Source organism: Quercus robur, chromosome 2, assembly GCF_932294415.1.
Source record: "Quercus robur chromosome 2, dhQueRobu3.1, whole genome shotgun sequence".
NCBI lineage: Eukaryota > Viridiplantae > Streptophyta > Magnoliopsida > Fagales > Fagaceae > Quercus > Quercus robur.
Genome location: NC_065535.1, coordinates 74,663,751 through 74,725,369, shown reverse-complemented (window position 1 = coordinate 74,725,369; position 61,619 = coordinate 74,663,751). Strand labels below are relative to the sequence as shown.

At 36.4% G+C, this 61,619-nt stretch overlaps 7 protein-coding genes across 9 annotated transcripts; 5 read left to right on the top strand and 2 right to left on the bottom strand.

Moving 5' to 3' along the window:
• The first annotated feature begins 18,607 nt into the window (after window positions 1–18,607).
• LOC126707188 (uncharacterized) lies at window positions 18,608–20,591 on the top strand. Its single transcript, XM_050406787.1, has 2 exons — window positions 18,608–18,693; window positions 19,217–20,591. The coding sequence occupies exon 2, from the start codon at window positions 19,223–19,225 to the stop codon at window positions 20,456–20,458; it is 1,236 nt and encodes a 411-aa protein (XP_050262744.1). The 5' UTR covers window positions 18,608–18,693; window positions 19,217–19,222; the 3' UTR covers window positions 20,459–20,591.
• Window positions 20,592–22,902: 2,311 nt separating this feature from the next.
• Window positions 22,903–25,441, top strand: LOC126715010 (uncharacterized). Of its 2 annotated transcripts, none has more exons than XM_050415436.1 (2): window positions 22,903–23,009; window positions 23,732–25,441. In XM_050415436.1, exons 1-2 carry the CDS (start codon window positions 22,958–22,960, stop codon window positions 24,832–24,834), a joined length of 1,155 nt encoding a protein of 384 aa, XP_050271393.1. In that variant the 5' UTR covers window positions 22,903–22,957; the 3' UTR covers window positions 24,835–25,441. The 2 variants fall into 2 exon arrangements, with proteins under 2 accessions (XP_050271393.1, XP_050271394.1); XM_050415437.1 differs by lacking the exon at window positions 22,903–23,009 and adding an exon at window positions 23,071–23,137 and having other exon boundaries at window positions 23,732–25,440.
• Window positions 25,442–28,540: 3,099 nt separating this feature from the next.
• Window positions 28,541–29,713, top strand: LOC126703263 (uncharacterized). Its single transcript, XM_050402230.1, has one exon. The coding sequence runs from the start codon at window positions 28,541–28,543 to the stop codon at window positions 29,711–29,713; it is 1,173 nt and encodes a 390-aa protein (XP_050258187.1).
• A 4,803-nt stretch (window positions 29,714–34,516) lies between these two features.
• Window positions 34,517–41,389, top strand: LOC126715009 (alpha-mannosidase 2). 2 transcript variants are annotated; one of them, XM_050415434.1, is made up of 4 exons: window positions 34,517–35,376; window positions 36,500–36,649; window positions 36,854–36,886; window positions 38,275–41,389. In XM_050415434.1, exons 1-4 carry the CDS (start codon window positions 34,804–34,806, stop codon window positions 41,005–41,007), a joined length of 3,489 nt encoding a protein of 1,162 aa, XP_050271391.1. In that variant the 5' UTR covers window positions 34,517–34,803; the 3' UTR covers window positions 41,008–41,389. The 2 variants fall into 2 exon arrangements, with proteins under 2 accessions (XP_050271391.1, XP_050271392.1); XM_050415435.1 differs by lacking the exon at window positions 34,517–35,376 and having other exon boundaries at window positions 36,507–36,649; window positions 36,817–36,886.
• Window positions 41,390–42,587: 1,198 nt separating this feature from the next.
• Window positions 42,588–48,313, bottom strand: LOC126715008 (uncharacterized). The gene is made up of 15 exons (XM_050415433.1): window positions 47,981–48,313; window positions 47,776–47,873; window positions 47,471–47,571; window positions 47,190–47,268; window positions 46,918–46,978; window positions 46,702–46,748; window positions 46,514–46,606; window positions 46,293–46,383; window positions 45,579–45,627; window positions 44,929–45,045; window positions 44,691–44,838; window positions 43,876–43,968; window positions 43,681–43,749; window positions 43,022–43,064; window positions 42,588–42,905 (listed from the first exon to the last, which is right to left on the bottom strand). Exons 1-15 carry the CDS (start codon window positions 48,036–48,038, stop codon window positions 42,805–42,807), a joined length of 1,248 nt encoding a protein of 415 aa, XP_050271390.1. The 5' UTR covers window positions 48,039–48,313; the 3' UTR covers window positions 42,588–42,804.
• A 5,875-nt stretch (window positions 48,314–54,188) lies between these two features.
• On the bottom strand, window positions 54,189–55,280 carry LOC126703256 (uncharacterized). Its single transcript, XM_050402220.1, has one exon. The coding sequence runs from the start codon at window positions 55,278–55,280 to the stop codon at window positions 54,189–54,191; it is 1,092 nt and encodes a 363-aa protein (XP_050258177.1).
• Window positions 55,281–60,126: 4,846 nt separating this feature from the next.
• On the top strand, window positions 60,127–60,678 carry LOC126703250 (uncharacterized). Its single transcript, XM_050402208.1, has one exon. The coding sequence runs from the start codon at window positions 60,127–60,129 to the stop codon at window positions 60,676–60,678; it is 552 nt and encodes a 183-aa protein (XP_050258165.1).
• The last annotated feature ends 941 nt before the right edge of the window (window positions 60,679–61,619 follow it).

The window sequence follows — 61,619 nt, the reverse complement described above, 5'->3', positions numbered from 1 at the left end:
GAAACCTAACCCGTTTATTAAACAGGTCGAGTTCGAGTTGACCCATATAACATAATACTTACAGTTCAACCCGACACGAACCCAACACGCAAACACGAATTGCCACCCCTACCCATGACCTGTTTATAAACGGGTTAGTCGTGTATGGTTTGCGGGTCGTATCGGATTTTGCCACCCCCTAGGATTAGTGATATATAATGTAACATCTCAGCTTAAAAAATATATAACTATATATATATATATAAAAGGTCAATTTTTTGGGTGTCCCAAGTGCCCCCACCTACCCCACTATCCCCCGCCAAACATCTCACACACTCTTTTACTCTTGGCCGGCCATCCCTTCTAATCTTATTTTGTTTTCTTTGTTTTCTTTTCACTTAAACACACATGCTCCTCTCCCTCATACTCTCCCATGGTACCCACTCCACACCACCATCTCCCTCATCATTTTTCCGGCAAGATCACTAGAAAATCCTTAGGAACCTCTAAGCATCTTCATCCCTTTTATTTGAGGTAAAGATTTCAAATCTATTTTATGAGTTTTTTGCTTTTGCTTGAGGTTCTCTTTATCTAAGCTTTGACAGTAATATTCATGTGATTTATGAGCTTTGGAAGTGATATTATGTGTTTATATGTATGGGTTTTGTCTTGGTGGATTTATTTGATGAGTGGGTTTATAGTTTTTACAATGACGGTAATCTAAGTGGTGAAGATTTGTGGGTTTTGGCTTTTTAATGTGAAATAAATAGTGAATATAATTTTTATTGATTACTAGCTGCAAACCCGCGTGTTGCACGTGATAATTATTTTTATGGTGGTTTTATTATTTTTTATTTTTTACAATTTAAACTAATATAATAAAGAGTAATGTATTTTGTAATCATATTTTTTTTTTAATTATAGGAACACTTATAAATGTAATATAGGAACAATCATAAATTATAAATATAAATTTTGTCGAGCCAAAATGAAAACAATACAATTTTCTCAAAAATTCAAAAGGCAAATTAACAAAAATATTCATTTTTTTAATAAAAGTTATTTATAACATTTTGTGAATCATTAAAAAGAACATAAAATTTGGAAATTATTCTTTTAGTTTTACACAAACTTTTTCAAACTTTATTTTTTTTGCCTACAATCAAAAATACCGAAAACGTAACTAAAAAAAGTAATAAAACTTAACAATGATTAATTGGACTAATTAGGAAAACAATATGCTGTTGATAATCTATTAAAGTTTTTTTTTTTTTTTTTTTTTTGTAGAAATTGTAATTTAGTCCACCCAAAACATATTATCAGATAAAAAACTATTAGCAAAATCTAAGAATTAAAATTTCTATATATGCATTGTTATAAAATAATAATAATAATAAAAATAAAATTGCAAAAGCTAAAATTTGTCACCCATCCGATTATTTTTGTTTGGCTACCTTTTGCTTTTCTCTAAATAAATGGTATTATAGAGTACTTCTAATACAACTATTAAGAGTACTTTGTCCGCCACAAAGGATTAAAAAACAAACAAAAATTAGTAAAGTCTCATAGTTTAACATCTAAATTGAGCACTATAAAAAATCATGCTATGTAATAGAATTATATTATATTTTTATATGCTATATTTAATTCTTTATAATGCAATAGGATAACTTTTAACAATCAAAGAAAACAACAACAACAAAAACAAAAACAATTTAAAAAACTAAACTAAATTGCATTAACACAAAGTAGAGTTTTAAAGAATATAAAAAATTATCAACCTAAAGCAGAGATGAAAGAAAAATAAAATAAAATAAAAAACCCAAAAAAAAAAATTGAGAGAGAGAGAGAGAGAGAGAGAGAGAGAGAGAGAGAGAGAACCTTTTTATTGTGAGGGAAAAATATGCATAAAATGGAAGAGATAGTGACAAATTTATAGTAGAGGGTGTGAATAAGAAGAAACAAAAATAGAGGAAGATGAAGGGAAATATGAAGAATGATACTAATGTAGAGGGTAGTGGGGAGATGAGAAGGTAAGGGAGGGAGAAAGGTTGGAGTAGTAATGGAGAAAGGTTGGAGTAGTAGTGGGGAGATGAAAAGGTAAGGAAGGAAGAAAGGTTGGAAAAGTGTAAATATTAAAAAAAAAAATTGTTAAAAACAATTATAGGAAAATTAGAAAGAAAAAATATAATTATGTGGACTTTGATGTGGCTCAACTGGAGTGTAGCAAGAATAAATGCTACGTTTCAGCTTTTAGATATATATATATATATATATATATAGAGAGAGAGAGAGAGAGAGAGAGAGAGAGAGAGAGAGAGAGAGAGAGAGAGAGATTTGGAGCAAGTTAAAGATTCAAATTGTTTGCCTTGGAGGATATTATGATTTTTGGTATCATGGGTCTCTTGTTGATGTGGTGTAAATTTTGTGGGAAGTACTTATAAGGTGTTGAGGTTTTGATATTAGAGATAATACTTTGAATGACTTAAGTTTATAAATTGGGGTCTATGTCTTGTAAATTAATTTGTTGAGAAACTTTAAAAGTGGAATACATTATTAATGAGGTTAAATACTAGGCTTGCCTAATCAATTGCTTATTTGGCAATTCATAATTTGTAGCTAGATACAATTTTAAGTTTTATACTTATTGTGATAGGTTTACTTGATATTGTTTAGGTTCTAGCTAATCTCTTTTGGGGTTTGGAGAGTTAGGCTTTTTGCGGGTTGCAAGGTAAATAGCTTTTTAATAGGATTTTTGGAAAATAACCATGTTGTATAAATGTTATTTTTGAGTCAAACACATTTTGGGAAATTATTTCGGGAACTATGTCTTTTTAAAAAAGAATTGTGTTGTGACTCTATTATATATGATTATGTATGAAAAGTGCATCATATTTGGTATTGCATTTGGGGAAATGCATGAATTGTTGACATGGAAAATATGAGCATCTTTGATTTAATCTTTGATAATGAATTCATGGATTTTATGGTATATTGGAAAATGTAAAGATGCTTGTCTTGTCTTGTATTATTTGAGAATTGATAGAAAATTTTGTTGACAAAGAATGAATTTGGAAACCTTACAGACTTTGTGGAAGTTTTGGTTGTTTAAGGTTTTTCTGAAACTAACTAAATATAAACTATGTACCTATGAGCTTTATGTGGTTTTAACCCTATGCCATGTGTGATTTCCTGGTGATCACCGATTTGATTTCTATAGTCTTTGTGACAATGGTGTCAGATCCAGGACAGTGCCCTTTCATTTTGGATAACGCGTTCTTTCTTGCCCCCCATAGGGGAAGAGGTTCCTTGATTGTGTGTGGGTGAGGCTGCTGCCCATGGGGCCAAAAGACCACATGCAAAAGAGGTTCTATTTGACGCATTCTCCCTGTTGCTCATAGGGGGAGAGAAAAAACCTTAAGGGTATGGATGAGGTTGCTGCCCATTGGGCTAAGAGACTACATACTAGAGAGGACAATATCATGCTAACTGTGAATGAGTGGATCCCTTGATTGGTCTATATGGTAGTGTGGTATCTTTGTGATAATTTACCTTATATTAGATTTTATGGCTTTGGAATTATATTGTTAGTGCTCACAGATTATCGTATATAGTTTCATGGTATTTATTTTAAGAAGCTGTATTTCATTATTTAATCATTCTTGTCATATTATTGTTGTCTATTGAAAATGATCTTGTAGTATTCAGTTAGAAATTTCCCAAATTAAAACATGCTTTGTAAACTGTTCATCATCATCAAACTTGCATTTCCCCCACCCCCATTAATTATACTACTTACTGGGCTTTATTTTATCCCATTCTTTTACAAAAAATTTCAGAGTAGGGTAACAATCGTTTTGAGACATGTCTTTGTGGCTAGTAGTAGTTAGACTAATTACTAATGGAGGCTGGACTTTTGTAATGTTGATCTTTAGATAATGTACATCCTATGGTAGGCTTGACTAATTTTTTTTTATCTAATAGTGGTAATGAATTTTATTCCCACTGATGGGACAAGTTGGTGATATGTAATTATATTTATTCAAACCTCTATTCTTGTGTAGCCAATGGTCCTTGTAATTATTGCATAGAGCTCTGACTTACTTTGGGAGTATCTTTAATAAAATTATTATGAAAATCCTTGATGTTGGTACTTGGTATGAATTGTTTGGATTGAATTGTCAAAAAGGTCAAATCTACACGTACCTTTGGGATGTATTTCTCATGCTTTGGACTCTTTTGGATTTAGGGCCCTTTTGGTTTGGGGCGTGACATATAGGCATTAATCTTTATTTTCTCTTTGTGTGAAGGTAGGCATGGTATTGTAGGGGGACAATGGCAAAAAGCTCCACAATCCTAGAAGTAAGAAGAAAAAGATGACAGGCAATAGTAATTGAAGGCCATGGTCAAAGCTCCCTGAGGCTTTGCTTTATCTAATAACAAAGTGGTTAGGTGCTATAGACTATATTATGTTTGGTTGTGTCTGCAGAACATGGAGGTTGTATTTTTTGGCATACAGGCAGGAGTTTATGGCATTGCAGCCTGCATTAGCTGTCTTTTTACCAATTCGTTCTAAGAGGGATTTTTATTTCTATAACATCTTTGAACATATGAGGTACAAGACGAAACTGCCTAACATTAGTGGCAAATTCTGTTCAGGAACCACTTGCGGATACTTGATCTTGGAAGACAAGTATAAAAAGCCAAATTCACAAATTTGGCTTTTGAATCCTTTTACCAGGCATGAACTCCATTTCCCTACATCTTTTATGCTAGCACCTTGTTGTTGTTTAATCCTTGCTTCTTTAGTCGTATGCCTTTGCCAAAGTTCGTAATCATAGCTCTTTGCAGATTTTGCCTAAAGATACATTTTTGTAGATCTACAGATGCCAAATGGACTGCATTTCTTTACAATGGCAAATTACATAACAGTCCTATTAATGCCCCATGGACAATTGTTAATGGAGCTGTCTTCAATGGTAAGTTATATGTTATATCTAGTCATGGAAAAATTGGGGTACTAAATCTGAATTTACCCCCTAATATGACCCCTCTAGAAGTAGAATGCATTGCAAATTTGAAAGCTGAACCATGTTTATTGGGTATGATCAAAAGCTCCTGTTGATTGATAAAAGTGGAAGTAATTTTGAAGTTTATGAGCTAAATTTTCTGAAGATGGAATGGGTGAAGATGAGTAACTTCAAAGATCAAGCTTTGTTTCTTGGCTTTAGTAAGAACTCAAGATTCAGCAGCATAACTAGATCAAATGGTGGTCAACAATCATCTATTTATACCTACAGTTTTGGATTAGAGGGCAATTACATCCTATTGGAGATGTTGGATGGTAGTAATTGTGAGTGCTCACGGTTACCTTTCATGCGAAGAAAATATATCCAATCTTCAAGTGTTTTACCATCCTGGTACTTTCCATCTCAGTCATTCAGTGTGGAAGACTAGTCATGAATGATTTGGACAAGTGTTTGAGGGGTTCTGTATATTTTGGACAAAGTTAACTTGTGGTTGTGGATAGTTAACTTGCAAATTGTACAATCTCTTATGTAAGATGAAATCCATAAGTGATTATTCTCTTCTTGTTAACATAATTTTCCTTGAGGTAGTACATTGTTACTTTTATGGCTATTGTCACTAGTATTGGCTTGATTATTTATTTCTTAAAAAAATTCAAGAAAGCATTGGACATAGGAGGAGATATGGAAATGTTTGCTTGCTTAATTTTGATGACAAGCTCTTGATGATTTATAGCATTGATAGAATGGCATGTTAATAATGTTGTTATTATTATAAACATAATTTCCAAACTCACCCAAAAAGCCACATAAATTTCAAACCCTCCCAAAAGCCTAAGACCCAATACCATACAATGGATTGGAAGTTGGAGTAATAATTTGGAAACATCCAAGCAGGATGCCCACAAAAAGCAAAATGCCATTGGTCTTGTTGATCTTGTTGAGTTTCTACATATACTTTAACAAATAATAATACATTAGTCTCTTCACACATGTTTAGTTATTTAAAAAAAATATATATATAGTGTTTAAAGGGAAGCAAGGGAAGAAGAGTAGAGTTAATCGGATATTAGGCTAATTTTTGACCAAATGGACCATTAAACTGAACTTTTAAATGTTTTTTTTAGAAGAAAGGGAGAATGATATTAATGGCTGAATTGAATATGCACTTTCAGATTAATTCATTCTCTTTACCCATTCAAGAGTAGAATATAGCATTAACAATCCTCTTCGGTTGCGGTGAACTTTGATGAGGAGTGTTATGGGCTTTTTGCCTAATTGGTGAGGTGAAGAATATTAATATATTGGCATTTTAAGCCAACCGGTAAGGTAGTAGATATTTGGGCTTATGAGCCCTTAGAGCATCCACAGCAGTGGAGTTAAAAATTTAGCAATTTAGCTCCACCAAAAGTTACTTTATCTATTTTACCTACACACATGCTGCAGCAGTGGATCTATTTTAGCTTTCAACACAATAAAATAATATATCTACTACAATAAAATAATCTATCTCACTACAATAAAAACACCACAAACCGATCCACCAACACAGCCAACCAAGAACAATCGCCCACAACCACCCAACAACAACCACTGCCAACCAAAAACAACTACCTACAACCACCCAACAACAACTAACAAGCCAAGAACAACCACCCACAACCACTGCCAAAAATCCAAATTAGCCAAAAACTACCACATAAATCACCACCATCAACATAATTCCCAAGCCACCACCACCATTAGAAACCCAACCCACTCCACTGCCCATCAAAACCCATTGCAAAACACACTGAAATCCACCGAAACCCATTGTGAAACAAACTGAAACCCACTGCAAAACCCAACCTAACCCACCGCCACCAACCACCAGCCACCACCGCCCACACCCACTGCCACATCCACCGATACCCATTGCCAAACCCACCGATACCCAACCCACAAACCCAAAATCAAATCACAAACTCAAACCCACTTTGAAATCAAACACAAATCCAAACTAAAATCCCTTCTTTTCACGAAACCCAGAGAAACCCACGAAATCCAGCCACAGCCACAACCACGAAATCCGTGGCGCTCTTGAGTTCAATGAAGGCGGTGCCAGTGGAGCTTGGATCGACGATGAAGCTTAGGTCGACAATGGAGCTTGGATCGACGGTGAGATGGAGGACTAGGCTTGTTGGCGTTGGGTGAGCGGTGAGATGGAGGACTGGGCCAGATGGGTTGGCGGCGTGGGACGACAACGTGGGCGATGACGATGAAGATCGATGATGAAGATCCAAAATAGATCGGCGAAGCAGAGAGCAGATGAGGGAGAGAAAAAAAAATGAGAAGGAAAGATGAAGAAAGAAGAGAAGCCAAAGAGAGAGAAAAAAAAGAAAGAAAGAGAAAATATTTTTTTAATGGAAGAGGAGAGAGAAATTCAATAAAATAATATATATATATATATATATTTTAGCTCTCATGAAAAGTGCACATCTATCTATAGATGTGCACTGTAGCAATGGAGTTAAAAATTATAGATTTAGCTCCACTGTTGTGAGTATGATTTTGGGGTTTGAGAAGCTAAAATATAGTAATATAGCACCACTGCTGTGAGTGCTCTTAACATTGAAATGAATCTTTCATTCCTCCGGCCAAATTTCTACAGCATCCATATCACAAGATGTCCTAACACACACAATTGCGATTATATTACATTTTTTTGGGTAACAATTTGGATGTATATACACACACAATGCAGTTATAATACATTTAATTTTTGGGGAGGAAAAGTTAGAATTTTTTTATGTCAGTTAAGTTACAAGACTTTTAATAAAACATAATATAAAGTTGTGATTTACATCCATGTACTTTTGTTGGCTTTAATTCCGTATCAAATTTAATTGTAATTTTGTTTAATCATTTCCCAGTATTTTTGTGGGATTTAATGTAAGGGCTGTGTTTGTGTGTGAGAGTTTAGTGAAGAATTTGTGAAGAGGTGGTTTTCACGACTAGACTCGCAACTGATGACCTGCGAAATAAGCCATGTGAGAAGCACACACTAGAATTTGAAGAGTAAAGCTGGTTTTTCGTGAGTGACTTGCGACTCAGGCCAAGTCGCAAGTGACTTGCGAAACCTACTGCTTGTTGCTTTTTGGAATGTGATTTTTTCCGTTCTTTGCCAACACTATATAAACCCTCATTACTCACAAAATGTAAAAGGAAGGAGTATTTTCTAAAGAAACTTTTGAGAGAGAAACCCTAGCCAAACACTTGAGAGTTAGAGATTGTTTTATCCACAATCCTCTACATCATTTCTCTAAAGTTTCCATTTACTCCCACCTTTTCATTTACACATCCTTGAAAGGTTCTTAGCCTAAACACTTACCTCACTCATTTTGAGTATTGAGAGAAGTTTTGGTGCCTTTGGGAAGCATTGGAAAAATCCATTGAGTGGCGGATGCAATTGAGCGAAATTGCGGGATCCAAATAACTAGTGAAGACAAGACTCTGAGAAGTTTGTTGGTAGGGCTGTAAACAAGCCGAGCTTTGTTGAGTAGTGAATGTTCAAGCTCGGCTCGACAGTAAAAGTAGAATGTTCAAGCTTGGCTTGGGCTTGATACAAGCCTACAAATAATGTTCAAGCTTAAGCTTGTTATAAAGTATAAAAGCTTGAATTCGGCTTGGCTTGGGTTGGCTTGATTCATTAGTCAAGCCAAGCTCAAGCTCAAGCTCAATATCAAACCCAAACTCAAACTCAATATCATGTTTTTGAGGTTGAGATCCAGCACAAGTATATTATTAAGCCTATATTAAGTTTATTATCTAGCTTATTTGGTTTGGATGAGTGGTCTCAACTTATAATTAATCGAAGCCTTAGAAGGATATGAGTTTACTTGTCAAGCTCATATCAATTTTATTACCAAACTCATAAAGAAGCCTAGGCTCAACTTGCTTTGTTACTTTTCTATCGAGCCTTAGCATTCACGAGCTTGTTCATGAACAATATTTTTTACTTAGACTTGGCTCGTTTATTAAACAAGCCTAAAACTAAAACTTAAGCTTGGCTTGTTTATATACAAACAAACAAACATGAACGAGCTTTTTATCAAGCTAAGCTCAAGTTATTTATGAACGGCTTGGTTCATTTACAGTCCTATCTGTTGGTAATAGGAGCTTGAAGGACTCAAGTACATTGGGTAAATTAAGCTAGAAGAGTCTTTTTGATATTCGTGTACTTTAACTTATTCACAAGCGGATCGATTTTGGTTTGGAGAGCTGCGGAGAGGTTTTTTTTCAAGTACTTTGGTTTCCTCTTCAATAACACGTCTTGGTATTATCTTGTATTTACATCCCTCTTCCCTACTCTTTAAGCTTTACATTTATTGCATATTGTACTTGCTTATGGTTTAGAGTAGTGTACTGGTTTATTGTGCGTGCTTTACTGTTGTTTCACACTTAGATAACTTAGAGTAAAAACAATTAAGGCATAATTTAAAATTGGAGATCTAAACAAGCATTAGTGTTTTCACACTAATTGAGCTTTCACATAACATTTTAAAAGACTTCAAACTAAAGAAGTTGAATAAATTGAAAATAAACTTGAGCAAACGAGTCATTTTGGGTGAATTAGTTCTATTTGGAGGTCATTTTAGCTTTCCCACATCCCTGTATGTGTTTGGGATTTCAGTTTTGTAAGGTTGAATTTATTCAACCATCTAATTGGCTTTATTCTGTGCCAAATTTGCTTGTAATTCAGCATTTAGTAACCCTGTATTTAGGTGGGATTGTTGTAAGGGTAGTGAGTGAGATAGTGTGAAGATTGCTCAAGAGTGTGCAAGAAAACAGAGTGTCGCGGCTGGGACTCGCGGGTGGACTCGCGGCTTCAACCCGCCAGAAGATGCACACGTGCCAAGCATGCTGGAAGATGAACAGTCATGCTAGCTGGAGCACTACAGGACAACTGGCCATACGGTTAACTCGCGACTGGAACTCGCGACTTAGTCAAGCCGCGAGGTCAAGCCGCGAGCCACCCCTGTTTTGGAAAAACCTGACGTTTCGCATTCCTCTTCACTCCAGTATAAATACCCTTTTAACCCACGATTGAAAGAGAGCTTCCAGAGAGAATTTTGAGAGAGAAACCCTAAAGAAAAACCAGATTGTTTCACCCACAATCTCTACCTTAGAGTCTCATCAAATTCCCTCACTCTCTTCCTCTCCATTGTCAAATCCTTGAGAGGCATTATACCAAACCTGGTTCTCACCACTATCATCTCTGTGAGACAGACGTTTGGAGTTCTGGGAAGCAGTTAGGAAGGAGCCAATCTTTATTGGTTGATGCTACGGTGTAGTAGCGGAATCCGGAAAGCTAGAAAAGAAAAAGGTTCGGCGCAACCTCGTTGGAGCAAGAAGCTTGGAGGGCTTAGGTGCATTGGGTAGATTAGGCTTGGAGGGTCTATTGCTGTCCTTGTATCCCAACTGTATTTTCTAGTGAATTGATTACCGCTTGGAGGGCGGCGGAGAGGTTTTTCGCCGAGGTCTTCGGTTTCCTCTTCGATAACACATCCGGGTGTTATCTCTGTGTTTGCATCTTCCTTCCTCTCTATCTCTGCCTTTACATTATCTGCTGTGGTTTATTTTGTTATGGCTTAGATAGTTGTTTAATCAATTCCATATTATAGCATATGTTAAGTTTCCGCACACTAGTTGTTTGACATATTGCTTGGGTTGGTTAAGTTGGTTTTTGGGGGTCTAAACGTTCAAAAGTGTTTTTGTACACGTTTTTGAACTTTCAATTGGTATCAGAGCGGGTACACAGCTGTTTGGTTTCATTACCATTGTGTGATCCTTGACTCCCTTTCTTTTTGAGATGGATAGGTCTCAATCCCTTAATGCACCTCCATATTTTGATGGAAGTAATTATGCATTTTGGAAGGTTCGTATGAGAGCTTTTTTATGCTCTATTGATGAATCCGTGTGGGATGCTGTTGAGATTGGTTGGACCAAACCTGAGGCAGCCAAATCCACATGGGATAAGGCAGCACTTGCTGCATCTAATGCTAACAGTAAAGCACTAAATGCTATTTTCTGTGGTGTGTCTCCAGATGAATTTCACAGGATTTCTCACATTACCATTGCCAAAGATGCATGGGAGATTCTGGAAACAACTTATGAAGGCACGAAGAAAGTAAAAGATACCAAGTTACAAATGCTGACCACTCGGTTTGAGGAGCTCAAGATGAGTGAGGATGAGTCTTTCGACTCTTTCTATGGGAAGTTAAATGAAGTGGTTGTCAGTAAGTTTAACTTGGGGGAGAAGATGGAGGACTCAAAGATTGTAAGGAAGATCCTTCGATCATTGCCGGAAAGCTTCCGTGCTAAGGTGACAGCCATTGAAGAGAGCAAGGATCTTGACGACATCAGAGTACAGGAGCTGGTTGGTTCTCTGCAGACCTATGAGATGTCGCTGCCAAATCAACGGAAGAGCAAATCCCTTGCTCTAAAGACCACTAATGAGAAGGTGGAAGATCAAGGCTCATCGGGAGAAGATATGGTGGACAAAGATGTAGCCTATCTTGTTAAAAATTTCAGAAAGTTTTTGAAATTCAAAAAAAATGGAAAATTTGATGATAAGAGAAAATTCCAAAATTCTGGAAGGGAGAAGAGGGATTTCAACAGGAAAGATGGAAAAGAATCCCAATCCACACAAGGTGTCACTTGTTTTGAATGCAACGGGCATGGACACTTTAAGAGGGAATGTCCGAATTATTTGAAATCGAAAGGCAAGGTGTATGCCACGACCCTGAGTGACTCAGATTCGTCTGACTCTGAATCTGAAGAAAGCTGTGATGAAGAGGGGAACTATTCAGCTTTCATGACTATTGCTCATGTTGAGTCGTCGGACGAGTTGAATTTGCTTGTACAAGACCTTGGAGAACATAGTGATGATGAATCACTAGGAATTGTTGAAGAATCGGAAGCTGAAGAAGAAGAGAGCACAGCAACTCTTCAAGAAAATTACAACTCACTCTTGGAGAAGTCAGGTGAATACACAAGGGTAGCCAAGGCTGCTGTGAGAAAGATGAAGAAGGCTGAGGAGGACTACAAAAGTCTCCTAATCCGGTATAGGGAGGCCAAATGCGAGATTGAAACTTTGAATGGTGAGCTGTCCGAAGCTTACACTAAAGTAAGATTTCTTGAGAATGAGGTGATGCAAGCAAATGCTAAAATAGAGAGGGTCACCACCAAGAAGCTAGATGATGTTATATCATCTCAAAAGAGCTTCTCAGACAAATCCGGACTGGGATATACCGGAGGAGGTAGTTCAACTGGAAATGTCACCAAAGAAGTGAAGTTTGTCAAAGCCAAAGATCCAGTTGTAGCTGACCCTACTGATGTGAAGCTCGAGGTGGAGGAGAAGAAGAATGTGGTGGACCAACGGATGCTGAATCATCGTAATCAGTATGTGGGCAGGTCAGAGTCTCGTGCCAAGTCACGTCCTCGACCACAAAGAGGTCCTAGAGGAATGTATGTGTGCCATTATTGCGGACTTCAAGGGCACACTCGACCAAATTGCCAAAAGCTGAGAGCAAAGAACAGTGCAACTCCTCAAAGGTCAGGAGGACCAAGAATTGATAGGAGAACTTGGGCAGGTGATCAACCTAGAGAGCAAAATGGAGATCCCGGAATGATGAACGTGATGAAGATGATTGGTGCATTCACCAACTGCTTGGAAAGCTTCTCACGAAGGTTTGAAAGCCCTAACTCCCGTACCCAATCCTTTAAGGAAATCACCCCAAACGCAAGTGACGTGTGGGTGAAAAGGGGTACTCATGCATAAGCATTACAACATGTTCATGCATTAATACTTCCTATGCTTTGTGACTATGTTTGTTTGGTATGCTTGTTGTGTTGGTTCTTGGTTGCTTGGTTATTCTTCTTGTGAATATTTCTTAATTGTGTTTTATCAATCTTTTTGTTTCTTGAGTCAAAAATCCAAAAATTACATAAAGAATTTGAAAATCAAAAGGCTTGATTTACTTTGTTGAGTTTTGTCTTAAAACTCGTTTTGCCTTGTACATTTGTGCTAATGGCTTTGTGCATTTTCGAGCATTGCTTGTTTTCATGCACTCATATCACTATGGGAAAAATCTTGAAATCTATGTGATTGTTGTAAATAGATCTTCAAACTTGTCATGAATGATTAGTGAATGGTTATGTTGATCTTGAAACATGCATAGACTTGTGTCTATATCTCTTCCCACTTTTTATTTTTTTTACTAAAAAGAGCTCACCAAATGTAAATCTCCAAATGAAAAGAGATATTGAGCTGCAAAAGCCTGTCGCACATTCTAGTATTTGACTAGGAAAAAGGGTAAGCGACCTTATATTAAAAGTGAAATTTTATTCAAAAAGGCCAAAGGCCTGTTCTTCAAAGAGAAATGTTACATATCCCTCTCACAATGAGAGATGATTGTCTCAAAAAAATCAAAAAGATCAAATGTTATGATTGAAAGTGGAGTCAAATGAAAAGCTCCAAGTTATGTTATCAAGTTGTGTGGGAGGTCATATATTCATATTTCTATAATTGAGATTGGTCATATTTCTATAATTGTGCATGCCTTGGTTGAATTGATCATTGAAGCTTCACATTAGACAAAGGACTATTTCATTGTTGATATCCACACACAACACACAAGTTTATGTTCGATAAATGCCATATTCCTTTGTGTGATTGTACTTGACAAAATGTGTTTTCACATGCTCAATCTTTGTTAATTCAAGCACAAAAAGATTTTTGAGTGTTTTAAGTGTTTTTGGAAAGTTTTTTGTTGGAAAAATCTGAAAATTTCAAAAATACAGTTTTGCCCTGTTTTGGCGGCTCAGTCGCGGGTATGTCAAGTCGCGAGCCTCAGTCGCATCTTCGCTGGTCAGTTTTGGCGACTTGTTCGCGAGTGGAAGGTCCAGTCGCGAGATTCACTCAGAGATTTTCGCAGCTCAGCTCGCGACTCACTCGCGGGTAGACCTTCCAGTCGCGAAAAACACTTAGAAAAATTTTTCAAAATTTTGTTCTTGAATGCTTTGGCGGCTTGAGCTGGCGACTGTGTGGCGACTTAATCCAGTCGCGAAAATCGCGTGTTTTGCAGAAACAGGAGCAGTTTTTAAACTTTTTCAGTTTTTCCCTCGAATTTTTGTGACTGTTCATCTTCTCTCTAAACTCTCTCCCTCCCAAACACTCCGTGCTCCCTTTTCCAATCTCTTGTGTTGCACTCTTCTAGCTCAAAATCGTCAAGTTACAGGTATGGGTTCTCTGTTTTACCCTCTTTTCTACTTGATTTTGTGCTTTTACCCTTGATTTTTCGCATTTGATTGTGTTTTTGAAATGGGTTTGTGTTTCGGTCTCTGCTCCTTGTTCTTGCTTAGCTTGTGGATGCTGTTGCTATAGGTGTGTTAAATGATTGTCATATGCTTATTGCCCTTCATCTTGTGCTTAGCTAAGTGTTTATTCTATTTCAATCTGATCTTTGAGCTGTTGAGTGATTTCTATTGGTTCTGTTTGAGGTTGTGAGTTTTACTGTGCTAGATTTGCATGTTCTTGTGTGTCTATCTGTGGGTAGCTTCAGTTAGGCTCAATATATTGTTTGTGTGTCATATCATTTTTCCATTATCTGCTTCAATGTCATTTATTTGCCTTCAGGATAGTTTCACCATGTTGTTCATGTGTTTCCTATCCTAGGCTTGGTTTATCCATGTGTTTGAACTAAGTAGCTTGTTGTTTAAGTTTTGTAGTTCATTTGTATGGTTGATATCTCTCTCTGTTAACTACATGGTACTGACTGGTTATGCACATATATTGCTATATGTTGTTGTGGCCTTTTCTGATTGATTCACAGATGGCTCCCTCACCACAGAAGAAGAAATCTACTGCCAAGAAGGCTGACAAGAGATTAAAAATGGATCCTAGATTGTTTAGGTCAGTTCACCACTTTGAGAGATACAAGGATAACTTCTTGAATGCAGGAATCATTCAAGAGAGATTTGTGGATTTGGAGGACTTAAGGCAAACTTTTATTCCCAGCTGTTTTGAAGGAAGAGGATGGGAAAAGCTTCTAAGTGGTTTCCCTGTTGTGTGTGAACCCTTAATTAGGGAATTCTACTCAAATGCTGTGATAAAGGATAATGAATTGAGTTGCTGGGTGAGGGGTAAAGAGTTTGTCTTAGATGCTCATGTCATAGATGATGCATTAGGGCTTGAAGGATTAGATGATGAAGAATTTATCAATTACAAGGATAGGAGTGTGTCTATTGAAACAATTCAACAAAGGATAGGTGGGCAGAGAGAAGGGAAATGTTTGAATACCACTGCCTTTCCAGTGGACATGAGGTGCCTTACCATAATCATGATGTTTAACCTCTATCCCATTAGGAAATTGACTACAATCAACTGTGCTAGAGCAGTCTTTCTGATGGATCTCAAAGAAAAGAACTTCATAGACATAAGTTCCCACATTTATGACACCATTGTGGATGAGACTAGAACAACCTCTAGGCCTAAATTGATCTTTCCAAGTTTGCTTATGAGGATTTTTAGGAATAAAGGTGTTCCAATCCCTCAAGACATCAGTCCCATGTCTACACCCTCTGCAATCAACAAGCTCACCTGCAAAAGGATAAGTGTTAGGCTTCCAGGAGAAGAAGATGAAGGTGATGAAGGAGAGGCTGCTCCAATGGAGACTGAAGCAGAAGCAGCTGGACTTGCATCAACTTCAACACCTAGGAGAAGTGGCAAAAGACACAGAGCTTCAACCTCTGCAGACACACCTCCTGATGCTTTCCAGATCATTCTGGAAAGGCTTGATGGGATCAGGGCAGTCCAAACTGAGCATTCTGACAGGATGAGAGCCATGCAAGACCAGATTGATGTCTTGGCTGCTACACTTGACAGCTTCACACCTCAGCATGACAAGTGACCCTTTGGCCATTCCATGTCAAAAAGGGGGAGAAAGTTCATTGATGATTGAGAAGCAGAAAAGCAGCTTTTAAGGGGGAGTAATTTGTTGAGGGGGAGTAATGTGGTTATATATGTTTATGATTTGGGTATTTTAGTGTTTTTTTTATGGTTTTTGATACACTGTGTTTTGGTGTATAACTGTTTCTAACTCTTTTCATATACTCTTGGTTTAAACTTTAATATATGTTTGATGATGTTATTCAGGTATTTGTTGGTTTGTACCCATATGCTTATGTAAGCTTTTAGGGTTATTGTTTTATGCATAGTTTGTAGGCTTTATGGTATGTACCATGCTTAAGTGCAGCCTTTATGCTATGTTGAAATCAGTACTTTAATCTAAATGTTCTGCATTGTGATTGTTGTACTGTCACTCTTGTGCCCTTGTAGGATTGTTCCTAGATGCATATGCCTTGTGTGCTATGCATTGGTTGAGTGTTGAGCATACAAGTGTCTTGCCTTGTGCTTGTTAACTTGTATGTCCTTGTGTTCATTCCAAGTGTGAATGAGCACTATGATCACTACCTTGTGGTGCTCACTTGGTTGATCAAGCCATGGTTTGTTTATTAACTCCATCTTTGCTTGATCTCATATTGCCTGTTTCATATGCATTTATAATTTTCTGCTTACAATGATCATGGTGTATTGTTGTGTTTCAGGAGTTTATGTTCATATGATTCAAGTGCTTCACAGCTTCTAGAGTTAGGTATGAGTGAGTTTTGTTCAACTGTTCCCAACTCACATGTTAAGTCTAGAGTCTGTTTTAGGGTTTTGTCACGGAATAGCCAAAGGGGGAGATTGTAAGGTTGAATTTATTCAACCATCTAATTGGCTTTATTCCGTGCCAAATTTGCTTGTAATTCAGCATTTAGTAACCCTGTATTTAGGTGGGATTGTTGTAAGGGTAGTGAGTGAGATAGTGTGAAGATTGCTCAAGAGTGTGCAAGAAAACAGAGTGTCGCGGCTGGGACTCGCGGGTGGACTCGCGGCTTCAACCCGCCAGAAGATGCACACGTGCCAAGCATGCTGGAAGATGAACAGTCATGCTAGCTGGAGCACTACAGGACAAAACAGGACAACTGGCCATACGGTTAACTCGCGACTGGAACTCGCGACTTAGTCAAGCCGCGAGGTCAAGCCGCGAGCCACCCCTGTTTTGGAAAAACCTGACGTTTCGCATTCCTCTTCACTCCAGTATAAATACCCTTTTAACCCACGATTGAAAGAGAGCTTCCAGAGAGAAACCCTAAAGAAAAACCAGATTGTTTCACCCACAATCTCTACCTTAGAGTCTCATCAAATTCCCTCACTCTCTTCCTCTCCATTGTCAAATCCTTGAGAGGCATTATACCAAACCTGGTTCTCACCACTATCATCTCTGTGAGACAGACGTTTGGAGTTTTGGGAAGCAGTTAGGAAGGAGTCAATCTTTATTGGTTGATGCTACGGTGTAGTAGCGGAATCCGGAAAGCTAGAAAAGAAAAAGGTTCGGCGCAACCTCGTTGGAGCAAGAAACTTGGAGGGCTTAGGTGCATTGGGTAGATTAGGCTTGGAGGGTCTATTGCTGTCCTTGTATCCCAACTGTATTTTCTAGTGGATTGATTACCGCTTGGAGGGCGGCGGAGAGGTTTTTCGCCGAGGTCTTCGGTTTCCTCTTCGATAACACATCCGGGTGTTATCTCTGTGTTTGCATCTTCCTTCCTCTCTATCTCTGCCTTTACATTATCTGCTGTGGTTTATTTTGTTATGGCTTAGATAGTTGTTTAATCAATTCCATATTATAGCATATGTTAAGTTTCCGCACACTAGTTGTTTGACATATTGCTTGGGTTGGTTAAGTTGGTTTTTGGGGGTCTAAACGTTCAAAAGTGTTTTTGTACACGTTTTTGAACTTTCAAGTTTTGTTTCAAAATTTGTTGCCTTTTGTCTTAGTGTTTTTTTTTTTTTTTTTAATTTTATTTTTTTACAAATAACTTAACTTTTAATTATTTGAAAATAAACTAACTTTTAAACTTTTCGTCAAAAATTTAATATAAAAATAACTATATGTATTTTTTTTATTAATACTATGCAAATAAATTATAAATAAAAGTAAAATCCAAAAATGTATTACAAGAAAAAATCATTTATTTTAGCTATTTTATCACCTTAAACACCAAAAAGAGCCCAACATCAACGATGCCAAAGCCAAACTTTTTTGGCAACTTGCTACATTAAATTGCTAGTCTTGATAGTTCACTACAGCAAGAAAGGATAAAAAAAAGAAAAAAAAGTTATGCTTTTTGTTGGGTATTGTGGCAAAGAGGAAGAGAGAGAAAGTGAGAAAAAAATTAATAAAAAATGAATAATGCTTGCCTATAAAAAAAATAAGAGAATTGACCTAGAGTATGTTGTAAAATTATATATTAAAATAAATAAAATAATTTTTTGAGGTGTTAAATACTAAAAATCTTAGCTCCACACTCTAAGCCTTTAACAACATTTTGTTTATCCAAAATTTTCCATTATTACATTTTTTGGGTTTATCGAAAAATTATACCCCGAAATACATGGCGGGAAAATTACACCACTGAACCTCCAAAATCAAAATTTGAGCGGCTTTTTTTTTTTTTTTTTTGCCTTATATAAGCAACAAAAATTACCCCCAGAAAAAAGAATAGGAGGTCACTTGTGTTTTCACAAAAAATTTCGAAGCAGGTACTTTACTTAACTAATTAAATATGTATACATATTTTTTTTCAAATATCAATTTTTTTATGGGCTTTCCCTCTGTTTGGGGCTGAGAAACTGTAGGAAAGCCGAAGAAAAGTTTTTGAGTCATATATCATATTTGTTTCATATTCCTACTGCCATCTGCCATCTTATTTAATATGGGGTTTTATTATTATGTCGATATATCATGTTCTACAAATGGTGCAAACTTGAGATCATTGTTTGTGTATTTTGTGTACAGAAAATGGGTGCTATATGTTTGAAGAAATGTTAGAATGAGTAAAATATGTGTTTCTTGTGATATTCTTGCAATCTTGACTAAAAATATGTTAGTATATAGTGGTGCTGATTTTATGTGTCCTAATAAATTCTTAAAAGTGGTTGACATCTTCTAAGATGAATAATATAATATGCTCTTAAGTCTAAATGTGTAGCACAAGTGTATATCTTTAGATGTTTATTTAGTGTCATATGTAGATTTTGATCAATACATTGTTATTGTGGGAAGGTTGGTATGGTGCTGCATAGGGGCAGTGACATGAATCTCAAGGGGTCTAGAAGGAAGAAGAAAGGAACGGTTGACAATTGTAATTGCAAGCCATGGTCGGAGCTCCCTGAGGCTTTGCTTGATTTGATAACAAAGTCGCTAGGTGTTATAGACTATCTCATGTTCGGCTGTGTCTGCAAAGGATGGAGGTTATATGTTGCAGCGCATGGGAAAGAGTTTATGGCATCCCAACCTCCACTTGTTGTTTTATTATCATCCTATGCTAGGAGAACTTGTTACTTCTATAGCATCTTTGATCAAAAGTTGTACAAGGCAATACTGCCGGACCTTGTTGGCAAAAGATGTTCTGGTGTCTCTTGTGGGTACTTTGTCATGGAAGACAAGAAAGAAAGTGCTGACTCTCAGATTTGGTTTTTGAATCCTTTTACAAGACATGAACTCCGTTTCTCTAGCCCTCCTAATCGTTATTTATCTATCATCCTTGCGTCTTTAGCCACGCCTTTGCAGGAGTTTGTAATCATAGCTATCGATGTATTTTTTTTGCAGTTCCGTAAATCCACAGATGTCAACTGGACTGTCTATGATTGCAGAGACTTATTTAAGGACCATTTTACAGACTATTCTCGGTGGTTATTAGATGGAGCTGTCTTCAAGGGTAAGATATACATTTTAACCAATCATGGCGAAATTGGGATATTAAACCTGAATTCCTATCCTTATGTGACCCTGTTGGAAGTCAAAGGCATTGGATATAAGAGCTCCGGACTATGGTTGCTTGCTTTTGAAGACAAACTCTTAATGATTCAAAAACATGATGACAGAGTTTGGCAGAAGTTTCAAGTTTATCAGCTAAATTTTTTGAAGATGGAATGGGTGAAGATGCAGAACCTCAACGATCAAGCTTTGTTTCTAAGTAATAAGAGCTCAGGATGTAGTGACATGACCAGATGGAGGGGCAGCCAACAAACTATGAAATATGAAGGATGGAGTGTTAGCCAACGACCTAAGAATTGCATATACAATCTTGGAGCTCCGGTTGAGGAATACAGCATACATTTCCTGGATGATACATATCCAGAGTCTTTCCCCATCATTGATATAGAAGATTTTATGGATTTGATGGAAGAATCCTTAGATGTTCCATTGTGCTGCAAAATATCTATCAGAGATGCTTCCTCAGGTGCTCCATTCTGGTATTTTCCAAATCTGTGTAGCGGTGTGGATGCTCTCTATGATGACTAGTTAGGATTTCTTATTGTTCATGTACCCTACTTAATCATTTTGGCAAGACTTTGAAAGCTATAAATATTTTGTTGCTTTTCATTTCCCTTATCTGTGTACCTCGTGGGTTATTAATGAAGAGAATTTCCTGCAACTAGAGTAGCTGGAGTCCTTTATTATTATTATTATTTTTCCTTATCCGTGTAGCATGGTTTTAAAACCGGTACAGTTAAATAACCGACCGGTTTGTGCCCCAGTTCCCAATTCAACCCGGTTTTTATTGGTTTTGACTGATTTTGAAGGATTTTACCAGATTGAACTGTTGACTTGTTCTTGTTCAACCGATCTAGTCCGATTTTTAAAACATTATTTATTAGACCTTGTGCCTTTCCAAATCATCACCACCACCCCATGGTCCCAATATATGGACATTTCTATTATTGGTTTGTAGATCCTTCAACTTAAGACACAAAGCTGAGTTTTTACCAAATTGTGTAAGGTTCCAAATAATATTATCACAAAAACTATGAATTCAAAATAGCAATCATACACAAGAGCACAAATATTTACGTGGAAAATCCTTTCTCTTTGAAAGGAAAAATCACGAGACAAACTTTGAATCAATCACTATTTATCAAATTAATTACAATAATTCTTATGTATATCTCACGGCTAAAGAAAAATCTCTCTTGTTTTTCTTTACTCTTACACACACTAATTATTTCTCTCAAAAGCTGTAATAATTTGCTCTCTCATTTCTATTTTATTCTCCATGCACAGCTCTCTCTTAGCTGTCTTCTTTTCTCTAAACAGAGGACTCTTATGCCAAAGCCAAAGCCAAACAAATTCTTTGAAGCATTGTCTATTTATAAGACTTTTTTTTTTATTCCCTCTTGAACTAGGAATACATTATTTCTTTAACAAGGAATAGATTTCCCTTCCACACCAAAGAATAGTCTTTCCTTTCACACAAGGAAATAGAATTTCCTTCTACACCAAGGAATAGTCATTCCTTTCACACAAAGAAAACCCAAATTAATATTTCCTTCTTCAACTAGGAAACCTAATTAACTTTCTAAGTTACAATTGAAATTTGAGACAATTTCCCAACAAATTGTTCATGGTAATGTCATTTGCTACCAAATCAAAGTAGAAACAATGAAAGATTAAACTCCCAATTTCCTTGCACATAAAAGTACAAACAGTCCAGCATAAAAAAGGAGTTTTCTTTTACTATATTAATAAAGTTATTATTATAAATGTGGGGGGAAAAAGACTAATAGGCCCGTTTTCTATTGTGAGGGGAAAAAAGACTAATAGGCCCGTTTGAATATCTATACTGGGCCAGGGGCCCAATCCATGGAAAATCCTCCTCGGATGGATGTAGCCGAGGGTAAAGGAGGTAACAGACCATGAATGGCGAAACTCCAGACCGTTCCACAGGGCAGGGAAAGCACAAAAGTGGAGAAAAACGACAGATTGAACGAAAACGTACAAGGGAAGGCAACCTTTATTGTATTCAGTGCCTTGTGCCTGACACAACTATACTTCCCGGTCCTTACAACCACTCCCAACAACTGGAGGTAGGGGCGGATGGGACAAGTACCTCCCTTGGGGACCCCAGTCAGGAGGAGAAAAACGACTATAAAAGGGGAATAAAGAGAAACAAATGGGGAGGATGGATCCCCAACACACCGGAAGCACCAAGAAAAGCTCCTCGGATTCAGCCAAGGACTAATGCTCTCTGTTAAATTTGGCCCATGGGAAATACCTTGATGGTCGTCATTCACACACCAAAGCACAGTTCTAGTAACCCATTCTCTACAAATTTATTGTACCGGGCTCACTGGTCTAAGGTCCCACGCATCTTGGACCTGGCCTGAAAAACGTGACCCTACAATAAACATAAACTAGTATTATGCCCTTGCATCACAGCTTAATCAAGAATAATATATTAATTTTTTTATAAAATTAATAATATAATTAATTAATTATTATTTTTTTGCTGGGTAATTGTTTATTGCAGGGGATAGAACTCCCGTGCTAACGGTTACAAGGAGAACCAGGTACCACTAAGCTACAAGGCCCGGTGGTAATAATATAATTAATTTGAATAACAAATAAAATAATATAAATATAAAAAAATTAAGTTACATGGAAAATGCATATTATGTAAGTTCAAGTTAGTTATTTTTTGTGCAAAAACAAATATTATAAGATATTATAAGATATTATAAAATTATTATATATATGTATGTATATATAGTATATAACTCATGAAATTCGCCCTAGAAATGAAAAAAGTTGGAAAAAAGTTATTAATAAATATTGTTATTCTTCTTAATTGGACATTTTCTGAACCCAAACCAATCAGGCCGAGAAAAGCAAAAAGTAGTGGGCCTCACCCACAGGCCCACTGGACCATATTAGTGCCCACAGCCCACAACCAGCAACCACAAACCCATCCCCAATATTAGGATCTCATTCCCGCTCAGGTAGTACAGAGTTTCCGTGCAACCTATGGCGGGGGAAGATGTTGTGGCTGACGTGGCAGAGGTATCCGACGTGTCAGGTATCTTCTTGTTGTTAATATAGATGATTTTATCGTTATGGGCTTTCTATCTGTGTTTGGTAGCTAAGAAACCGTAGGAAAGCAAAAAGAAAAGTAGGAAGAAAAATTGAGTCATATGTTAGATACTGGTAATTGTTACTTGGCTAAAAGGGAGCAACCGAGCAATGGTTGAATGCTGAGTTTTACTTTTCTTGTTGTGTCCTGAGTATGAGTACTATTATGTGTTTGAAGAAATGTTATAATGAATGATATCTATGCTGTTCTTATTGTGATATTTTTGCAGTTGTGCCTAAAAAAGAAGATGCAGCTTGATAATCAATTTTATTATGCCTTGTACCTCAAATCATGCTATGTTATGTTCTATCCTAAGAAGTACGGACACCTTCATTTAGGTGTCATACCCGTGTCATACCATCGTACTGGCCATTTTATGTTAAAATTTTTCATAAATTGCTCGTGTCACCATGTCCATACTTCTTAGGTTCTATCTATCTGTACATGTGTGTATTTTGCCTGATACAGGTGCTGATATTGTTGTCCTAAAAACTCAACCTTTTAAGTATGCTATTAACTTTAGATGTCTTGGGCACAAGCATGGAATGTGGAACATTGGGTTGAAAACAATAAGATGCTATTATAAATCTAAACCTGTTCAATGTTTATTTAGTGTCATATTTTGGAACTTATCTTCTTCTCTTTTTTTTTCTTTTATTGGAGGGTAGGCATGGTACCGCAGGGGGGCAATGCCCTTAATCTCATGGATGTCAGTGATGATCTCCTTGATCTGATGACAAAGCCGCTAGGTGCTATAGACTATCTCATATTTGGCTGCGTCTGCAAAAGATGGAGATCGTATGTTGCAGAGTTTAGGCAAAAGTTTATGGCATCCCAACCTCCACTTGTTGTCTTATTATCACTGTATGCTAGAAAATATTGTTACTTCTATAGCATCTTTGATCAAAGTTTGTACAAGGTAACACTGCCAGATCTTTTTGGCAAGAGATGTTCTCGTGTCTGTTGTGGGTACTTTGTCATGGAAGACAGGATTGAAACTGTTAATTCTCATATTTGGCTTTTGCATCCTTTTACAGGACATGAACTCCATTTTCCTAGACCTTCTAATCAATATTTTTTTGTCATCCTTGCGTCTTTAGCAACTCCTTCGCAGGAGTTTGTAATCATAGCTATTGGTGGACAATTTTTACAGTACTATAAATCCACAGATGTCATGTGGACTGCCTATGATTATACTGACATATTCAAGGGCACTCCCATGGATGGTAAGCGGTGGTTTCTAGGTGGAGTTGTCTTCAAGGGTAAGATATACTTGTTAACCAATCATGGTGAAATTGGGGTAATACGAAAACTGAATCCCCACCCTTATGTGACCATGCTGGAAATAGAAAGCATTGGATATAGCAGCTTTGAAGTTAACCTACAGTTGCTTGCTATAGATGACAAGCTCTTGATCATTTGTAGAAATGGACTACAAATTCAAAGAGAGCAATTTCAAGTTTTTGAGCTAAATTTTTCGATGATGAAATGGGTGAAGATGGAGAACTTCAATGATCAAGCTTTGTTTCTGAGGCATAGGAGCTCTGGATTTAGCAACGTATCCAAATGGAGTGGTAGCCGACAGCCTATGAATTGCATATACAATCTTGGAATTTCAGATGGGATATGCACCTTACATTTCCTGGATGATAGAGATCCCAAGCCTTTCCCGAGTCCTCCCCCTCAACCTATCACACGTGCTTCCTCAGGTGCTCCGTTCTGGCATTTTCCAAATCTTTCTGGCAGTGTGGATGCTCTCTATGAGGACTAGTCAGGGTTTCTTATTGTTCATGCACCCTACTTAATCATTTTGGCAACACTTTGAAGGCTATACATATTTTTTTGCTTTTCATTTCCCTTATCAATACCTCATGGGTTATCATTGAAGAGATTTCCTACGAGGATAACTGGGGCCCCTTTCTTCATTTTCATATTTTTGTCTTTCAGATGTTTAAGGTTTTGTTGTCTGGTGTGTTTCTATTTTGCTTTTTGTTGTGTCCCAAATAATGAACAGCTTTTGATGTAAATTTTTAATTTTTTTTTTTCATATTCCTATTACCATATGTCATTTAATTTATATGGGGATTTATTATTTCAATATGTCATCTGCTAGAAATGGTGCATGCTTGATAATTTTTTTTGTATTTGTGTACAAAGTGTGGGTACGATATGTTTGAAGAAATGTTAGACTAGAATTTATGTTTCACTTATTGTGAGATTTTGTAATTGTCCCTAAAAAACAAAATGTAGCTCAATAATCAGTAATGCTATGCCTTACACCTCAAAGGATGTTTTAAGTTTTACATATGTGTGGAGTTTTGCACTTCTTTGATAGGTATTGCCTGATAGAGGTGAAGATTTTTTGTCCTAAAATCTTCTAAATGGATCTCGGCCCAAGAATACAAGATTTGCTGTTAAGTATGAATGTTATGCACAAGCATGCCATGCAGAAAATTCGGTTAAAAACAATAAGATACTACTACTATGAATGTAGAACTGTTAGATGTTTATTTAGTGCCATATATAAAATTTGATCAATAGTTTCTTTTTGTGGGAAGGCATGTTGTTGCAAGGGGGCAGTGACATGAATCTCGAGGGGCCTAGAAGGAAGAGGAAAAGGATGGTTGACAATAGTAATTGTCAACCATCTCATAGACTATCTCATGTTTGGCTGCGTCTGTAGTGGATGGAGCCATGGAGGTTGTATGTTGCAGCACACAAGCAAGACTTTTTGGCATCCCAACCTCCACTTGTCTTTTTAAAATCAAATGCGAAGAGAGTTTGTTACTTCTATAGCATGTTTGAGCAAAGATTGTAAAAGGCAATACTGCTGAGCCTTGTTGGCAAAAGATGTTCTGGTGTCTCCTGCGGGGACTTTGTCATGGAAGACGAGAAAAAAAGTGCTGATTCGCAGATTTGGCTTTTGAATCCTTTTACAAGACACAAACCTCGTTTTTCTGGCCCTCCTAATCCTTATTTTTCTGTCATCCTTGTGTCTTTAGCCACACCTTTGCAGGAGTTTGTAATCATAGCTATCGGTGGACCATTTTAACAGTTTTGTAAATCCACAGATATCTATTGGACTATCTACAAATATAAGGGCGTATTTAAGAGGAGTCCTATAGATGGTCATCAGTGGTTTGTTGATGGAGTTGTCTTTGATGGTAAGATATGCTTGTTAATCAATCATTGTGAAATTGGGGTACTAAACCCGAATTCTGAACCTTATGTGAGCCTGCTGGAAGTAAAAAGCATTGGATATAGGAGCCCTGGAATGCAGTTGCTTGCTTTTGATGACAAGCTCTTAATGATTCACGAATTTTTCTCTTAGCCTACTGTAGATCATTCAACATTTAAAACACAAGCTGACTTTTGAGCAATTTATTCATAGTAATGTCACTAGCGACCAAATTCCCTTACACAGAAAAGTACAAAAGGGAATTTTCTTTGGCAATGTTTAATAAAGTAAACTATTATATATATGAATTTCATACTCTCTCAGAAAGCCACATAATTTTCAAACCCTCCCAAAAGCCTAAGCCCCAATACCGCAATACCATACAATGGATTAGAGCTTTGGAAGTTCCATACATTATTTATTATTATTACTATTATTTTATAGTTTTTAAAGTTGGTTTTTTTAAACCTGAACTGTATAAAAAAAACGAAAAAGAAGGAAATTACTCAAATTAGTATGAGATGAAAAAATATGAAACAAAGAAACAAGCAAAAGACCAAAAGAAAGATAATAGGATAAGGGGTAAAAAAGTCTTTTTAAAGCTCATTTTCTTCCCTTTCACTTTCCCTTCCCCTTCCTCTCATATTTGTACCAAACCAAAGAGGTGAAAATTGTGTCCTTGTTCCCTTTTCAGTTTACTCCCCACCATTTTCGATCCACTCTCTTTTCCACCCAACCAAACAGACTGTTAAGGTGGTCACTTAGTTTGACAGAGAACATCAAAGCAGGCACTTTACTGATTTACTCTCCCAGAATTTTTTTTTTTTTTTTTTTTTATATAAAAAGAAATTAGTGTAAGATTATTTTATGGGCCTTCTGTCTGTTTGGTAGCTAAGAAACAGTAGGAAAACAAAAGAAAAGTAGGAAAGAGAGTTTTGTATCATATGTTATAGTATTTGTTGTCTGGAGAACTTAGCTAAAAGGGTGCAATGGTTGAATGCTGAGTTTTGCTTTTGTTGTGTACTCAGTGTTAGGTTCTAAAGTTTAGGATTTTATGTATTTTAGAACTCTAATTTGTAATGTTGGCAAACCATGATCAAAATAATATGTTTAGAAGTGTTTAAAACTAGCTCAAAGTTGTATGTCAATGTAAAGTTGGAATCGAGTGTAAAGCAGAAAGCAGTGTGGCTTTCGGCTTGGCTCGATCGATCGAAGCTTAGGCTCGATCGATCGAACGTCGGGCAGATTGCTTTTCTGCAGATTCGTCCAACTCAGCCCTATGTGTTTAAAACGTTTTTAGGGTTTCTTATTTGTCCTAAGTATAAAAGGCAAACCCTAGCCACGTTTTAGTGTTGCTCATATTGCGGTTTGTGTAGCTCATATTGCGGTTTGTGTAAATCTCTTGTGAGATCTAGAGGAGTTTTCCTTTACACAAACTTAGGGTTTTTAAGGAAGAGACATTCTCTAAACCTTGATAATCAAAACAGTTGCTGCTATTAAAACTTAAAGAATACACAAGCGGGGGTGCTTGTAGCTGGTGGGAATCCAAAGAAAGAAGGAGTCCGTGGATTCGGAGCTTGCACGTGGTCGTGTCAGTAAGTTCTATTGGTTGGTAGCATTAGGAAGTCGAGCGGGGGTGCTTGTAAGTCCTTTTGTATGAACTTCGATTCTTTCTGATAGTGGATTCAAGTTTACCTTGAGGATAGCTAGGTCAAATCCTCTCCAGATTTTTATCGGTTTGGTTTCCTGGGTGATCATATCATTGTCTTATTTATTTTCCGCTGCTATGCATGATATGATATATTTGTGTTAACCTAGACTTGTTAATTTGACTAAGTAACAACTTGGCTAATTATCTAGGGTTAATCCATTTGTTTAAGGGGTCTAAAAACTGTCACTCAGTATGAGTACTACGTGTTTTGAAGAATTGTTAGATTGAATAATATCTTTGCTGTTCTCATTGTGATATTTTTGCATTTGTGCTTAAAAAAGAAAATGCAGCTTGATAATAATCTATTTTATAATGCCTTATACTTCAAAGTTCAGAGTTCAAAGCATGTATTATTTATCTGTATACGTGCGGTGGTTGAAGTAAGTTTTGCCTGATAGAGGTGTTGATATTGTTGACACAAGTATAGCATAATATGTTGTTAACTGTAGATGTCTTGGGCACAAGTATCTAATGTGTAAAATTGGGTTGAAAACTTTAAGATGCTATGATATATAGCTAAATCTGTCAAATGTTTCTTTTGTTTCATATATTGAATGTAATCTATTTTCTCTTCATTGGAGGGTAGGCATGGTACTACAAGGGGGCAGTGACTTAAATCTCAAGGGGCCAAGAAGTAAGAAGAAAAAGATGGTTGATACTAGTAATTGGAGGCCATGGTCGGAGCTCCATGAGGTTTTGCTTCATCTGATAGCAAATCAGCTAGGTGCTATAGACTATCTTATGTTTGGCTGTGTCTGCAAAGGATGGAGATTGTATGTTGCAGCTCATAGGAAAGAGTTTATGGCATCCCAACCACCACTTCTTGTCTTCTTATCAACACAAGCTAAGAGAGCTTGTCATTTCTACAGCATCTTTGATCGAAGGTTGTACAAGGCAATACTGCCGAGCCTTGTTGGCAAAACATGTTCTGGTCTTTCTTGTGGGTACTTTGTCTTGGAAGACCAGAAAAAAAGAGCTGATTCTGAGATTTGGCTTCTGAATCCTTTTACAAGACATGAACTCCGTTTCTCTAGGCCTCCCAATCCTTATTCTTTTATCATCCTTGCTTCTTTAGCTACGCCTTTGTGGGAGTATGTAATCATAGCTTTTGACAGATGGTCCCCATTTTTACAATTATGTAGATCCACAGATGTTAATTGGACTGTTTATAATTCTGAAAATTTTCAGGGCAGTCCTACAAACAGTCCTTGGTGGTTTGTAGATGGAGTTGTCTTCAAGGGTAAGATGTACGTTTTAACCGATCATGGTGAAATTGGGGTACTGAACCTGAATTCCCATCCTTATGTGACCCTGCTGGAAATACAAAGCATTGGATGCAGCAGCTTTGACCTAAATTTACTTGCTTTTGATGAGCAGCTCTTCATGATTCGTAGAATTATGTCAATTGTGAAAAAAGAAGTTTATGAGCTAAATTTTTCGAAGATGGAATGGGTGAAGATGCAGAACTTCAAAGATCAAGCATTGTTTCTGAATGGTGACTATAAGAGCTCGGGATTTAGCAACATAACCAGATGGAGGGGTAGCCAACAACCTATGAATTGCATATACAATCTTGGAAGTTTCCTGGATGGTAGATATCCCGGGTCTTTCCCCATCATGGAAACACACCATATGGATATGATACACAATTCCTTAGATGTTCCATTGTGCAAAATATCTACCACAGGTGCTTGGTCAGGTGTTCCATTCTGGTATTTTCCTAATCTATCTTGCAATGTGGATGCTTTCTCTGATGACTAGTTGGGATTTCTTATTGTTCATGTACCCTACTTAATTAATCATTTAGGCAAGTCTTTGAAGTGTTATGTATATATATTTTTGCTTCTCATTTCCCCTATTTGTAACTCATGAAATATCATTGAAGAGAATTACCTGCAACAGGGTAGCTGGTGTCTTCTTCTTCTTCTTTTTGTCCTCCTGAAGTTTGGTGTTATTAATATTGCTGTTAGACCATCTGCTTTTGTGAGATCAGCACCACAACGTTGTTGATGGATGTATATAGGAAAGAAAAAAGAGCTTGGCGCCGCAGGAACGCTCGAGACACAAGTTGATTTTTGACCATTTTATTTGGTAATGTCATTAGTGACCAAATTGAAGTAGAAAACAATAAAAAGATAGTACTCCCATAGACATAGAAGTACCATTTTCATCACAAAAAGGGAATTTTCTTTTGTGTGTTATTAATACAAAATTAAATTTCAAACCTCCCCACTGAGCACTGATGGATGTATAAAAAAATTGCAGGTGGGAGGGGGATTATTATGAACAGTTCTCTTAAGTTTTAACCTACAGTGTGAAGATCATTCAATACTTCAGACAAACTATTTTTGACCAACTGATTCTAATGTCATAAGTGAAGAATAAATGACCAAACACATAAAAGTACCAGACTACCAGCAGTCCAGCACAAAAGGGAGTTTTCATTTGCTATATTAGAAGAAACATATATAATTTTCAAACCCACCCAAAAAGCTATACGGTTTTCAAACTCACTCACTAGCTAAGCCCCAATACCATAAAATATTGGAAGTTGGAAGTAATCATTCCAAACATCCAAATGCGATGCCCACAAAAGGCAAATGCCGTACGTCGAAATTCTATATTTTCACAGTTCCACCTTTATATCCAACGTCCTGAATATTTTCGATGAATTTAAACTTATAGTATTTTCTCGTGATAATTATTTTTAATTATCAAGTCAAGACATCGAATGATTTTTCGTATAGGCAATGTTTAAATCCTTTGAAACCTTACTAATTAAATTAATTAGAATCCACTTTTACTTAGAACAATTAGCCAATGTCTTGTGCGATGCATAAGTACAAAATAAATTAATTTTAAAATATTTTATAAAAACTATATTTTTTATATGAAATTATTTTTATGACCATGCATAATACTTATTCTTAATATTGAAGTCTCTACCATAGCTCCTAGTCATGAATTATCTTGCTCATTGGATCGAAGCTTGTCCATGGCATATGCTAAATCTCCCTTTAAGATGATATATGTAACACCTATTTCAATTGAAAAATTAATAACCTGGATAGCTGTTGCTGGAGTTACCTTCTCCAAATCTAAATTGCTCTTCCTTTGCAACTCAATGCTGCAATGAGCAACCAGTTATCATCTCAAATCAAAACTCTTGCTCCTACTTCTCCTACTTTGTCTTTAAAAATCACTCCATCAAAGTTTATCTTGAAGGACAACTCTTATTTATGCTTGATTGGACAAAAGTGTAGAGACAAATAATCATATTACCTAATCCATTGAATCTTACTCTTACAATTCTGCATTGAACTTAGTTCTTATGCATAAAAGATAAAATTGAAAAGTTATTTATTAAATCTATCTAAAGCATTAAATTGAAAAGTTATTTATTAAATCTATCTAAAGCATTAAATTGAAAAGTTATTTATTAAATCTATCTAAACCATTAAAGTAATAAAAACATATTAAAGATTTGAGTTGTTTGACCCAATCCATTTATTTTGACTCTTGTAATTCTACATTGAATTTAATTCTTGTGTAGAAAATAGAAAACATAAAAGTTATCCATTGAATTTATTTAAAGCATTTAATGTAATAAAAGCATATTAAATATTTGAGTTGTTTGGTTAATTTAAAACATCATTTCATAGTTTGGGAAACAATGGGAAGAAGTAAATATAGAAGGCTAAATGTAAAACTACTCTAATAAAGCACCACAGGTAAAACCTCATGCTCTCTCATTCATATGAGGTCTTTTCAAAGTTCAAACATCTTCGGTGGGTGCTTATAGGCTTTTTTCCCCCTTAATTATATATTTTTTAAATATAAATATATGATACATTTTTATCATATAATGTCTAATGATTGTTCTTTATTAAGTATTAGATTAAGAAACCAATGAATTTCTTTTTGGTTTTTTGAAAGTTAATTTTGTTAGCCTAAACTTTCAAATTTAGTTTAGATTTGAATTTCAAAATGTTGGGCACAATAACAACTTGGATAATTTTGAACCATTGGAGGATATCAGGATTTTAAATTTTGTTGATTTTTTATTATTTAACCCAATCATATGTCTTTGGTTCTTATTTGTTAAGTAGAAAAGTTTGAAATAAATTAAAGTTTTTTTTTTTTTTTTTTGAGAATAAAAAATAAATTAAAGTTATATTTTAAGATTTGAGAAAAGTGGATGTAGGGTCCTTGGGCCCAAAAGTGCATTATCTATTCATATGTTAGGCTTATGGCCCAAGTCGAGGACAAGGATCTGCCCGAGGATGAGATGTCTTCATCAGCGGAAATTTTATTGATGAATAAATAGTGGGGTTTAGTCCTAAAGGCTTCGGAAAGTTTGCCGAGGATGAAAACTTTCTCGGCAAAGCTTGACCGAGGACCTGGGAAATGGATTGATAGCAAAGATGGCAATCCTTGAAATTCGTTTGGGGTGGACAAGCACGGTAGAGATATGAGATAAGGATGAACCCCAAAATATCTGAGGAGAAAGTTGTTGCCTCCGCATTAAATGCACTGCAGGTTTGCAGCTAATCCCCTGGCCGCATTAATGTGGAAGTGATGCCTGAACATTGTATTTTAGCCTTACAGCTACTGCTTGAAGGCTTATGAGAAGGACTAATGGGACAAGTATCAACCCTAACCATCTAGCATACAGGTGGACGGTTGAGGTGAAGGGAGAAGAGAGTATAAAAGAAGAGGAGAAAGAACAATAGAGGAGATGGGAAATTAGAAAGAAAAAACACTGCAGCAATTCACAATCAAACTTGTAACACTTTCTAAAAACATTATATTAGAACTATTATCCTCGGACCAAGTCGAGGACGTTCCTTCTTCATTTCATAAGAGTTCATTTTTATCTTTTTGTCATGAAGCCTATCCATGTCGTTGTCTGATTAACTAAATCCCAGTGTTTCAACCCATTTCCCTACAAATTCATTGTTTTGGGCTTCTTGGGTCAAAGTTTGTCCATGTTCTGGGCTAGCTTTTTCAAATTGGGTCCTTACAGTGGACATTAAATATTTCTATTTAAAATCTTTATGAATATACTTATTTACCCTTATTTATAATGTTTTGGTAGAAAAAATATTAAGAAAATATAAATGATATTTTAAGGGTTTTATTTTTTAAATAAAAACAGTAAATAAAATTTGTTATTGTAAGTGTGCAACATCATCAAGTATTTGTTTTACAAAAAAAAAAAGTGGAGTATCCATTATTCAAATTTCTATAATATCCATATTGTTGGGGTGAGCACAGATTGATAGAGGCAGGTTAAGGCTCAACCCACAAATTAATCCAACTAGATTTGGTTACAAAAAAAAAAAAAAAAAAAAAAAAAAAAAAAAAAAAAAAAAAAACTAAATCCAATGTTGATTGAGAAGGCTACGATCCATAGCGACTTCCTTTTTGGGTTATTAGTTGGAATCATCAAAGTCCATTAGGTGGCTCTTCAATAAAGGCAACGACTAAATCATTGACGAGGCTTGTCCATCTAGTAGCTTGTTGACAAGGGCAACGATGGTGGGTGAATATGGAAAGGATTGCTCCATTCTTTGTCCTAACGTTAGACATGGGTCCATTGTCGAAGATAAATGCTTAGTTTTAATGAGGCAAATGTATAGATATGATGAGATAAATGCTTAGTTTTAATGAGGCAAATGTATAGGTATGATGAGAAGTGAGAAGTGAAAAGTGAGAAGTGAGAGTGATTTATTAGACGAGTCAGATTATTTGAGTGATAGGTGAATAAACCTACCGACAATTGGCAATTTGACATTTTTTGCACAATTAGACTTACTATTGATTGCTTGACTAATCAAAATTGATTGTGATCCTCTAAATTTGATCAACCAATTGGGCAAATTGGGTTCTCTAAGTTTGTCTCTTTTATTTTTTTCTCAAAAAAAAGAAAAGAGTTGAGTATAAACCTAGAGAACCTGATGATAACCGTACTAGCCTAACTAACACAATCCCTTAATTTACACTATTTGCGAACAAGTTAGAATAATACATCTAAAAGACTTTGACTCCTATAAGTGCTCCACAAGAATATAGAAAAGTTCAACACCCCAAATGCCATAAATTCTAATTATACACTTTTTTTAATTTTTTAATTTTTTTTTTTTTATAATCAAGAGGGGGCGGGGGTGACCATATGTAGCTTACTTCCCAAGGCGTGACCTAATAGGGACACCCCCATTAGGGAATGTTGGATTAAGCCATCGGGGTGTCATAAACCTCACCCTATCACCCCAAGAGAGCTAGCAGATGAGGCACAATACAAGTAGGAGCCCACCCCCCACATGGTACCCGCCACGACTCGAACGAGGAACCTTGTGCTTGCATGCGGAATCTCACCCACTAGGCCACCTCTCTCGGGGCCAAATTCTAATTATACACCTAACACATAGACAACATTCTCCAAATATCAAGAAACTTCAATTACATTGGGCTCCACAAACCTGAAAAAATCTATCATCTGGTGCCCTATTTCTCTCCCTTGACATTGTAGTTTGAACTTAAAAAAAAAAAAAAAAAAAAAAAAGGTTTTGGTTTTTGTTTTATTTTTTGAGAGACTCTTGACTTTCAAAAAAAAAAAAATGATGATGAAACATGAAAGAAAGACGGGAAAGAATTTTCCACTGTAAAAAAATAGGCACAAGTCAAGTGAGTCTCCTCTCTCCTCTCCTCTCATCCTTCATTTCCTATAGATCCCAAATCACAAATCCCCCAAAAACATTAAAAACATTACCAAAACAAAAACACACACACGCACACACACATACAAAAAAAAAAACACAGTTTGATTTGATCATCTGGTTCAATCAAAAATGGCTTTCAGCACCAGGAGAGGAGGAGGGAGCTGGGCCCACTCACTCCTCCCATTCTCATCAAACAACCCCAAACCCAAGCTTACCCGCAAATCCCGCAGGCGATTATCCCTCAAAGACTTCATCTTCGCAAACTTCTTCACCATCGGCCTCATCGTCTCCCTCATCTTCTTCCTCCTCGTGATCCTCCGGTACGGCGTTCCGAGACCCATCTCTTCCCACTTCAACAAATCCTCCAGGCCCGGTTTCGGCGCATCGCGCTTCTCTTTCAAGCCCACGCGAAAGCCGGCTGCTCGGAAAGTGCCGAACGAGAACGACGCTGTGTTGAAGTCTGCGGTGGATATAACGACGAAGCAGTTGTATGATAAGATAGAGTTTTTGGATGTGGATGGTGGGGCGTGGAAGCAAGGGTGGAAGGTGAGTTATGAAGGGAACGAGTGGGATTCGGAGAAGTTGAAGGTGTTCGTGGCGCCGCATTCGCATAATGATCCAGGGTGGAAGCTCACGGTGGAGGAGTATTATGCGAAGCAATCTAGGAATATACTTGATACCATTGTTAATACTCTTTCTAAGGTAATCTGGGTTTTTTTTTCTCTTTTTATTTTTTGTGGGTTGAATTGTAGTTGAAATGATTGATTAGTCAAATGGTGAACTGGGTTTTGCATATTTTTTGTGTTCTTTGTCTTTTGGGTTGAATTGTATTGGAATTGATGAATCAAATGGTAAAGTGGGTTTTGCTTCTTTTTGTTTTGATATTTTTTATAAAAAATTTATTTTTATACTGGCTTTCTTGAATTGTAGTGGAAATGATGAATAAAATTGTGAGGTGGGTTTTGATTCTTATGATTTTTTTTTGGGGTTGAATGGTAGTAGAATTGTTGAATCAAATGGTGGATTTAAAAGATTTTGATGTTTTGGTTTGTGATTGAAATTTGTTTATGATGGTTTTTTTTGAGAGGTGATTGATGAAGGTTGATTTGTATTGGAATTAGTGAATCAAATAGTAAAGTGGGTTTTGATTCTTTTTATTATTATTTTAAAATTTTTAATTTTATATTGGCTTTCTTGAATTGTAGTGGAAATGATGAATCGAATGGTGAGCTGGGTTTTGATTCTTATGATTTTTTTTTTTTTTTAAAGGGGGGGGTGGGGGGGGGGTTGAATTGTATTGGGATTGTTGAATCAAATGGTGGGTTTTAAAAGTTTTTGATTTTTTTTTGTTGGTTTTTGACTTGGTTTGTGATTGAAATTTGTTTATGATGGTTTGTTTTTTGGGAGGTGATTGATGAACTTGTTGCTAAAACAAAGAGGTTTAACATGTAAACGGTTTTACTTTTTGGGTTTGGATTTTTCTATATAGAAACCAAGGTTAGAAGAAGAGGTTGTTATGTGGGGGGATATTCTGATGACTTTTAAATAGATTTATAAAATGCTAAGGGATCAACCCACAACAAATTAATTTTGTTGGTAATATACTTGATTGGTACTAATATTATGGAAAAAGAAAGTAAGCTTGGCTTTGAAATCTTTTGGTATACCTATTTGTACTTAGTTTTGTTTTTGATGAATTCATTAAAAAAAAAAGAAGGAAACTAAGCTTATGTTTTTATTTATTTTAGAGTATATTACTTAAAAAAAAAATTAGAGTATATTAATTATGAGGTTTAGTAAGGTTCTGTGGACTTCTGATGTGCAGGATCCTCGGCGCAAATTTATATGGGAAGAGATGTCTTATTTGGAGAGATGGTGGAAGGATTCCTCTGAGAGCAAAAGAGACTCATTTATCAATTTAGTAAAGAATGGGCAACTCGAAATTGTTGGAGGTGGCTGGGTAATGAATGATGAGGTAATTTATATTCATGGGCTTTTATCTGAACTAAAATAAGGCCAGTTGTGAGTTAAAACCCTTAGCATCCATAAATCGTGGCTAAGATTATATCTAAAACCATCCTTTCTATTAACTTTTTTCCTCCAAATTGTTAATATTGGAATAGATACTTTTCTAATGAACAGGAATCTTGACTTTGCATGGCATTCTTTCTTGATGCAGGCCAATTCACATTATTTTGCCATTATCGAGCAGGTAAACTGAAAGCCTTTTCCTATTTTCTTTTATTATTGTTACAATTGTATAGATTTTTCATTGAGCATTCTTCATGTGACACTCAATGGAGTTAAATACTCTCATAGTTCAGGGCATGTGCAAATCTATGTTGTGATTTTTATTTATTAACCATCTGATGTTGGGCTTGTTGGACTAGTGTTAATTTTTTTGTGATAATCTTGTGTGTTTAGTTATTGTGTTATGATATTACAAGTTTATATTTTATGAGTTTCTTTAATGGTGCAACCATTGCATGGCTAGAGGAAAAGTCCTTTTTGGAGGCCTAAGATTAAGGGAACACCCAATAAGAAGTGTCTGTGGTAGTTAATCAGGTTATTAATGCTTGATTTAGTAGTTTTTTTTTTTTCCCTTCTAGAGAGTCAATGTTATTTTCATAATTTAGTAATCATCCATTACGAGTCCTGGTTGTGGGCCTTGGGTTTTAGATTTTGGGCTTACCCATATGGTAGAAAGTTGATCAACAGAAGAATTAAGTGTTTTAAGTATTGTGACACAATGGCTTTAGTATGTTTTTCTTGCTTCCTTTCTCTATTCTCTCTCTCTTCTCTTTTAACATTGCTACTATTGCCTTACATCTGCACTATTTATGCTACAGTTCACGGTTATTGTTTACAGCTTGTGGACAAATTTGATACCAGTTTCTTCTCACCTCTTTTACGGCTCTAAATTAAATCTTTCTCCTTCCCTGTAGAAACCTTGGTTATTCCTGAATCCTGACATTTCTTTTTTTTTTTTTTAATTATTTTTTTTAATGTAACGGAATTTTTTTAATAGATAGATTACTGCATGCTCATGATGGTGAAAACACTGTAACAGCGTAACCTAAAGAATTGCAAAACCCTTCCTTTTAAAGATCTAAACCCTACTTTTACAAATTCTCCTTACCTTAAACCTATCACAAACATGCGATTGTTAGATTCCCCAATCCATCCTAGATCACTCTTTATATTTCTCTTCTCTGGGATTTGTCATCTGGAACATTTATGACATCTTGGAGTCAATTTATATGTGAGGGTGGTGAGTATGGTGACAAAGTGCCATTTTAGTTTTGGGCATTGTTATGTTTTTGTAGTGTTCTTTGGTACAGTCTATGCTGCTATGTGTTTGGTTATTCTGGCTCTTTGTTGAAAATTGAATACTATATATATATATATATATATTCATATATTCATCACATATGCATAGCTTTGCATGCTGGGAAATAGCCATTTTTGTTTCAAAGAGTTTATATTCATGGTCAAGGAATTGGCTAGCTCTGTGTTTCTGGTACTATTGTATTCAGAAATGTTTATTGAATTCTTATCTCATTTTGAGTTGCTGATCTGACTCTGCAATTCATGTATCAGATCACAGAGGGGAATAGGTGGTTGAATGAGACAATAGGAGTAATTCCTAAAAATTCTTGGGCAATAGATCCATTTGGTTACTCACCTACCATGGCATATCTTCTCCGTCGTATGGGTTTTGAGAACATGCTTATCCAGAGGACCCATTATGAGCTGAAGAAGGAACTCTCGCTTCAAAAGAATCTGGAATACATATGGCGCCAGAGCTGGGATGCTGAAGAATCTACTGATATTTTTGTCCATATGATGCCCTTCTATTCATATGATATTCCACATACTTGTGGGCCGGAGCCTGCTATTTGTTGCCAGTTTGACTTTGCTAGATCACATAACTTTGGGTATGAACTTTGCCCCTGGGGACAGCATCCAGTAGAGACCGATCAGGATAATGTTCGGGAGAGGGCACTATTATTACTAGATCAATACAGGAAGAAATCAACTCTATACCGGACAAATACACTTCTTGTACCTCTTGGAGACGATTTCCGTTATGTCAGCACTGATGAAGCAGAAGCTCAGTTTAGGAATTACCAATTGTTATTTGATTATATCAATTCTAATCCAAGTTTAAATGCGGAGGCAAAGTTTGGTACTCTAGAAGACTACTTTCAAACCCTGCGTGAGGAGGCTGATAGGGTAAATTATTCACGTCCTGGTGAGGTTGGGTCTGGTCAGCTTGAAGGTTTTCCTTCTTTATCAGGTGACTTCTTTACTTATTCTGATAGGCAACAGGACTATTGGAGTGGCTATTATGTTTCAAGGCCTTTCTTCAAGGCTGTTGATCGGGTACTAGAGCAAACACTGCGTGCCACAGAAATGATGATGGCTTTATTGCTTGGGTATTGCCATAGATCGCAATGTGAAAGGCTGCCCATGGGGTTTTCCCACAAGTTGACAGCTGCAAGAAGAAACTTAGCTCTGTTCCAGCATCATGATGGTGTCACTGGTACTGCTAAGGATCATGTGGTTCAGGACTATGGGAATCGGATGCATGCTTCTTTGCAGGATTTGCAGATTTTTATGTCGAAAGCCATAGAAGGTCTGCTTGGTATCCGTCATGACAAATTGGATCAAAACCCTTCTCAGTTTGAGTCAGAACAGGTGAGATCCAAATATGATGTTCAGCCAGTGCATAAGGCAATCAGTGCCCGTGAAGGAACTCATCATTCAGTGGTCTTTTTTAATCCTTCCGAGCAAACAAGAGAAGAGATTGTGATGGTTATAGTTAACAGGCCGGATGTTGCTGTTTTGGACTCAAACTGGACATGCATTCAAAGCCAAATTTCTCCTGAATTGCAGAATGACAAAAACAAGATTTTTACTGGGAGGCATCGTGTCCACTGGAAAGTTTCTGTTCCTGCCCTGGGGTTGCAAACATATTACATTGCTAATGGCTTTGATGGGTGCGAGAAGGCTAAACCAGCAAGACTAAAACTTTACTCTGAGTCTAATTCATTAACTTGTCCCATTCCATATGCTTGCTCAAAAGCAGAAGGGGATGTGGCTGAAATCCAGAACAAGCATCAGACACTTTCCTTTGATGTCAATCATGGCTTGTTACAGAAAATAAGCTTTAAAGATGGCTCCCAAAATTTTGTGGGTGAAGAAATTGGTATGTACTCTAGTACCGGTGGGGCTTACCTATTTAAACCTGATGGTGACTCACAGCCTATTATTGAAGCTGGTGGGCAGATGGTGATCACTGAAGGCCATCTGATGCAGGAAGTGTACTCTTATCCAAAGACAGCATGGGAGAAATCCCCCATCTCCCATAGCACCCGTATATATAATGGAGATAACACTATACAGGAGTTTCTCATTGAGAAGGAATATCATGTTGAGCTTCTTGGTAATGATTTTAATGACAGGGAGTTAATAGTTAGATACAAGACAGATATTGATAACAAAAGGATCTTTTACTCTGATCTAAATGGCTTTCAGATGAGCCGGAGAGAAACCTACGACAAGATCCCACTGCAGGGAAATTACTACCCTATGCCTTCTCTTGCATTCATGCAAGCATCCAATGGTCAGCGGTTTTCTGTGCATACTCGACAGTCGTTGGGTGTGGCAAGCCTTAAAGAGGGATGGTTAGAGATTATGCTTGACCGCCGATTGGTAAGAGACGATGGACGTGGTCTTGGGCAAGGAGTGATGGATAATCGTCCTGTGAATGTAGTCTTCCACATCCTTGTGGAATCCAACATTTCCACCACTCTAAGCTCGGTTTCCAATCCTTTTCCCTTGAGCCCCTCTCTTCTTTCTCATCGTGTTGGTGCTCATTTGAACTATCCATTACATGCATTCGTTGCGAAGAAGGCACAGGACTTATCAATGCAGCCACTCCCAAGATCGTTCTCTCCTTTAGCTGCTCCCTTACCATGTGACTTGCATATTGTGGGCCTTAAGGTTCCTCGGCCTTCAAAATATTCTCAGACCCCACCTGAAGATCCTAGGTTTGTTCTAATCTTACAAAGGTATCATTGGGATTCTTCATTCTGTCGGAAGGGCAGATCACAATGCGTCAGTTTTGCTGATGAGCCAGTGAATCTGTTCTACATGTTCAAGGGGCTTGCGGTACGGAATGCAAGAGCAACTTCTTTGAATCTTTTGCATGAAGACACAGAGATGCTCGGATACACTGAGCAGCTTGCAGATGTTGCTCAAGGACATGTGCTCATCTCTCCCATGGAAATACAGGCTTACAAAATGGAATTACGGCCGCACCAATGAATAAGTTGACTTTGCTGATGCTAATTGTTCTGGCTTAGTGAAGACTGATTCTTCATAGCACACTGCCAATCTCTTGGGATGAATCATCAATGATCTGCTTTCTCACTGAAACATCTGATCAATCCAAAGCTATGGATGGGCAGAGACAATTTTTAGAAGTCACGGGACATTGTGAATAACTGGGTTGTTAACCTTGCTGAGGAAGTTCACTAAAGCATATCGGCATGATATATTTTTGGTGTACAATTAACTGGATTGTTTGCAAAATACTTGATAGAAAATTCTTACTTTTGACTTGCTTGTAAGTACTACGTTTGGCACGTAGCATTTATATTTAGCTCTGTAAACTTCAAATATGTTTGAAATTTTTCTTAGTGGTTAATTTTTGAAATTTAAAAAAAAAAAAAATGAGTTTGAAATCCATATTTTAGTTTAATATCTTGATTCTTGAATAATAATGTATGAAAAGTATATTATTATTTTTTATTGCCTTATTAATGCGTAATACAAGTTTTTATTTTTATTGTTTTCCCAACTCAAATATTTTGTTTTTTGTTTATTGAGTCCGAGAGAGATCAGTGGGCATCAGTAACTGGAACAAAATTGCTAATATATTTATACAACAGTTTATGCATGATTGGTAATTAAAAAGTTGTCAAATGGAATATCATTTTAATCCTTGTTTTGTGGTTTTTAGGGTGTTTTTGGATGTATAGGAAAAATGAGGTATACTGGCCAATATATATGGTGATATGTAAATATTTTTTCCTGGGCTGTGCTGAGTGGACGTTCACAATGCTTCATTCTTATTCATACTTTTTCAAAGTAGGTGATAATATTTTTTTTATTTTTTTATTTTTGAGAAACAAGTAGGTGATAATATTAATAAACCATTCAGTCTACAAGTGGAAAGCACATGCGATAATTGTACTTTTAATAATTAATCCCACTAGTCCTAACACAATGCATAATAATTACGTGTGACAATTATAAATTTTTGTATTGATATTTTTTATATTATTTTTAGTTCAGTAAATGGTTTGGTACTTCTTCCAACCACACAACAGAATTTTAAACATAAATAGTTTACTTCTTGCAGCCTTGTTTTATTATATTACTAACTATTTCGAGTGCTTGTATGAAATATTTAGTACCTACCAGATAGTGAGTACCTCAGTATTGCATTGGATCTTAATCCACGAGTTTCTAGTCTATTGTTCAATTGAGACAGTTCCATTATCAACAGTGCATACAATGACTACAATTATATGAATTGGCATCAGCTCAACCTTGTATGCCTCCATAAACCATGCTCAACCCCTCCCCTCACTTACATAGAGAAAAGGGTACTCAAAAAAAAAAAAATAAATAAATAAATAAAAGAATGATTTTAAAGATATTCAATGGGCATGGATTCCTTCAATGAAAATTTCCAACGGATGAAATTTCAGTTGGCAGCTGCCATCAAATTGACTTGGATGTCGTTGTTCTAGAGGCAACTGAAATTGGATATTCAGTTGAGAGCAGATTTCCCTGGGGTATATGAAAAATTAGAAGGTGATTTACCAGTAGTACTCGTATATCAGAAACCTCTCATTCATATTCAAAAATATTGCAAGTCTATAAATCCGCAATCAGCTATCCAACATTACAATTGATATGGCCGGGATATTTGGTCTAGTTTGTTCCTGTACCTCAATCATATAGTTCCACTGTAAGAACACAAATGAGGAAAAAAGAAAAAGATAAAATTACAACAAAACTAAGAGGCATTGCAGGATCTCTGTATCTTCGATATCATAAGATAATCTCCTCCTGTACGCTGACATTAAGAGTCTTATTTGGCAGAACAATGCTGTTTATCACCACAATTTCATCTTCCACTGTCACTGCTTCTCCTGTGAAAATGATAAATTAATAGTCAACATTGGCGAAGAACATTGGAATTACAGCTGTCGTAACATCAAAAGCCTTGAAATATATAAGACACAAACGAGAAAGAGAGGATGCATACCGAGGATAGTAATTCCAAGCTTTGCATTGTAGTCTCCATCAGCCTGAATCAGTCAATTGAATTTTAGTCAGCCACAATAGCTAGGAATGACATGAACATATTTGATTTTACAAGGTTCAAATAAGACTTGAGATTTAGAAAGAGCCATGGTGATAGCAAATTCTAGTAAAAATGTTGGTAACGCAGTTGTCTTTCAAAGGAATGAAATGTTTGTTGATAAGCACAAGAGTAAGATGATTTCTTTGTGCTTGAGTGGCACAATATAATAACTTAACTGGATTGCTAAACTAATTTATTTCAATAAGCCTTCAATTATACCTCAAGCGTAAACTTTGACCCCAAGGTCAAAATGAAGCTTCATTTATTCAAAAAAATTTTTCCCTCCTTTAAAGAAAAATTCTGTCCTACAAAATAAAAAATAAAAGGTGCTATTCTCACTCAGTTAACATCAGGTCACTCCTCAAGGGTCTATTTGGTTAGGCGTTTTGGGAGATTAAAAGAGTGTTTTTAAAACCCAAAACACTGTCTTGTAACCATAACTCCTCATAGCTTTTTACAAACGATCATTTTAAAAACATAGTTTTCCAACAGCTTATACAAATGCACCCCAAATGATCCTAGGGAATACAACATAATGAAAACTGCATCACTGCACTTGCCTGGACACGTGCCCATTTGCCAAGAGATGATTTCCATCCAACAATAGAATTTATGATAACAGCATTTTCCTGTCAAGAAAGGAGCAATTTATCAAATGTTGTATGAGAACAGGAAAATACACCATCATCAGCTTCTAGGTATCATAGCTTATTATGTATTTATCATGTAGTCTTTTTATATATCCAGTTCTGTACCTGAATTTCAACATCATCCAAGATGATGCAACCTATAAGCCTTACGCCTGCACCTACACGAACATTTGCTGAAATAGAGACATTGGGACCGATCTGTTCAAAAAAGCAACTCAGAAAATTCACATGGAAAAGTGGAGAGGGAAAGAGGGGGGCAGGGGGTGGGGTGGGAGAGATGTGAAAAGATAGAAAATTCAAAGTAGTCAAAGACAGGAAATTCTTGGGTTGCAGCCTAGTAAAAGAAGTATTAATATTCAGTATAGGCCACTTAAAGAATTTGTGTGCTTGGTGTACATGCAAATGCTTGTCCAAAGCCAAGTTAGCCCGAATGCTTGATAATTTTGAAGGACATGATTCCATTTTCTTTGCATTACATTGAAACCCTACCTTTAAAATTAGTTGTGTCAGGCATAACTACGTATCAAATATTAATCTATTTGATCCTCCTCTCATTTCCTCCAAATTAAGAGTTTACCGGGTTTGCTCCTACCATCCTAGAACATTCACCCCACATGTTTTCAAATTATTGGGTTTTACTTGCTAAGTATCAAATATTGGGATTTGCAATTGGTAATGAACCACAATGGATGAGCTAACCGACTATCGAAGCCTACTTATTTCTAGCTCATACTGTTATACATTTGATTCCATAGTACTTCAATGAGTTACTACCAATGGACGTTTGGGTATCTCATGTATTGATTCTCATCAATATATATATATATATATATATTTTTTTTTTAATAACATTTTTAAAGAACAGTGAATAGGGGGTACTGCTAGCATACAGATTATGGAAGGAGATGAGGTGACACTACCTTTGCAGTTGGATGAACTTTTGCAGATGGATGAACGTAAACATCACCGATAACTGTAGCACTTTTAGTACCATCTCCACCAGCCAAAAGATGAGGGGAAGTCAATCGGAACTGGGCAAGATACAAAGCTGAACATTTTAAGGATATTCTGTAATCAAGACAGATTTAGATGAGGAAATGTAATCCAAAGTTATGAATAATTGGAAAAAGATTGAAAATATGGGCACAATTATTGTACCCTGGAGTTTTTATCTGCTCCCAGAAATCCATGGTCTCATATGTATACAATTGCTTCTTTCCAGCAAGTGGTGACAAAATATCTTGGTCCAATCTTACAAAATCCTTAGGAAGGTTTCTGTTAAAAGAAACAAAAATCAGCAAATGACAACCGAAACAAACTGCAGCTTTCATAAATCAACAGATGAATCAAAGAAACGTTGTCTAAAAAATGCTATATATAATTCAGTGAATTTGTAATTACAGTGAAAAGGGAACATATTTGCAAAGAATATAATACATGTCATGAATATATTCTATAAAAACACATGGAAGCTCAAACAGCAATGCTCCACTACTTCATAATGTGAAGTGTAATATTGCTTTCATGCCCTGAGAAGGAAACCCGCGTAATTATGTATCCAGTTCCTATATTGCACTTCCATTGAAAAATCTAGCTTAGAAACATTTTGCATTTGCTATAATGCAAGCAAGATCAACATCTATATAACAATCAAATTATATATATGATCTGTAACTCATGTTTCAATGCATCTATGCGTGATGCATGTTGTGGTGCAACTAAAAATTTTCACTGTGTTTTCTGAATATCAGCTCCATAACATATTAAAATTATGCTTTTCAATATGAAAGTAATAGTACAAGTTAAACCTTGTCAAAGAATGAAAGGCTTCAAAGCTGGACACATGACGTAGATTGGCTGCAATAAAAAAAAGAAAGAAGAAGTCAGATTCAAACAGGATGGAAAACTTGTTTTGCATATTCCACACCAAATGATCTTGTGAGAAATTAATGACTACAACAAGCAGCATCTCCATTTCATTAAGTACTTGAAATACTCAGCTAAGTCATGTTTTAAATATTCTGTGCTGATCCAAGAAAAATAATTCTTTTATTTTAGTATGGCTAATAATTTAAATCAAACAATTCAACTTGTCATAAGGGCTCAAGAAATTAAAGACTGCTCACAAACCATATTCCATTACCAAGTTAATCTCACACTTCTCATCATCTGATTAGATGTAAATTTATTGCTAATGATCTCTGTTTGTGGTTAATTCCACAAATTGTAATGCACTCTATTAACCAAAAAAGTTCAATAATTGTCTTCCTAATTTGGAATGCATGTTTGTGTTTTAAAAAGGAACATTATGCATCACCATCACCATCTCCATCAATAATCGTTTGTCATTTTGACTTAAGCTTCAAGACATGTCTCCAGCTTTTCATAAAGGTTTAAAGCAGTTGTAGTAAACAGTTTTTCATAAATACTGTAGTCTGTAATGATGAAAATTTGTAGTAGACTGGAGCTAATCTAAAATACACAGCAATAACTAATTAGGGATGTGATGCATAAATACAAACCTGTATCTTCCCTGTGAGTGGAGACACCTTCAATGGCAGTGAAAATCTCTGGGGTAAAGACGTAGACACCACAGTTGATCAGATCACTTACCTACATGTCATAAACATAGTTAACCCAAATTAAACATGGCCAGAAGTGAGGAGCCCTGAGCAATCAAATAAGGCTATCAAAAACCAATTAAGTCAGAACACTGTGCACAAAAAGTACACATTGTACATACAAAGGTCTCAGGTTTCTCAGTGTAGTGCAACAGCTCTTTGGTGATTGGATCAGCAATCAACTCGCCGAACTGGTTTGCTGATTCAGCAGAAACCTGCACATAAAGCCAGAAAAGAATATAATAAATGAAGAGCATTTGCAATTGGTGATGATGTTGTAACATAATTCTGCATTTATGCATTTACCAACCTTGATTACTAACATTGTTCCCATCCCGCCATATCTTCTATGGGCCTCTGTTGAAAAGAACAATACAAGCGAAACAATTACATTTTCTACAACTTATGCACATAACAAGAAACAAATATATCATTATAAAAATGTCATATATGAACATGATTTATCCGAAACAAAAGTTATATTCATAAGCCATTTAACACACATCATACATAGAGTGAAACTCACCAAGCATGTCAGGTAGTGGAAAATTGCAGCAAACATCACAATTCAGCAAAAAGATATGCGACTGCACAAAGGAAGTAGATGTATGTATGAGTACTAAAGCACACATATAACAAGTTCACCATTTATTCTATTAATTACAGAAATAAGCACCTTTAAAAAGTAACAGAGCAAAGCTTGATTTCTCATGCTTGGACACCCCCCCCCCCCCCCCCCCAAAAAAAAAAAAAAAACATATTGCAAAAAAGAATGATAAACAAGATCAGAGTTCATACTGGGCTGTCTTCCATGATCATATCTCTAAAGTAGTAAAGCCCACCAGCCGAACCATGTGGCTTGTCCTCTTTCAAATACCTAGATTCATCACAATCAACAAGAAACCGCTTTAAGATATGCACACACCTAGTTGAATCCAGACCTGATCCTCCACCCAACCTTAAGAGAGGAAGGAGTGTCATTTGAGCCAATGCTCATTGGTGATCCAACATTCCAACATTGTCAAAGCATTTTACAACCATCACACAACATAAAAGTTCAAAATTCACTCACTACTCACCTCACAGGTACTTTCAACTCATTGGATATTGAAGACACATATAGCGCGAATTCACGCTCCTCATAAAATCCAATCAAAAAAATCTGGGCCAAATTTGGTATCTACAACAAAAACAACAGAAACCAAACAATCCCACCAAGCAATTCAAAAAACATATATAACTCTGATCTCCAATATTGAAAATCCCATTTATCCTTTCAACTAGTAAATGCCAAGATGCCATAAAGAAAGAATTTTTCTTCAACAATTTTCTCAGTAACCAAACAAAGTGAAATGGGAATTTTTTTATTTTTAAAAAAGCTAACCCTTTTACAAGCTGAAATTGGATGATGAACCATTGGCTGACCAGCCAAAGGGAATAAGGGTTTAGGAGTATTGAATGAAAGAGGTCGAAATCTAGTCCCTGTCCAACAACCCAAAAAAAAAAATCAAATAATTATACAAAATTCAAAAAAATTATAAAAAAAATGAAGAAAATTTCCATGGAAGCAGAGTTTATAGTTTATACACCTTTTGTGGGTCCACCCACCATGATAACGGCGACCACCTTCTCCTCCGAGGTCTCCATGTTCGAAAATTCTACTAGATCTTTTAGCTTCTCATACAATGGCTTTGTAAATAATATGGTATCTAAATTTTATATATAAAAAGCAAAGGAATTTGGAAAGTGTGTTCTGTGATTGCGGGAAAGAAGAAAGTAAAGTAGTTTGTAGTAGTGCTGCAGAAAACAAGTACCGGACTATCAACTCAACTGTAACGGTTCTTTTGGAGTCGAAGTGAAAGAAAGACAGAAAGAGAGGATCTTTTAACTGAGTATATGCTGGGATGACAAGTGACATTAAACGCTAAAACTTTTTCTTTTAATTTTTAATATAGGTGGTAGTGCTCTTAGTCCATTTATTAATGGACTGTTTTGTAAATGTTGTGATAATATTTTCATACAAAATAAATATAAAAATGTATAAAAAAAGACAATTAGTTTTTTATTTTTCTATAATTTTTTTAAAAAAATCTAAGTTTTCCCTTTAAATATTAGGTACTAATTAGGTATTTAGACTTAATTTAGATAGTGAGCAATGCTTTTAAAAAAAAGTCACTTGATTATTTCTATCGCTTCTATATCAGCCAACAAATAAAGATTTATTTTTAGGTATTTGATTTTTATTTATTTTTTGAAAAATTCAATAGTTACAATAAAGAAGGAATAATCATTAAAAATGATGAGCCGAACGGCAAAACTCTTAGCTGACATTTGAAATATAAGATGTTCTTTACTTATTCAATAGTTTAAAATGTTACTGACTCACAATTAATGTAAAATATATAAACACCGGGCACTCTTGATGCAGTGATCACTCCACAAGTATAAATGCTTGTGGAGTGTGGGAGGGTAAGGGCCGGGGTTCAAGTTTTTAGGAGGAAGTTTCACACACATATGCATTTAGATTAGGTTAGAGTAGAAATTTTATTTTGTATAAAAAAAATGTAGAGTATATATATATATATATATATATATAGAGAGAGAGAGAGAGAGAGAGATCTTATCAAACTTGATAGGTAATTACACTATAATAATTTATTCTTTTTTTTTTCCCCTCTAAGTTACTAGGCGTGGAGAATGTGATCACTTTGTGTAAAGGAATTGAGTTAGCGGTTTTGCGTGGAGAATGTGATATGGTTCTAGACTTCTAGTTCTATGATATACTGTGTGGTTCGGTATCTTATAATGGAAGCACAAACTTAGTTTTTAATTTATTTTTGTTATTCTATTTACTCCTAAATCATTCATTTAAAATGTTAAATTGTTTGTGAGTTGCATTGTCCACCTCTTCTCGTGAGAAAAACTGGGGTTTGAATCCCTCACTATACTGTGCCAGTGAGGCTTACAAGTTACAATCCATTACTTTCAATAACTAGTTAAGTTTGTCAAGTGACAAGAATCCCGACATGATGAGTTAACCAAGAATTATGACCAGTGGCTTAAATGAACAACTCAAAGATATCAATTTTAATACCAAATTCCCAAATCCAGATTGATGTTGAGTATGAGGGAGAAAATTGGCCTTTGTCCCTTTCGCATAAACTTTTCAATAAAATGTCCTTGTTCTAAAACTATTTAAGAAAATGTCCTTATTTTGAAAATCGAGTTTTTAAAACTTAAGTTCCAATTAAAAACTCGATTTGTCCAAAATCGAGTTACTTCAAAAAATTTACATGGAAATCGAGTTACATGTAAATTTTTTCAAGTTTTTGCTTATAACTCGATTTTGGGTGAATCAAGTTTTTTATTAGAACTCGAGTTTTAAAAACTCGATTTTCAAATAGGGCAATTTCTCTAAATAGTTTCAGAACATGGATATTTTACTGAAAAGTTTGAGCGAAATGAGTATTTTGCAATTTTGGCCTGAGTATGAGAGATGAGCTAACATCAAACAGCCAAAAGGAAAAAGAAAAAAGAACAGGAGTCACACCTCTCCTTTACTGACAATAGCATCAAGCCTGCAACGTTCTTTCCTCTCGAACGTTGTTCACTTGTTTTTTGGGACTTTGAGCTAATGCCGAAGCACCTCTCCTAACAAAAAATAATGCAAAAAAAAAAAAAAAAAAAAAAAAAAAAAAAAAAAAAAAAAAATCCAAGAAATCATAGTTTATAGTTTATATCTTGGGTGGGTCCAATGTCCATGAAATCTAGTCGGAGCTCTCCATGTTCGAAAACTGTGGATCTAAACTCAATAAACCCGTGGGTTTAGTTACGAACTTTGTAATATATTGACAATGACTTATTGATTTTAATTTGATGGTTGTATGGATAATCATGGATATACTATCCATTTTGATTCACCAATGTTATGGATATGAATAGGAATCATAACATTGTTTTTTTTTTTTTTTTTTTTTTTTTTTTTTTTTTTTTTTTTTTTTTTTTTTTGAGAATGAATTATAACATTGTTTTGAACAATGTAATACAGGGAGTTATTACATTATCTTGAACAAGAATTATGAAAGTTCCATTTTGAATGGTTGTTTGTTGAGTTTCTTGAACAATGTATGGGTAGGGACCGTAGGATACAAGGGCGGAGCCACATAGTGGCTTGGGGAGGCCCCGGCCCCTGCAAAAAAAAAAAAAAAAATTCCATTAGAGTAGGTACAAAAAAAAATTGGGCCCCCCAATATTGGACAGCTGGCCCCCCCATGCCCAATTCTCAACTATTCTCCCAAGCCTAGCTCAAATATTCTCCCAAGCCCAGCTTTAGTTTTAGGCCTTATCACCTTATGTACTCCAAATAAAACAAGCTAGCCCGCTCAAATCCAAACACTAAAAACAAAACTTCACTTTCTCTTCATCTCAAAAAATCCACCCACTAACCCACGGAATCCCTTTCTTTACTTCTTATTATTTTGTTTTGTCTTCTTTGATACACTTTCATTTGCACCAGTACTGTTGCCCACCTACCAGCCCCCAAAACTCCAGTCCTCTGTACTCACAGTCTAGAAAAAAAAAAATAAATAAATAAAATCTTGACCAATTTTTTCTTTCTTCATTAGCTTTAGTTTTGGAACTTGGTGACTAGTGAGTTTTTTTCTCTTTCTTAAGCATTAGACATTCATCTCTTTTTAGTGTCTTTTTTTTTTTTTTTTTTTTTTCTCAACTATCTACACCTAAATATTCACATGCTCTTTATATTTTCATAGATTTTTAGAGAAATACATGATTGAAGGCATGGGGAGATTGTTTGTGATGGGTCTTGAAAGGAAGATCTAAAGTTGGAGGCAGTCAGGCAGAGGCAGTAGGCATTGTCACACGGGTGACCCATCTTTGCACTTTGTGAAGACAAAGTTTCTAAGGTAAAATTGTTTTGATTTATTACCTATTTTTGATTAGTTAGATATCATGTGGCTGTGGATGTGGCCATGGGTGTTGTTAAATTGTTTGGTTTTGTGTACCAATACTTGTGTGTTTAATTTTTGTTTTTGTTTGAGGGGTTATTATTAATTAAAGTCGTATTAAAAATGGGTTGTATGTTTAAATTATAGTGGAAATTTTGTTTTTTCTTGAGTATGAATAACATCCATATAACTAAGTAAAAATTTCTAATTAAAATTTTATTTTTTAAACTTCTTTTCAGGTTAATTTTTGAGTCATATTCTTAAAACTAAAAGAATTATGAGTAAACGAAAAACAATTGATGCATTCTTTAAGAAAAAAGATGTTAGCAATTCATAAATTAGGACATCTGTGGCTATAGAAACAAATGTTGATACTTCGATGCCTGATGAACACCCTAACCCCTCTAAATGTTCAAGAATTCAATCTAAAGAGATAGATCGTGATCCAGGATTACGTAAACAAATATGTGAATTCCCTATCAACAAACAAGATGAAATCCGACGAGCTTATCTCAAAGAAGATCCATATCAACCTAAAAATATAGACTATCCATATAACGATGATACTCATCGTCGTTGATTTCAACCTTCATGGTTCGAATCGGCCCCCCCATGTGAAAATTCCTAGCTACGCCCCTGGTAGGGTATATATCTTATGAAGTGGTTGTAGTGGACTGTCAAAACTTCTATGAAAGTTTAGGAAAAAAAAATTATTTTATTTTAGTATGATTTATTATATCTTGTTAGAGCACTAGCATCCGGGAATGTTAAAAAAAATATATATATTTTTTGCATTCTCAAACACCACCTTATTTATTTTAGTTTCATCAACTCATTTTACAACTCACTTTACACTCAAGTTTTTATTTTTACATACAACTCAATAAAATAATATACACTACATAAAATAATAATAAAAAGTACTTTCCTCCCATTCTCTTTTTCTCTTCACACACAACCACAAGATTAAATTTTTTTTTCTTTACAACCTATGAACAATAAGAACACTAGCATTGAGGGTGTAAAAACCCCTCAATTGCTATTTTACAACCTAAGCCCGTAACAATATGCTAAATCTGGGTATGAGTTTCTAAAAAAATTTAGCGCCTATGAACAGTAAAGACTTATATATACAACCTACGGTAGCATATGGGTAAACCTAAAATATAATATTTTATTGTCTCTCTCCTCAGTTATTACTAATTTATCTCTCTCCTCTCTCATTCTTTCTTCCCCTTACCGTTTGATACTCCCTGCCCTCTTAGTTCTCTCTTTCTCTCTTTCACACATAAACCTTGCATGGAGATCGGAGTGTGGTGGTGGAGGTTGGCGCTTGGTGGTGTAGTCATAGTGCTGCCATGGTGGAGATTGGCTTGCCTAGTGGAGATCGGCCTGGCACGATGGTGGAGAGAGGAGATTGGCCTGACACGGTGGTGGAGAGTGGAGATCAGCCTACCTTGGCTTGGTGGTTACACCCCCAATGCTAGTACACTTAAGGTGTACTTTATTTATTAATCTTGAAGAGATTAAAAGTTAAAATTAAATTTAATATTGCAAATTTAAACTTGTATATAATGTCATCTCATTTAAAATTATATCCGATTTGACAATCTATACACCGTTAGGCAACAAAATTTTAATTGTAAAGTAGATTCTCTTAATTTAAAATGAAATAAAAATGATCTTGTTTGAGAAAGAGAAAGGCAGCCTTTTAGCACTATTTAGTGACATTAAAGAAACAAATTTTTTTTATAACAACATGCATGTTAAGATGGAAAACTATAATTTGAACAATATTACTTTTCTAGAAGCCCACCACAACACTATTTATTGAGTTCCACTTTATACTCTTTCAATCACAACTTACAATGCATTCATTTAATTTTTCTTATAAAATAATAAAAGTTTAAAATGAAAAAAAAAATAAAAAATTCAAACTCACAACATACAATGGTAGATAAAGAATAAAAAATGAAACATAAAAGTGGGATGGAGAATTTATGTTTGTATTAGCTTGAATCTATAATCTCCGCTGTAATAAAGTAATTAGAACTTGTGAGATGACAACCACACCACATCACAGTTGTGGTGGCAATGAATAATGATGAAAGTGGTGCAGGAAGGGATTAAATTTTGCCCATTGATACTACAAATTTTCTTTATTTTGGTTCCATTAATACTTGGAATATATATAGTTTAATTTCAGCGACTGTGAGTGAAGGAAGAAGCATTTAATATGCCATTTACCATATATTTCTCTCTAGCTACTATCGGCTCATGCCTCCACACCACACAGGCAAAAATTAAGATGCCATAATATATATTAAACAATTGTCACACTCACACCTTCCAGAAAGTCAAAAAAAAAAAAAAAAAAAAGTCTCCATTCGTTTTATATAATATGATCTATTCGCACCTCAAATTAAAAATCCCTGCACATTTTGGTTCTCTGCTCACATTTTATGTGTCCCAGCTATTAAATGGATGGTAGATTTTGTTCCAAGTTCGTTAATTTTATTATAAAACATATAACCAAGCCAATACCAATAAAAATAATAGTAGAAGTAACAATATTAAAGGAAAAAATTTGCTGAAGAGGATAAAAGAGGTGTTGGATTTTCATCTCACAAAAGAAACTGCACATGTAGTCTGTACTCTGTAATGTACAAGAGGACTACTTAAGAGCCACTACAGTTGGCAGTATGAAACCATCAAAAAGCACTAAGGGAAAATCGAAAATGAAGAGCAGCAAACAATTATAAGACCTGCATGTCCAAATGATTGTTCAATGGCTAAAATTGCATGGGAAGTGAACCAGAAGTTGTCCTAACTAGTCATCAGAGAGACACAGAGAATCCACATTGTAAGACAGATGTGGGAAATACCAGAATGGATCAAAAAGGGAATCATTAGGCATATGGTTTCCCTGGGAAAACATATGATGTCTACCATCCAAGAAACTTACAATGTATCTGCGATTGCGGCTTCCAAGTTCGTATATGCAATTAGAAGGTTGTTGCCTACCTTCCCATCTGGTTATGTTGCAAAATCCTGAGCCCATTGAACGACCCAAAAACAGTGCTTGATCTGCAAAATTCACCATCATCATCCATTCCATGTGCACAAAATTTAGCTCGTAAACTGTATGTTGGATGGATGCTATTGAAGATACAACCATCATCAGGTGCTGTCCATCAGAAACTAAGCACTGAACTCCACGATTCATATCCATATGTGGACCATGTCCCACGTTTAGCAGGGTCACATGAAGATGAGGACTCAGATGTAGTACTCCAATTTCAGCCTCACTAGTTAAAACATATATCTTACCCTTGAACACAATTGCATCTCGAATCCTCCAAGGAAAAGGAATGTTGTTAAGATCAAATTGAGTCCAATTGGTCTGTGTGGATCTACAAACTTGGAAACATGGCAGGAATTGGCAAAAGGCTACGAGCAAAAACTCTGGCACCGGAGTAGCTACAGAAGCTAGGATGACACGATTATAAGGTTTTGGAGGTTCACGGAAACGAAGTTCATGTCTTGTGAAAGGATGCAGCAGCCAAAGTTGAGAATCTTCCCTCCTATTCTTCTTGTCTAGAAACACCAAGTACCCACAAGTGAACCCAAAACATCTGTTTTGGTTGCTTATAGGGCTGGGCAGTAATACCTTGTACAACCTTTGATCAAAGATGCTATAGAAAGAAATAGCCTTCGACGAGAAGAAGAGAGCAAGTGGAGGTTGGGATGCCAGAAACTCTTTCTTGTACTCTTCAGCAAATGACTTCCATCCTCTACAGACAGAGCCTAAGATGAGATAGTCTATAACACTCAGTGACTTCTTGGTTATCTCATAAAACAATTCGTGAGGAAGGTCTGACCATCCCTCCATCTTTATCTTCTTCATTCCAGGCTCTACCATTTCCAATCCTACCTTTGCAGTCTTTGCACAAATAGAAAATATGGATTAGATTTATGGTTTTGGATTCTAAACACTATGCTGTTATTTTTAATGCAGGTTTTTCTCCGTTATCACATGCTTGTGCATGCAAGACATTTACACTTAATAACATATTAAGCTATATGTGGGGGAAACATCAATCAGTTTGAGTGTTTTCTGTATTTCTAAGTGAAAAGTTACACACATATACAGATACTTAAAACATGCTCTATGGTGCAAGATATGATAATATTGATTATTGAGTTGTAATTTTTATTTTCTATTCCTAAAGAAACTTATCCAAGGTATATAGAAAGAGTTACTACTACTACTACTTACTGTATTGTAACGCACAACTACAGAAAATTTTCAAAATAAAGATAGGATATATCTATTCATTCAAACATTTCTTGAAACATATACACAAAAAACTTTCTCATGCATGCACGGCTTCTACTATATCCACGTAGGTATAAAAACCCATATTCATTTGATGGCAGAAAGGAACAAACATGCATAAATATCGTATATCTTTCTTGAAGATCAAATCCATTTGGTTGCCAAAACGTATATATTTCTTGAAATTCAAAGGATCCATAAACTTAAGTCTAACTTAGTTCCTTATTTGGAACACAAGAAAAGCAAAACATACCAGTCCAGAAGCCTTGAAACAGTAAAAGAACCGGCTGCGTTCTAAGAAGAAATGAAAGAGAATTTACTTAGTCAAGAAACTCTCTTGAAGAGAAAAGGAAAAAAGAGAGAATTCCAGAGAGAAAAGTGAGAGAGTTATATCTTATTTCATGAAATATGCAATTGATTACAATTACAAGTATTTATATCTGTAAGGCTCTTATTGGCCAAATTAACTCACTAATTGTCCTTCCTTGCAATTTAAACTAACTTGGGTCCACTCTTGCAATCTTATAACTAATATCTAACTTGACTCTTCTTGATTTGTTATAACTATAAGGATTACTCTTTGATTAAAAGAATTGCATCTACTTCGAAATTCTGTGTTAATTATAAATCAAACTATGAACAATTTTTTTGTTTTGTTTTGGTGGTGCGTCTATGTTTCTGTTGCATGTCAACTATATAACTAATAAATAGCATTAAATCAAGTGACACAAAATCTTCCACAATGATCGATTTGGCGTATATAAAAAATTGTGTAGCGGTGGGCATATAGAAAAGCCATATTGCTCAAATTATAATTTGCTCTCTTAACATGTTGTGATAAAAGGTTTGTTTCTCTAACATTGCTTAATAGGTGCTAAAATGCTGGTTAGCTTTGTCTTTCTTTCGAACAAGATTCTCCCCTTTAGCTTTGTCTTTCTTTAGAACAAGATTCTCCACTTTTTAATTAACTGTGAATTAAGAGAGTTTATTTACAATCAATTTTGTTTCCTTGAATCTAACCGCTTATAAATTATCTTGTAAGTTATAATTTTAAATAATATAACATTAGATACACGCTTAATTTTACAATGTTTGATTTTGTTCTAATATCTACAAGATTAATGAAGTAATCACCTTAGCAAGATATATCTATCTTAGTTTAAATTACAAGAAAGGACAATTAATGAGTTATTTTAGCCAATAAGCTTTACAGATATAAATACTTGTAATTGTAATCAATTGCATATTTCATGAAATAAGATGTAGCTCTCTCACTTTTCTCTCTGGAATTTTCTCTCTCTCTCTCTCTCTCTTCCTTTTCTTTCCAAGAGAGTTTCTTGACTTAAGTAAATTCTCTTTCATTTCCCCTTAGAACGCACTCCGTTCTTTCACTGTTTCAAGGCTTATGGGCTGGTAAGTTTTGCTTTTCTTGTGTTCCAAATAATGAACTAATTTAGATTTAAGTTTATGGATTAATCCTTCAATTTCAAGAAATATATAAGTTTTGGCAACCAAATGGATTTGATCTTCAAGGAAGTTATACGATATTTATGTATGTTCCTTTCTGCCATTAAATGAATATGGGTTTTTATACCTACGTGGATATAGCAGAAGCCGTGCATGCATGAGAAAGTTGCTTGTGTATATGTTTCAAGAAATGTTTGAATGAGTAGATATATCCTGCGTTTATTGTGAAAATTTTCTGTACTTGTGCGTTACAATGCAGTTAGTAGTAGTAGTAGTAGTAAACTCTTTCTATATAATTTGGATATGTTTCTTTTGGAATAGAAAAAAAAAATTGCAACTCAATAATCGATTTTATCATGTCTTGCACCATAAAGCTTGTTTTAAGTATCTGTATATGTGTGTGACTTTGCACTTATAAATAAGTTACAGAAAGCACTCAAAACTGATTGATCGATGTTGCCCCCACATATATATAGCTTAATATATTACTAAGTGCAAATGTCTTGCATGCACAAGCATGTGATAATGGAGAAAAACCTGCATTAAAAATAACAACATGAATGTTTTGGATTCACTTGTGGGTACTTGGTGTTTCGGGACAAGAGGAACAGGAGGGAAGATTCTCAACTTTGTTGGGAAAAATTCTATATTACTGTGAATAAATTTAGTAAGCATAGCAGAAGCACAACCACATAAAAAACAAAGATTTACGTGAAAACCCATTCTCCTTGAAGGGAAAAACCACGGGACAAATTCCGAATAATTTCATTATATAAAATAGATATTACAACACTTAGAGATACAACTTGAGTAAAAAAACTCTCCTTTTCTTTTCACTCACTGCTCTCTTCCTCATTATGTATTTTCTCTTACTCTCTCTATTTTTCTCTGCTTTTTTACTTGCTCTCACTTGTGCAGCTCTTCAAGACTGCACCTAGAGTCACGCCCCAAACCCCAAAGGGTCCAAAGCATGAGAAAGACGTCTTAAGTACCTGTAATTTTTTTTTTTTTTTTCTTTTTGACAATTCAATCAACATAAATCCTAACAAGTGCCAACATCAAGAATCATAATGATAATCTCATAGCATATACTCTCAGAGTAAGTCAGAGCTCTAAGCATTAATTACAGGGACCATTGGCCACAAAAGAATAGAGGTCTAAATAAAACTGTACGGCACCGAGGTCCCAAGACCCAGATGGGCCCTGGGCTCAGGCCCAATGGCACGGCCCCATCACTTTAAATTCTACTTGAAACTACCTTCACAAACTATGAGTTTTGAGCCTCGGCCCCTAACCTATGCTTGGCATAAATTTCCCGAACAATCAATGAAACCTTGTCCGGACGTACCATAGGATGCTCGGCAGTTTAGGAAACATCACTACCAAGTATATTCACCTGAGTTGGAACCAAGTTCCAAAGCCATAATCGCTACATTCCACTCTCACCTAAACATCCACTTACAACAGATAATATTGGACCTTCAATTGCACTAACAATGGCAGTAATCATGATCTCCCCACTAACTTAGAGCTATAAATAGGAGAAGTTGGGGAAGAAAGGGGGGTTCAGAAAAAGGGAGAAAAAATAGTCATTTTAGGAAGGGAGGAGGGATATTATTCTGAGTTTCTGTGCCGAGAACGACCCAAAGTAGGAAATCCTAAAACCCACCCTATAAATAAGTTATGAGCCCAAGTGAGGTTAAGCCGAACAGTCTCATTTCTAGCGTGCACAATTGGCGCCCACCGTGGGGCTCTCCTACGAAGCTGTGGTTTGAATGAGACTCAAGTAAGGGAAATGTCCGAGGGGCGTTCGGGAGGGCGCGCCCAGAGCGATTTAGTAGGATCTTCTCGGGGATCCACATGGCGAGAAAGAAGACAGAAAGGGCGCGAGGATAGGGAGCGTCTGCGAGGAGAGGAAGAATCTGGCTTGGGAGAAGGATCGGACCAGACCCACCAAACGATGTCGGGTGTCTCGGGACACGGGCAGTATGATGATAGGGACTGAGAGCTGGAGCGGTTGCGCAGACTGGTAATGGATCTAGAGCTGGAAGCAAGGGGTCGATGCCAGGAAAGGGACCGAAACCACCAGCAAAGGAGAGATGATAGCACGGGAAATCGAGGCGAAGAGGGCTCCAGCCAATCCGGTACCCAACGATTCCAAAACCGATCACCCTCTCGAGAATCACGCCGGCGCAGGAATCACTCACACTCCCGAGAGACACGTCATCGTTGGAATCATTCATGTTCGCACGGATACGACGACTGAGGATCGGATTCACTAGAGAAATGGCGACCCCACAATGCTGCCATGGACGCCATGAGCCGAGCCTTACGAAGGGCTGTCCGGTCACCATTCTCCGATGAAATTGAATGGGCCCCTATGCCGAGTCGATTTACACGACCACCATTCAATTCCTACGATGGGAAGACGGATCCTGTGGAGCATGTCAATCATTATATCCACATGATGTCCTTGCATGCACACAATGATGCGTTGATGTGTAAGGTATTCCCCTCTAGTCTCGGCTCCATGGCCCTGAGATGGTTCAATGGGTTACGAAAAGGTTCCATTCGCAGCTTTGCCGAGCTGATCCAAGAGTTCGGCAGTAGATTCGTGACATGCAGCCGAGTGCCGCAGTCGGTGGATGCGCTACTTTACATAAAGATGAGGGTCGGTGAAACCCTTCGGAGTTACGCCAGTCGGTACTGGGAACTATACAACGAGATCGGTGGAGGAAATGAGAAGATAGCGGCAAGCACCTTCAGGATGGGGCTCCCCGAGGATTCTGAACTATGGGAGTCGTTGACGAAAAGACCTCTCGAGGATATGAGGCAACTTATGAGGCGCATTGAGGAGTATAAGCGCCTGGAAGATGATCGGTTGCAAAATAAGGGGAAAGCCCCGTTACTCGGAAGATCTCGGTAGGGCATTATTCCGGCAAGACCGAAAATAGATTTCAGGATGCAGGAACCAGAGGTGCAAATTAAAGTAGTTAATGTGGCGTTCAAAGAGCTTTTGCACAAAATTCTAGATCGGATTAAGAATGAATCGTTCTTCAGGTGGCCGAACAAGATGGAGGGTGACCCATCTCGGAGGAATCAAAACTTGTACTGCACATACCACAGGGATAAAGGGCACACCATCGAGCAATGTCGGGTACTAAAAGATCATCTCGGGCAGCTAGTAAAAGCAGGGTATTTGAAAGAGTTCGTAGTGGACTCCGTAGACCGGGAGGCCGGCCAGGGTGTTCAGCAGAAAAGGAATCCCCTCCCACCACCGCTGGGAGTGATCGAAGTCATCCACGTTGCCCCGAGAGGTACGGCAGCAGCTAAGGGAGTACTGACAGTGGCCTGCGCGGAGGGAGAATCACCCAAGAAAATGATGAAAGTTGGTCGGCTAACAATCTCTTTTGGCGAGGAAGACTTGGAGGGGACTATCCAACCTCATGATGATGCGTTGGTAGTAACAGCTCGGATAAGCGGGTTCTTGGTGAAAAGAGTGATGATAGACTAGGGAAGCGGAGCTGACGTAATGTACCCAGATCTGTTCGAAGGGCTCGGATTGAAGAGTCAGGACTTGGCGAAATATGATACGCCGCTGGTCTCATTTGATGGAAGAGTCGTGATCCCCAAAGGTCAAATTTCTCTCTCGGTGGACATGGAAGGCAAGGAAGTAATAGTGACCTTCATAGTAGTCCGATCATTCTTATCGTACATTGCAATCCTGGGAAGGTCGTGGATTCACGCAATGAAGGCTGTTCCGTCCACCCTGCACGTGAAAGTTAAATTTCCCACTGAGTATGGAGTCGCCGTGGTACGAGGGAACCAACGAGTGGCTAGGCAGTGTCTTGTCGCCGCGGTCAGATGGAAGAGCGAACAGATTGGACAAGCGGAGGCTACCGAAAAAGAAACTTTATAGCAATTACAGAAGCCCCGAGGGGAAACGGGGGTGGATGTTGCCAAGGAGGTTTTAAAGGTTAGAATTTTTCCAGACACTGACAGGTATTTCCAGATAGGCACAAGCATGAATGACCGAGAAAAGGTAGAGATGTTGTTATTCCTTTTGCAGAACGTGGATGTTTTTGCCTGGAATCCGTATGAAGTGCCCGGTGTAGATCCCGAGTTCATTATCCACAAGCTTAACGTGGACCCATCATTCCCCCCGAAAAAGCAAAAACCGAGAAGAGCATCAAAGGAGCATGTTGACGCGGTAAACTTGGAAGTCCAGAGGCTGAAGGAGGCAGGAGTGATAAGAGAAATATTCTTCCGGAAATGGTTAGCAAATATGGTGGTAGTAAAGAAAAAAAATGGTAAATGGAGAGTTTGTGTGGATTTCACAGACTTAAATCAGGCATGTCCTAAAGATTCGTTCCCAATACCCAAGATTGATCAATTAGTAGACACCACGTATGGGCACCCGAGGATGAGCTTCTTGGATGCTTTCCAGGGGTATCA

Bases quoted from the DNA above. Each gene is read 5' to 3' on its own strand.
- LOC126715010 (XM_050415436.1), top strand. From the start codon at position 22,958: ATGGCGGGGGAAGATGTTGTGGCTGACGTGGCAGAGGTATCCGACGTG. The intron at 23,010-23,731 runs GTATCTTCTTGT...ATTGGAGGGTAG, and splicing joins AGAGGTATCCGACGTGTCAG to GCATGGTACCGCAGGGGGGC.
- LOC126715009 (XM_050415434.1), top strand. From the start codon at position 34,804: ATGGCTTTCAGCACCAGGAGAGGAGGAGGGAGCTGGGCCCACTCACTC. The intron at 35,377-36,499 runs GTAATCTGGGTT...TCTGATGTGCAG, and splicing joins TTGTTAATACTCTTTCTAAG to GATCCTCGGCGCAAATTTAT. The intron at 36,887-38,274 runs GTAAACTGAAAG...TTCATGTATCAG, and splicing joins ATTTTGCCATTATCGAGCAG to ATCACAGAGGGGAATAGGTG.
- LOC126703250 (XM_050402208.1), top strand. From the start codon at position 60,127: ATGCAGGAACCAGAGGTGCAAATTAAAGTAGTTAATGTGGCGTTCAAA.
- LOC126715008 (XM_050415433.1), bottom strand. From the start codon at position 48,038: ATGGAGACCTCGGAGGAGAAGGTGGTCGCCGTTATCATGGTGGGTGGA. The intron at 43,969-44,690 runs GTAGTGTCACCT...TTTTTTGAACAG, and splicing joins AAGTTCATCCAACTGCAAAG to ATCGGTCCCAATGTCTCTAT. The intron at 42,906-43,021 runs GTATGCATCCTC...TCATTTTCACAG, and splicing joins GCTTGGAATTACTATCCTCG to GAGAAGCAGTGACAGTGGAA.
- LOC126703263 (XM_050402230.1), top strand. From the start codon at position 28,541: ATGGTACTACAAGGGGGCAGTGACTTAAATCTCAAGGGGCCAAGAAGT.
- LOC126703256 (XM_050402220.1), bottom strand. From the start codon at position 55,280: ATGGTAGAGCCTGGAATGAAGAAGATAAAGATGGAGGGATGGTCAGAC.
- LOC126707188 (XM_050406787.1), top strand. From the start codon at position 19,223: ATGGTGCTGCATAGGGGCAGTGACATGAATCTCAAGGGGTCTAGAAGG.